A 71904-nucleotide genomic window follows, 5' to 3' on the forward strand; every position below is an offset into this window, starting at 1 on the left:
GATATCAGAAATGCAGACAAGAGAGATACAAAGAGAAGAATCAGCCGAACAAGAAGATCAACCATACATATCTTACATACAGTACTTACTTCCTTGCCATCAGGATTTCTCATGACAACACCATCAACAACTGGAGACTTCCTTGCCTCAGCATGTGCATATTCGGGTCCGACTGTATACACCTGTATTATTTAACAAGAAGATAAAACAATTATTTATGAAAGACATTTAAATGTTGGAGTATACAACCAAGTTAGAAGAAAATAATGGCCTCGAACAGTGAATATGCACAGATAGAACTGTGTAAGTAGTCTCTATTAAAATTTGAACACAGCTCAAGAAAAACCCATTCCATGCTGTCAATATGATGACATGCAACTTGAAATGTTAAGGATATGTTAGATAAATGAGAAAGAATATAAGGATGTAAAATAGTAAGGAGACTATTTTTCTTTTTCTTTCTCGTGGTAGCACTTAACCTGATTATCATATAAAATTAAGAATATTGAAAAATCTCAAACTCAAACCATCCAACCTTGACATCTGTTCCTCCAGTTGGCATGAATTCCTCGTATATATAAGAGCCTTCACGTCTCACTCGTCTAACCTCCGGATGGAACTCACTAGACCGGTTACCAACCTAAAATCAGTCAATGACAACATAACTTGAATGATCATGGATAATGAACATAGAAATTCCACGAATTCGTAAACAGAGTAGTCTCAAACTGGATACACTGCTAGCCACGTTTACATATCAGTGGGATGATAGCATAATTGCCCATAATTTGTTTGGCAGTCATGTTATAACTAACGACATATTAGTAGTAAGACTGAACTATCCACACCTCCTCAAAACCACACTTTCGTTTTTTATGGTCAAGGTAAAATTTGACCTTACAAAAAGTTTGGCTTGTGTGCAAGAAGAAATAAACTAGAAGCCTAGTGCAAATCAACTATCCATCAGCTATAAGACTTCCCTAAACTTTCTCGTAGATGAATTACCTTGCTTTCAAATATTTTCATATCACACATCTGAAAATACAGATGGACACAAACTCTCTTTCAGAGAAAATCATACAATATGCAGTTAAAACCTCACCTTCCTAAACAATTCCTTCATTCCTCCACCTGCCGAACTGGGATAATATATCATTATACTATGATCATCACCTTCATAAAAGCAAAAGACGAGAGTAAGTAACGTTATTCTCAATAAAACCAAAAGCAATAACAGGTGCACAATAAAAGCTTATAAAAGAAGTAATAACGGATACTCCTAACATTTTAGCTGTGAGTCTTGATTAGGTTTAAGGATTTAGCAAAAACAAGGTTCAAATAGAGGCACAGAAAGTTTATGGCCAAAACGTAATTGAACAAAAATCAGATTAGATAAAACAACTTATTAATAAATGTTGGAAACAAGTTGACCTTCAACAGGCTTCTCCACAAATGGCTTCCAGAAACGATGACCATGAACCTCAACAAAATCTTCTTCCTCAATAAAATAGTCCAGCTCTTGATACGGTACTTCTCTATTCACAAGGGCATATCTGGGAACAGGGACTCCATGCATTTCAAGATGCTTGAATCCACCAAACTAATTCATTAGTTACTGACATTTTATTCTTATAAACATAATTATAAGAAATAATAAGAGTGAAACATTAAGTTCATGCATCAAGACTCGTCCACTTTTGACTTAGTAATTCTCTAAAAAATGCTGTCAGTGAACATTAAGGAGTATGGAGGGAAGCAGGGGGCAGGGGGCAGGGGGCAGGGGGCAGGGAAATAATTGAAAACCTTAATAAGATGAAATTCATAACCATACCTCATATACCTTCCTCCGGTCATGGAGAAGGTGTTGCGGCTCCAACTCATTTACTAGAAAAGGCCTGGATAAACGACCAGATAGAGAAATAAACAGCCGTCCTTTATCAAATATAACCGAACGGATGAATCAAATAGAATCTTTACATGAGCAACAGCAGAGCTTACTTCCTCAAAGCAGCATATGCCTCAGCCTTTTCCAAAGGATAGCCAGAGGAATGAAAGGCAATCAAGCAGTCACAAATTGGCCAGCTGACATACAGTAACAGTGCAAACAAATTAGTCACCTAAATTTTATGAACTGCAACAGTCACCAAGTTACTGAAACTAGAAACTATCAGCGTAAACGAACACGAACATTTCATGCCGTTTCAATCACTGCTCAAATAAAACCACGGCGCTTACATAAAATGTGCGAAACAGATACTGTTACGATAATCATTACGAAAATATACCTTTCGATTGGATCTTCAAGAATGACTCTGTCCCCAAAATGTGTGATCTACGCGAACATTCACAAACACGAAATGTATAAGATTATACCGTAAAATCGAAACTGCGTATATATTTGCACTATAAAACGATCAACAACACTAACAGTTCCTAAAACTTTTTCGATACGTAACAATCATCAGTAAAAATGGAAAATTAGATCGAACTCGCAAACAAGAACAATTTCAACACGAAAATCCAAAGAGAAAACAAAACCAGTACCTCAAATTCGCCAAATGCTTGCAGCCTTTCGAGAATCTCCCCCATCGGCGCCGAAAACACCTGCAGAAAACGAACAAGTTCATTGTATACATACATCGCTCGATACAAATACATGATTGCTTTCGAACCGTACGCAAAAGTGAGCACAAAGGAAACTAGAAAAGATGAACCTCGGAGCCGCATTTCACCTTCTTTTCCATCACACAAACTCCAATCTTTATCTTCTCTCCGATTTCTCTCTCCTGTTCCTCCTCCATCTCTCTCTCTCTCTCTCTCTCTCTCTAACTCTCACTTCCACAGCTCAAATCCGAAGCAGAAGCAACAGAGCTCGTTCAGCAACTCACCGCCGCTCGATCAGAGAAAGCAGATATACACACACACACACACGTATACGTGTATGTATAGGTGTACGTATAGGTGTATGATAGGCGCATGCCAGCGAGTGTTGGAGATTACCACAGACGCAATACGGCGGAGTTTTAGCTCGGAGGGAAACTCGGGGCGCCGACTCGGGCGAGCGAGTCACGGGAAATAGCAGACAGAAAAGGTGACGTGCGTTAACCGCTAGAGGAGCGGATGCCTGAGATTTTTCCGGATAAATAAAGAAAATTGAAGAAAAAGAGGAAATATTATATAAGGGATGTGTTTGGAGATAAACATTCTTGGATTCTGGAATATGCAGCTCAAAGCATGGATTGCGACGTGGAAAGGTCTACACGGACTTTGGATTTCCTTCCATGTGCAAAGTGTAGCTGTCCATGACCAACTCCACTCCCAAACCCATGTGGGAGAAAAAAAAGGTTATCTCGGTACTACGAAAACGATATTTCAAATTAATCATATAGTTTTATGTGAAATTAAGGCAACGGGTTTTTTAAGACAATCATGCACTCGAATTTGGAAAGATAAAATAAGCTATAGTGCGTAATTGTTTTATTTTTTTTAATAGTGCTGTATAACAGTTTTTAAATATCCCAGTTTTAATATTTCATGTGCAACAATGACGATATTTCAAATCGAACATGTTTTATTATGTAAAAACGAAAAATATAACAATAACGATGCATGATTGATGTGAATTATCGCTTTAGTTTTGTTGCTTTGGATGTTTGTCCTTTTGTTAAACTTTATTAAGCTTTTTGCACCCTTAATTAGTACTATGATTTATTAATTTGACAAGTGGCACGTTGGATTTGTTGAGAATCTACTACATTTGATTTGATTGGGTCTCTTAACTTCCAGATTGACCAACATCTATTGGGTTCTGCCATATTCCACATGGAGTGTGCTGTGTGCTACACACACCCTATTTGATTTAGTTAAAAAAAAATTAGCTCGTAATTTCGTCATGACAGTATATTTTTTTGTATTATTGACTAGATTTTGGTATTGGATCCAATAATGTGTGAAATATGAGTCTAACTCTAACTATTGGACCACACCGTGGTGGTTAAGTTGTTCTTTTAAGTATATCAAGAAAATTAAGGGGCTGCTTGCTATTTAACTAAAAGTAATTTATAATTTTCAAATATAATAAATGTAACTAAACCACTAAATGTAACTAAACCACTAAGTATCATTAACTTTAAAATAAATAATTAGATACCCACTTAGTACCACAGTCTGACGGTATTTCTCTTCATTTGGAAGTGAGAGGTGTTAGGTTTAAATCTCGTGGATGACAAATTTGATACCAAATTAAGCTGCCTATTGTGTGGTTTTGCTTAACTTCATTTTTCCTTAATGTAAAAATATCGATGGACTTAAAAAATAAAAATAATATAATACCAAAAAAAAACTCTTTAATTTAAAATTGGAGTGACTAGTACTCAATATTTCCAAGTTCCCATTGTATTCCATTATATGAAAAGTACTTGGACCATAGTATCCTATCCCAGTTTGAATTGCAGGACTTGTGGCCGACCATTTTGGGCATATTTATAAAAATATTTTTGCGACTTCAAGGTAAGATGTCGACAATTCAAAACCAGGCACATAATCGAGGTGTTAAGATACTATCAAATAACATAACAGTGTCTATCTTTCTACATAACGTTTGTTCTTTATTAAATTTTAATATGTTGATCTAATATGATGTCGGATCGTTTTTCTATGGATCGCTACGTTGACCATAATGTCCATGCTATAAAAAATCGTAAGCACGGAATATTAGATTCCAATTAACACAGAATCAACGTGGTCATGATGTTCATGACGGCTCCAAACTCCAAGCTCAAATCTTGTACCTTCAATAATATTTAGTTGATCTTTCACTTATCATCCCAATAATAGATTAACAATAATCTACTCCAAATCTCCAATTAACTTGAACATGGTGGGTAAAGTTAAAGTTTTATCAATATCGATATAATGTTAATATTATATAAGCGAAAAACTTCAATAAAGTTACCGCATGTGGATCGACTTAACTAGCAAAGTGTTTCTCAATAATCCTTTTAATCCCAAACGAAAAGTCGACTGATTTGAGACCTTTTTTGTCTATTCACACGACTAATCAACCATTCAACCTAATTGACCTTTCAGACAAATGAAAGCCACTTTTTAAGAAAAATAAAAAGGTTTCGACCAAAAAAAAGGGAAAGGTGAGAAAGAAAAAGCACTTTTTAAAGTGGAAGCACCCATATTTTGTTTGCTCATTCACCGCAGACATGCTTGTCCATGATTCAGATCAGACTAACACTGTTAGGTCAAAAAAAAATATACAAGGGGAATTTTTCACGTCTTAATTAGGTCTTCCGGCGTCACCGACAGCATCTTCGTCTGGACCATTTGTATAGTAGCTGACCGATTAAATTAGGTCAGTTTACTAGTGAAGAACAAAGTTAGTGAGATTAAAAATTTTAAATTAAATTTGCAAATTATGTGATGTGTCACTAATAGAAAATAAACACATTAATCAACACTAAGTAATAATTCAATCATCAACAACTACGTCGTATATTTTACAAATTCGGTTGAAATTCTTGTGTGTTGTTGTGTTGAGCCCTTGCATGATGGCGTGGGTTCAAACTCTGTCGATGACTGACCTAACATCTAATATAACAAAATCTATCGTTTGAAAAAAAAAAAAAAAATCAACACTAAGTAATTCAATCATCAACAACCACATCATATATTTTACAAAATTTGATCGAAATTCTTGTGTGTTGTTTCCTACATATTCAGATATGAGCAGTTGGGTACCAAGAAATTGCTTACCAAGTTTGTCAAAAATCTCTGTGGCAAAGGTACTTAAGTGCTACGGGGTGGTATGTAGGTTTGGGCCTGATGACTTTTGTGTTGCTACGGGGCTTGCGGCATGTGCTAATTGTTGGTATATGGTCCAGCCTATGATGAATGTTCTAGATTATTCTAGTAAGTAAGTGACGTGGCTGGAACATGCTAGACAATTCTAGCAAGTTATTAAGTTAGTGTAAGAAGCTAGAAAGTACTAGCTTCCTTGGTTGCAAATGGAAAGATCAAGAAGCCACAATGGCTAGTCTAGAATTATCTGAGCTAGAGGTTTGTAGAATATACTAAAAACTAAAAACTAGTTCTAGTTTGTAGAAGGAACTATAAACTAGTTGAATGCCGAGCCCTCACCTATAAATATGGTTGTGATGTTGTAGTGATATAACCAATTAAGAAAGAAGTGAGTAGAAAAGGATAAAGTCCAAAGCTAGAGTTCCACTCCAAGAGTGAGAGTGAGAATGTTCCACTACACATTGTGTGAGTGAACTTTGAGTGATAGAAAGCGTGTGTTATACTTTCTTGTATCCATCATACCTTGTCTTTGACTTGGTAAGACTACTCTTGTTGTACTCATCTTTTTCATATAGTGAAGATTGATCCTTATTTTGTGGATGTAGGCATAAATTGCCGAACTATGTAAATTTTTGGTGTCAATTTTCTACTTTATGTATTCTCTATCTTGTAGCACCGACATTCCTAACACTAATCTGGGGACTCTTTGGCGAGGGAAGTGGATTCATGGGTATGTTAAAAACGGGAAAGAGTTGAAGTCGGACGTGTTTGCTGGGACTGCGCTCGTCGATATGTTGATTTGGCTGTGGAAGCCCTTAAGGGAATGTCGAAAAGGAATGCAGTCTCGTGGGCAGCCATGATTGGAGGGTTTGCAGCACACGGATATGCAAATAAAGCCTTTCGTTGCTTGGAGACAATGCAGGTGGAGGATGGCCTCAGGCCTGGTGGTCCTTGGAGTGCTAATGGCTTGTACTCGTGCAGGTCTCCTCGAGAAGGGCAAATCTCTGCTTGAAAACATGAAAACTCATTACGGGATTGTGCCGAAACATGAGCATTATAGCTGTGTTATAGACTTGCTCTGCAAGGCAGGTCAGCTAGAAGAATCACTTCAGCTTATCAGAAGAATGCGCATAAAGCCATTTACATCTGTCTGGGGTGCTTTATTTAGTGGGTGCCGAGTCCATAAGAATGTTGATCTTGCAGAGCTTTCTGTTGAACTTCTACGTCTAGAAAATGAGGACGGCGGAGAAGAAGCCGGTGCTTATGTTCAGTAAATCAAACATTTATTTGGGTGCATGGAGAGGTAAAGATGCATTTAGGATAAAGAAGAAAGATGATGGGTGAATGATGAACCAAGAAGACGCCAGATGCAGTATGATAGAGGTGGATGTAAAAGTTAATGAGTTTGTTTCAGGAGACGTATCACATTCACACCGAGCGCAGACATGTGCAAACCTGGAGCTGATATCTGCTGACTTAACTCAGGATTGAAGGGTCTGCATGCCTAATGCGGACAGTTCTGATCCTTCCGGATAGCGAATCCTCAAGGATTACGACTTCTCATTGCCCGTCGGCACTTGCCCTAAATTGTTGTTGCTCAAGTGTTCTCTTCAAAGTTATGTCTGACTAAAGGTGAATGGTTTGACTTGATGAGATTGTTTGGGAAATATCCTTATCACTCCGAATGAGGCAGAAAAGGGTACGTAAAATTCTTTCCTATGAACAATTACATCCTGCATATCTTATTCCATGTTATTAACCCTTTAACCCACAAGCATTTCGATGAAAAGTGTTCCAAAAATTATTCAAAATTTGAAGATAAAATCGTTGCAGGATTCGATCTTGGATAAACATGTTACCGTTGATCACCACCTGCAACAAAGGCTAGTTCCTTAGTTCTATCTATCTAATCATGGAAACATTAGGAGAGTCCATAACACGATTTCCTGATGTATCAACTCCATGAATTATATCTTGTATTTTAAATGAGATTAGAGATGAATTGGCTGCATATGTATTCTACTTACTGATCTCAGTTACAAACTTCAACCTCACATTAGGGAACATACAGTTGAAATACAATTGGCCCTGCTAAATTAGACTTGTTTTTTGTTCTCATACATCAAGAAATCGAAAATTGAATAAAGTAACTCCATCAGGCCCTGAAATAATTGAAGAACCAATTTACCGAAAAAATCTGCGAACGACATTTCCTTGCTTCTTTGCATGATGTGCTACTTCCTTTCCTATCTATACCCTAAAAATTTGAGCAGTTATGGAGCTAAATGTACAGAATATGAACAAGACGGTATCTGATGTTAACAGGTTTTGCAAATTCAGTCAAGTTCACTTCCTGCTTGTGAAGGGCAGAAGACAATCATAGTAAACCACGAATATAAAACGAAAAACTAGGAATAAACATACATTTTCGTTAAAAATGTGCACGTACTATAAGAAACACACATTTATCACATTCACCGATCACGTCTCTCACGGAGGTGAAACCCACTTATAGGTTGGTTCTCTGTAAATTGCACATCCGTGAGAGAGGTGTTTAACAATGTGATCAACAAATTTGGTTACAAAATACTTTTGTTTCAGTAAGCTTTTTGGAATCAGACATATCTAAATTTTTTAGAATGATCAAGATGAAGACATGAAAACCCCTTGAAACAATTCTAACCTTCGGACAATGACAGAACTACAACGATATGCATATCATGGTTGTTTGGCGGAAGATGCAAGCGAAGGGGATATAGTTGTCCGTTCAGAGGATTGCGTGAACACACATCAATTTCCTCCAGCCCGGTTTCTTCCTTCAACTTTTGCTTCAACCCCTCTACATCACTACCCTTGAATGGGAAGGAAAACTCTTCCGATGAATCCTCAACGTCTCCTTTCTCATTAGCCACATGATAGTAGATCATTCTCCCTGCATCTTTCTTTGGCGAATCATGATCAAATGACTCGCTTGACTGCGTTCAAGGACAAACAATAAGAAGCCAAAATATAATTAAACTTGATAGTCATAGAAGTCATATTTGTTAATTAAAACAAACCTCCTGTTTGGAAGCCTTCGGCATTCTAAGGTCAATCTCAGATGGAGATGTCGGTTCTGAAGGTGCTGAAGACTCCGAAGGTAATGCATCTGGTGGTGGAGGAGGGGGTTTCGCCACTGGGTGACGTTCTGGCGATGCAACCCGAATATCTGTAACATCTACATCCCACAGAACCCAATCCCGGGATGCAGTTCTATGCGGGACATCATGGGTGACAGAGTTTCTCCAAGGCGGTACGCCCCCATTTGCGCGCAAGAACTGGCCATAGGGCGTCTTGAGCCGGACCTGGTGTCCTTCTTTTATAGGCTCCCATTCCAGGGACGAATCTAATCTCTTTGGCAGGGTTTGCAGAACTTTCTTGCCTCGCAATCCAAGACGGAATGGCAAGCTAGAGGCTGTTAAGTACTTGCCATAACAGCTTTTGAATCGTAAAGTGTTTGCATTTTCGACAAGCTCCACTGTCCATTTGGCATTCTTCACCGTGCCATCTCGATCTTGGCATACAGTCTCTTGGTCCTCGTCTGCTAACAGATATTTGTCGTGGTGGCTCCGGAAGCGTACTGCTCTGGCTTTTTTGAAAAACTCCATATGTGTACCTCTATGAAACAATAAGACCGATCAAGTACTGTGACTAAGCACATAAAAACTTCAGAGAGATCGATTGAACAAAATGTACAACGTTAATTGTCAGAATTACGAGTTTTCGCTTGTATTTTTCGTGTGAAATTTTGAAAGTGATTTGTACCCTTGAGCTAAAATTGGAAATGATATGAAGCAAGTTCGCGCCTTGCGTTATGTGTTTGTGAAGGGGAAGGAATTAGAGGCAACGGTTGACAGAGGCTGAGGAAATTGAGGAAACTATATATATATCTGTAAATGTGAATTTACTTGGGAATTGGCTAATTTCCTAGACTTGTAATTGTGTCCTCGTTTCGTAGATTTATGCCTAGTTTTTAGGCAAATTAATTTGGGGCACAAGACTTATCCAGATTGAGCAGATCAAGGGTTGACTACGTCTACAAGGTACTTTGCATTTGCATATCATATTAGGAAAACTATATTTTTGCGATTAAGTTTTATTAGGAATGAAATTCATAATAAAATCAATCAGCATATTGTTTTCCTCTCTTCATGTTAAAAATCAATTCTACTTTTTCCTACTCTTTTTGGAACGTGATTTCTCTTGATTAAAAAAAACAAAAAGTATTGGGGTAGATTCTTGTTTAGAGTTTATCTTCTTGAGTCTTGCAACGGTCCATTCTTAATGGATTTCTATAGGTTTTTCCCGGTTGGGTTTTTTCCTCGTACCATTGGGTACAAAAATCCTTGTGTTCATTTACTTCTGCTGCAAGATTTTATTAGTTTGATTTGAGATTGAAATCCTTGTCCAATCATATTCCGGTTATCTATTTACTCTACCTGAGGCACGATTTCAATATCCTTTTCTATTACAATGATAAATTTTTACTTTTTATCTTGAAAAAAAAATTCTACAAAAAAAGTGACAAACATGTATGATTTTCTCTTGAACTACTAGCTAGAAGCTATATGTAGGGCTCCCATTAGGTTGTGCAATTGTATTGATGTTCTCTTTTTTTTTTTTTTTATACTATTATTAAGAGGAGGGTTCGAACCAAGACCATTTACAAGGATATTAAACCAAATGCGTATTGATATTCTCTTGGAACATATAGACAAAGTCTGCAACTTAGTGGGAGAACAAGAAAAACTGGGAGGTGGATTGTCTGCCCTCCCATTTCCATACTCTCTCCATGTCTTCTTGTTTGTGTGGTCACGGTTAAGCCACGTCAATATTTTATATTCCTATTACTTTTTATTTTATTATTTTTATAAGAAAATAATATAAAATATTAACGTGGCTTAACCGTGACTACACATCACAGGAGGGTATGAGAAGAGTATGAAAATGGGAGGGCAGACAATCCACCTCCTCCGAAAAACTGATAGTGAATACTGATATTGCACAAAATGAGGTGGCTAAAAGGTTTATAATGAGGTGGCTAAAAAGCATATTAATATTTAAGAGGTTATTTACTGCTGACGCGCTTTATTTTGTACTAGTGCAACTAATGTTAGTGACTTTTTTCATAGGGTAATATTAGAGATACTAAATTTGTAGACAAAATTTACAAACTAAATGATGTGTTACCAATAGGAAGTGAGCATGTTTATCAACGCTTAAGTAATAATTCAATCATCAACTTTCATGTCATTTATTTTACAAATTTTGTCTCCAAATTTAGTCTACTTAGCATTACTCTTGTTCAAACTTCTTGTAGAGGTGCTTCTAGGTTTGATTTATTATTTTTATAAACTAAACATTTACTTGAAAGCGCTTAATCATCAATATTAGTGAGATTCTTTATCTAAAATACAATTGTACTAATGAAAAAAAAGAAAGTGCTATATCTTCCCACACACTCATTTTTACTTCTCACACACCTTTGAAATTTGTGGCCATTTATCTTTTCCAACTTATTTGATCCGACGACCGAAAATTGAGAGAGTTGTGTATCGATAGAACACATAAAAAATCTGCAGTCAATTTCCGTAATATCTAATCAATTTTTGGAAAATTACTTTGAGCTAAACACAAAAACTTAGCTTCATCTTGCCCTCGCGATGAAAAATTTACAGAAAAGGTAGCACCCAATTCAAAATCCAATTAATTGGTGTAGTGCATGAGTATAAATATATAATCAGGAAATTTAGTCTAATTTGTAGAAAGAAGATCATGTGATCAATCATCATCAATGTTACAAGTAAAACCCTGATTTTCTTGCATACATATCATATGTACTAATTAATAACCCCAAAATTCCAACGTTAATTATATATGTTAGTATTTTTTTTATCCGAATCCTTGGTACGATCATTGGTTGACGAAAGATCAATGACTTCTGGAGAGTCTGGCTGTGTTTGTGAAGATTCCGACCGCGAAACAGACCGTGGTTCTGGTTCTGTTGGATCTTGTGTTGCAGTAGTACTATAACGACTAGAACTATCATTGACATTATCAACATTCATGTGTTCTTTTTGTTGTTGTTCGCGAATCTCCACAACATCCACATCCCACAGAACCCAATTTCTCGTCGTACCTGTACGCGGATTGTCGTGCGTGATCGTGTCTTTCCACGGCGGCACGCTACACCCGCTTGCACTCAAGAATTGCCCGTTGGCCGCATTCAGCTTCCACGCGTACCCGTCTCTAACCGGCTCCCATTCCACTATTGAATCCAACGTCTTTGGCATGGTTTGCAGGACTTTGTTACATTTGATTCCGAGAGGAAAAGGCGTACTTAACGCCGTTAAGTATTTCCCAAAACAGCTCTTCAATCGCAATGCGTTTGGATTTTCGCTAATTAGCTCCACCGTCCACCGCACGTTCTGCACTGTTCCGTCGCAGCTTTGCCATACCGACACTTGATCGTCGTCGGCCAATAGGTATTTGTTGTGGTGGCTTCGAAATCGTACCACCTTGGCTTTTTTGAGAAAATCCATACAGTAATTGCATGCACTGATCTGAATTCACTAAGCACAGCGTATTAATTATATGGATAATTAGGGTTATGCATGCATGATCGAGCAAAAGTACGTCGGGTAATTTTAAACCTCGAATCAAATGGGCAGAAAATTGATGATATGAAGAAGCAAATTTACGCCTTGCCCTCGTTACCGGTGTTCAATGGAAGAATCAGAAAATAAGGCGGAACAGGAAACTATACGAGAGAGGCATACAATTAAACGGATGGTTGTGATTGAATCATGAAATTAATGAAAATTTTATATAACGCAGGTACGTATAAAGGTGAAAACACACGACCTTGTGGTAGATTGTGCAGATTTAAAATTTAGTTAAGTTGGCTGGAGAAGTCCAGGTGTACATCTTGGGTTTTATTTTTTTGTGCTAGTAAATCACATGATGATGGTAAAAAAAAACTAAAATGATTGTGTGAGTCTTTCCGAAAAGCAAAAAAATTGGACTATCTTAACAAAGCCACCAACTAATCCTGTTTTAAAAATAAATTTGACTAGAGAAGTTCGAATCTTCTACGTATGTATGCATAATTTGGATGAATTTAGAGGTGAATATTACTCATATTAAAAAAACGTGTGGTGAGTATTAATCATTCAATATAGTAGAAGATAAATGTGGGGTAATTCTCTTGGCTTGTATTGGTTCCGTACCCAACATATCCACTTCCTAAACAATTTTTTAGTATGTATTTTATCGTTGCAGTTGTCTACGGGAACCAGACTGCGTGGATGTTACGGAGTTGATACAACTTGGTCGCCAAGTCTTTACTTTGCACTCCTAAAACGTACTCAACTTCACATGACGATCAAACTCTATTTAAATTTTACTTAAGCTATAATTTAACTTAATTAATTAGGTTGATTATGCAGACGAAAGTGATTCTAAATACTTATTTGAATGGGCAAAGAAGAGAAAAGATAAGACATTTTGAGTATTTAATTAACTTATAGGTCACATATATATTTTTCACCAAAGAGACTACAATTTTAAATCTTTTTGCAAGCAATAGGACTCACATATATGTACATAAATATTTAATAGTATTCGTTTTGATTATCATGATCATATTTGATTTCGATTATCATGATCATACGTATATACAATTTGATTGATAATGCACTTATCTCATGTTTTTCAAATGTGAGACAAAAGTAATGAAGGGAGACTAGAACTTCAGACTTTTAAGTACTATGAAACTGATACGATCTACTTGTTTATCACTCTTTACCAAAAGAAAATTAAAAGAAATAATCAAGATAATTAACTCTTTGCCAAAGGCAAGGTAAAATATGGTACAAACTGTGGATGGTGTCCACAAAAAATTTACCGAACCCTACTTGAGTTTAAGGGTTATACATTCTTCTATCATATGCATGGAATGCCTTTTTTCGGGTAATTTGGATAGTGTTTCTCCTTATTTTTTTTATTTTATTTTTGCACATACTTAAATAAGAAAACTAATGAAAATGGTTTGAAAACTTTGAATTTTAATGATAAGGACAAAATAAAGGGTAAAGTGAATAGTACCAGGATTGACTTTTTAGTGTAAAAATGTGGTTTTCGTTAAAATGAACAGTACCATGAACTTTTCGTTAAAATTCCCTACTTAAATATCATCCAAGACATCTATCACAACAAAGTGAAGAGGGGCACGATTTTCACACACACACACACACACATATATATACATACATACAGTGGAAAATTACCAAACCTCCCAAGCTAACCGTGCAACTGTGTATAAATATGACTCCCGAGATACGTAAAAATCAGTTCAACAATATCTACTTTTGAATAGAGAAACGTTCAAATTTTACTTGGTCTTCTAATCCACCTCATTCTCATCAATCGCAGATCGATCAAATTGATGATCAAAACCAAGCCATAGATCGCATATTCTTATTCATTTCGATCAGTTTTCCGGCCTCATAATTCCGATCAATTTTATCTTTCCATGTTTCACTTTCTCTCCCTCTCTCCAATCAAGTTATTCAACCTAATTGATGATCATAAAAACCGTTGATGAATTTTCGTTCTACCCTGCAATGACGATAAAAGGAGGCACAAGCCAAGCCTGTGCTGCGTGCAAATACCATAGACGAAAGTGCGCTAAGGACTGCGCTCTTGCTCCACACTTCCCGGCAGATCAACCGATGATGTTTCAAAACGCCCACCGATTGTATGGCGTTTCGAACATAATGAAGATTCTAAAGAAAGTTCATCCAGAGCAAGAGGAGGAGGCTATGACATCGATCATATACGAGTCCAATATGCGTGCCAAATTTTCAGTCACCGGGTGTATGGGCATCATAAACCAATTGAATTTCCAATTACAGCAAGCCCTAGAAGAGCTTCGATACGTGAGGACACATCTTGCAATTTGCAAGGACCAATGTCAATATCGACTACCTTCTTCCTCACCGCACTACACTTCTCCTTCACCGCAGTTGCAGCTAGGTATACCTACAAACACCGACGCGGCGACTCTGACACTTTATCAACAACATCAATATCCGTATCAATATGGTTCTGGCGCTTCTGGTGCTTCTGGTGCCAGCGGTGGAATGTCCTGGGTGGGTAATGAGTATCTTGCAAATGGACTTAATGGGGTTTATATTGACGACAATGATAATATGGTTAAAACTCTTAGGGTTCAACATCCTTACTATAACGATAACAATGTCGAACAACTTATGGCTGTTCAGTCCAGTTTGGTTTCTTCACAAGCCTTTCCTGTTCACCAAGAAATGGACGTTCCTCATGACTATGATGACATTCCATTTGATACAATTGCTGATGATCGACAATCTTATATCGAATCTAAAGAAGGCTGTGAGTCTAGGTATGTACAATATTTAATTAATTGTCTTCTACAATTTGAGATTTAATTTACTAATTGTGCTCATTTGGAAGTGATTTTAAATTGGTGAAATTGAATCAGTGTAAGTATTTTTCAAAAGAAGCAGCACTTAAAAAGTCTTTTTCAGGATCCACTTCAAATGCTTTTGATAAATTTGGTTTTGAGTTCCAAATCACTATGTGTTTTTATGTGCTTCTTGGAAGTACTTAAAGTCTTTTTCAGGATCCACTTGAATTTTTACTAGGGATTGATTTTGAAAACATTTTCAACAAAAACACTTTTAGTAATTTTCAAAACACTTCCAAATGAGCCAATTGTCTAATTGCTGACTTGTTTAGCCTACTTAGCTACGTCAGTGTTCTTCCCTTTCTGCACCGTAGTTTAGATGATTTCATAGAAAAATATTGCTTACATAAAATAATAATGATAATTATACTGTCTAACAAATTAAATTTACTTATATGCAGTGCTGAATCATCGTTCAAGGCTACCACGCAATCGATCAAACATGTTTCACAGAATGATCTCAAGAGTGCGGCAGCATGCTTCAGTCTAACAAGTGTGAAGTAGCTATAGCTAGAAGACAACTGAAGTAATTCAAGTAATTTCAGAACGATTCAGTTCCTTAATTTTTTTTTCATTTGTTTGCAAATTTGGTATTCAAAGCTCAACAATTTTGTTTATTTGTTTCCACGTATGCATTCATTGAATAAGAGATGTAGGCTAGCTCTTTACTCAACCATTTTTGGAGAAGATTGATACGCACTTAAAATGTTCATTGCCCCTCTATATTTCTCCTACCAAGTTCTCTCAAACACTCTGCAATTTTATCAGTGTAATGTTATTTTTTTGTTAAAATCAAAGTTGTGGCAGCAAATTTCTTCAATCTTAACGAAATCGTACCTGCAACACAAAACAAAATAACACATTTGATCAAGGCCAAAGTCACACACGGCCACGAGATGAGGGGTTGGGCAATGGAACTCCGATGCCTAAGTTAGTTTCTCTGGAGAGAGAGTTTAGGACCTAAGTGCGTAGCAAGAGGTATTTATAGAGTTAGGGCTGGCTATGGATATAGGATTTTGCTACACATGGCAACATTTGATTGCCATTCATCTATAGGATGGATGGAGGAAGAATAATCCAAAGATATTAATTATGAGATAATATCTTGGGAATATTATCTTGGAAATATTCTTGACTGTATATGATTGGAGATCCTGTTTGTTTGAGTTGATCTTCAATTAGAAGAGTATTCAAGATAGAATTTAGTAATTAATCATATCTTTAATACCTTTGACTTTTCTCCTTGTTATGGGTAGGAGAGCTTGATAGTGTTGTAGTCAATTGCTTATGTCTTCAGGGAGGTTGAAATGGATAACCTATTAAATGTAAGCTTATTATTTGATTTGCTCTCTGAAACTGGCATTTAATTTCATTTTACCCATGAAATTTGTTTTGTCTCATTTTGCCCACCAAAATTGCCATTTTCATCTCAATTAATCTCAGTTCACCCAATTTTTGTCAATTCAGTTAAATATGCCTTAAATTAATATGGACATTAGTTGAGATTGAACTTAGACACTGGACCCGCAAGCTGAATTTCCTTTATCCTCTTTTACTTAACCCTAATTGTTTTCCAACTTTTTTCGCCACAATTCACATGCGGCTGGTAAATATGTGGTGATCAACCAAAATTCACATGTAAGTGTCACATCACCAAGCATTGGGCTTATCTCTGCCTACATAAAAAATGAAATGTTCATACTACCCTTTAATTTAGTGATTATTTGACGGAATGAACAAAAATGGCGTGGAGACGGTAATGGCAGTTTCAGGAGGCAAAGTGAGACAAAACAAGTTTTAAGGGTAAAATGAGACTAAATGACAATTTTAGGGGGCAAATCAATTAATAGGCTTTAAATGGAAGGGAGAATGATTTTTCCTTTTGAGATGATGAATTAGACATGAAGAAAACTTCTCTTTTCTAATCCTCCCGTTTTCGGGACAATTGGAATGCATAATTTTTCTTCTAGAGTAATTTATGGCTAAAAATTCAATACTGTATCTACTTAGTTATTGAACCAGATACAAATCCAACACTCTATTCACTTTAATAGTGCACCACATGCAAAATGATAGCTCCGGTTGCTAAACCCAATTATTTGTATAACCAAACCCAATCTTTGTACTGTATTTGAAACGTAATAAATATCCTTAAGGAAGTCATCCGAGCAAAAAGAAAGAGCCAATGATTTCAACCATATATAAATTTCACTATTATCCTATTGTTGTTGAGCACGTTCAAATAGTCAACTTGCCGCGTTCTTTGCTTATATGTTTAAGATTGTCGAGTAAAGTCAACTGATAAGAAATTGCCGCATTGCTATTATTTATTCCTACAAAATTATAAGATATATTTTTGCTTTTTTTTTTTAATTGATTTTTTCTGAAGCTTCAATCCATGGATTTTCAAACCAGAAAAACGTCAACGGTTTCTGGTTTGGTGCTAAAGACGACAATGTCACCCAACAAAACGATAAGAAACTACCGAGAAAAAGGAGAAAAGAAAACCAACTAGATTGTATTTGGTGCTTTTATGTTGAATTTTGGTATAAGATTTGTATATTCCACCATGAAAAAGATTTACAAGTTACAAGAAGATATATAGGAGACTGAGAGAGATTGAGGGACTGCAAGAACCAATGAGCAACACGCACACTCACCTCAACCTTCTCTTTAAAAATGGCAGCAGCTCTAAATCAAGGAAAAAGGTGGTAATTAATCACAGCTCGCTAACTAGACAAGGTGATAGAGTGGTGACTACCACGTAATCTAACCTAACCTAGCGTCCAATTTTTTATGTGTTCATCATTGGGTAATCTCAACTCTCTGTTGGAAAGATAGAAATTCGGGTTTTGTTCGTCGTTGCTGTCAGTGATTACTTGTCTGTTCTGAAAGATGAGTGGTTTTTTCGCTGTTTTCGTGTTCATCTTCTGTAACATAATTCTGCTTACTGATTATTCTTCTTCCCTTCCCTTGTGTACAAATATGAGTAAGTGTTTCTCTCCTATTATCTGGTTGCCCTTTTCATTTCTACATGCTTTGTTTCGCTGTTCGGAAAAAAAGGCCGACTTCTGCATTTTTTAGTTTTCGTTTCCCTGCGAGTTAATTTCTTTGCCTGTCTAATTTGGAATAGGATCACCCTTCACGCCGAAGACTCCGCTTAATTTCTGTCGATACAATGGCAGCGTTTGCTGTGATTCCGCTGAGGATTTGCGGTTGCAGAATCTATTTAAGGCAATGAATGTCTCTGATCTTGGTTGTGCCTCTCTTGTGAAATCAATACTTTGCTCGGTAAGAGATTCTTTGCTTGTTTACTTCTTGTTGCTAGCTACTGTGTTTAGTGATATGGAACCGTTGGTACCGGTTCATGTGTATTTGAATACGACATGCTTTGCAGAAATGCGATCAGTTTTCTGCTGAGCTATATCGAATTGAATCAGCGCCTCGACATGTTCCTCTCCTCTGCAACTCAACACAGCACCAACCTGGCGGAGTTGACTTTTGTTCCAAGGTCTGGGATGAATGCCAAAATGTAGCGTTGTTAAACTCCCCATTTTCGTTGCAAGTTGGAGGTGGAACACCGTCCAATTCTACTTCCAAGCTGAGTGATACATGGCAGTCAAAAACTGCTTTTTGCAACGCGTTTGGTGGATCTTCAAATGATGAATCGTTCTGTTTTGATGGTGGACCTGTGTCGCTCAACAGCACTGAAATTCCAAGTCCCCCGAGTGGTATGTGCCTTGAAAAAATTGGAAATGGATCGTATCTCAACATGGTAGCCCATCCCGATGGGTCAAATCGTGTTTTCTTATCCGACCAAGCAGGTAAAGTATGGCTGGCAACTGTTCCGGAGGAAGGTTCAGGAGAAACATTGGTGATCGACGAAGCAAATCCCTTTCTTGATATAACTGATCAAGTATATTCCGACACTGAGTTTGGAATGATGGGATTAGCATTTCATCCTAACTATGTCCAAAACGGGCGTTTCTTTGCTTCATTCAACTGTGACAAGGTTAAATGGCCACAATGTTCAGGAAGATGCTCGTGTAACTCTGATGTGGGATGCGATCCTTCGAAGCTGGAACCGGATAATGGTGGGCAGCCATGTCAGTACCACAGTATCATAGCAGAGTTCACTGCCAATGCTACCACGCCACAACCTTCGTCGGTAAATTTCTGCATGATTCAAGCATTATTTCGCGTACTTTACACACGAACATTGCTAATTGATACTGTTCTTGCCCTGGATTTCAGTTCACTGGTGTAAAACCACTTGAAGTCAGAAGAATATTCACCATGGGCCTTCCATTTACTACCCATCATGCAGGTCAAATTCTGTTTGGACCTAAAGACGGATATTTGTACTTCATGATGGGAGACGGTGGAAGCGTAGGTGATCCTTACAATTTCGCACAGAACAAAAAATCCTTGCTTGGAAAGATTATGAGGCTCGACATTGATAACATACCAAGTGAGTAATGGCAAAAATAAAAATTTTAAAGGCTTTCCGACAGGTTTTCCTCAGTTATGTAACACTTGTTTGCAGGTGCAAAAGAAATTGCTGACCTTGGCCTATGGGGAAATTATTCTGTCCCTGGAGATAATCCTTTTACCGAAGATGAGGAACTACAGCCAGAAATTTGGGCTTTAGGATTTCGAAATCCTTGGCGATGTAGTTTTGATCTTGAAAGACCTTCCTACTTCCTCTGCGCAGATGTTGGTCAGGTAGTAACTGAGATTGGTTTTCGTACATTTGCCGATATACACATGCCTTCTGCACATTTATTGCAAGCTTCTGGTATCATCAATGCTCAAGTTATTGTTTGTATAGGATAAATACGAAGAGGTTGATCTAGTCACCAAGGGCGGAAACTATGGATGGCGTGTTTACGAGGGGCCTTTTCGATACAATCCCCCTAAATCTCCAGGAGGAAATACATCTGCCTGCTCCATTAACCCAATTTTTCCTGTAATGGGATACACACACTCTGAAGTCAACAAGGCTGAAGGATCCGCATCGATCACAGGAGGCTACTTTTACCGATCCACAACAGATCCGTGCATGTATGGAAGGTAAGCTCAATACGAACATCTGCAAATACCACAACTCTTTGGTTATCATGTCCCGTTGAATGGTGTAGCACCACTTTGAGGGTCTATTACATCATCTGATGAGTGTTCCTACTCTAGAAACATCCTTTATGACCCTTCAAATTATGTTTGCAGGTATGTTTATGCAGATTTGTATGCCAGTGGTGTATGGACAGGACTAGAAACTCCTGAAGGTAGCGGAAACTTCACTACCGCTAAAATTGCGGTCGGTTGTGCTCTGGACTCTCCTATCCAGTGCGTTGCCGAGGCAGGAAGCTCTGTCGCTGCATTAGGGTTCATATTCTCATTTGGTCAGGATAACAGGAAAGACATCTTTATGCTGGCCAGCAGCGGCTTATATCGAGTTGCTAAGCCTAGCCGCTGCAACTACACTTGCTCCAAAGAGAATGTTGCATCCTCTTCCCCTCCAAAATCTGTTCCCTCTCCTCCTCCTTCCGCTTCAAGCACAAGGCGGTTGAACAATCCATTAACACTGGAGCTATTGATCATCTTCTGTACACTGTTGCTTCCGTTTCAGTTTTCACTTGTAAATTTATAAGCTAAAGAAAAGAAGTTGTTAACTTCTGCATACTATTCCAATTTGAGGACATCTATAAACTTCCATGAAATTATTGTACAACAAGCTTGAGTTTACAGCATAGGCGAGGGTTAATTTAATTAGTTTCATACAAGAAATCAACAGAACTTGATGAATGCCTTCGGATGAGAGCAAGTTGCAAACATCATGGACCAAATGCTATACAATTGATCTTACAAGAACTATGTCTAAGTTACAAGATTACAAACGTATTTGGAATTTAATCGTGTTGGAACTAATCAATTTCTACATTCGCTAGAGCTAATGTGCTCCATCCTATCGACTGAAGTTCAAATCTCTACTCCTGTATGTTGTGCTAGGATAGCACCAAAATCTTTTGGAACCAACTCAAGCTAGCCCACAGGAAATTTATCAAATGGAAATGCAAGAACAAAATATAAAAGACACCAAAATTTTAACGAGGTTCCTCCACAGTCAGTGTAACTGGAGTACGTCCTCGGAGCAGTAGGAGCTCACCCAATAATCCACTATCAACCAAATGGGAGTTTACAAAGTGTTGGCAATCTCACAACCCAAAAGCCTAATACACCCAATAGCTCTCACACACCAAAGAAACAAATAGAGAAAGAAATATAATGAATAATTTCTTCTCTATACATATAGCTCAAAGCTATTACAACAACAACTACTTTGGTGGATGATTACTAACCGAAGAGAGGAGCTCTTTTCAAATGGGGGATGCGGCACCCCTTGTTCTCTGCCCTCTTTCTCTCTGCAAAACTCTCTGCTAAAACTCTCTGCAAAACTATCTGCAACTCTCCCCTCTCTCTTGTTTTCACACAACCGCATGGAAAAGCAACCAAACCCTTCATTATGAAAGAGCCAACACTCACGGGTGGTAGACAAAAGAAAAAGCAAAGGTCTTTTCCCTCTTTTCCTCCCCAAAAGAAGGAAAGATGTTTCCCCTTTTTATTTGTTAATTCTAAAGTATGGCCACTTGGCCACTTATTCAACACTGTAAGGTGGGAGCTTTTCCGGGAAGCCATCTTTTCCTGTTGATGCAGAGAACGGATATTGAGCAGAATGTTGTCACTTACAATACAATGATCAAGATTTATGGAAAGTCACTTGAACATGAAAAGGCTATAAATCTTGTACAAGAAATGCAGGAGAGGGGTTCAGCCAAATGCAATTACATACTCAACGATTAAGGCTGGGAAACTTGATCGGGCAGCAATGCTGTTTCAAAAGCTAAGGAGCTCTGGGGTTGAGATTGATCAGGTGATTGTGGCTTACGATAAATTAGGTTTGGTTGCTCATGCTAAGCGTTTACTTCATGAGCTGAAGCGCCCAGACAACATCCCTAGGGAGACTGCAACTATAATTCTTGCTAGAGCTGGTCGCATAGAAGAGGCTACATGGGTTTTCCGTCAAGCTTTTGAGGCCGGGGAGGTGAAGGATATATCAGTCTTTGGTTGCACGATTGACCTTTTTTCAAGAAACCGGAAATACTTGAATTTCATTGAGGTGTTTGAGAAGACGAGAGTGGCAGGATAGTTTCCTGCTTCCAATGTGATTGATCTAGTTCTCAATGCTTATGGAAAGTTACGAGAGTTTGAGAAGGCAGAGATGCAAGAAGAAGGGTGTGTTTTTGCCGACGAAGTTCACTTTCCTGATGCATAGTCTCTATGGTGCAAGAAATGATTTTAAGATGGTAGATGCACTGTTTGAGAGGCTGATCTCTGATCCCAACATCAACGAGTTACATCTCGTTGTTGCCAGCATCTATGACAGATCAAATAGACTTAATGATGCATCCCGGATCACGAACAAGATGACTGAAAGACGAATTAGGATGTCATGACCCTCTTTAGAAGTCCACAGTTTGTGTTTAAATTTTTCCCTTTAACCGTGAATAAGTTGTTCTACTGGTTCTGTAGATATTGTACTGCGTGAGGCGTGGCCATATGTGTTGGCTCCAACACGATGGAACTACCAGTATCCAGATTTTGGACTTGAATTTATGTTCTTTCCGTACCTACATGCAGAATTGTAAGTCCGTTTTTGCCAATTTCCATGTGAAGTACCCATTAAACCAGTTCTTTAGTTCTCACAGATTGCAGATTTTCAACAGTGCTAAAAAAGCGTCCTGTTTACAGAGGAAGCAGTTCAAGAGCTAATCCAGGGTCCACTTGAATTTTTACTCGGGACTGATTTTAAAAATATTTTCACTAAAAACGTTTTCAATCATTTTAAAAGCACTTTCAAACGAGCCATACTCTGCGTTTAAAGAGAAAGGATTGCATATTCAGTCTCGTCCCAATGTATATGTACTCGTATTTCCAGGTTGGTAAAGTGACGATGGTTTGAAAAAATACCGATGACCTCAATTCTTTCTTTCTACTGACTTTTCCCGCTTTGTTTTCCCTTTTTTTTTTTATCCAGATTTAACATAGTTAAAAGCTTCTGAACTTTTCTTTTATTGCAAGCAATGTAACTTGGAAGAGATACCTTATTGTATATTTAGGGTTTTCCAGCAGCATACATGTTTAAACGTGCAGTGTACCAAACCTATTGACCCCTTTATCCTTTTTCATACAATTTTGAAAACATCCTGTGGATTGATTCGTGTCTTTCTTTATTGTGGAAACCCAAGAATCTTATCTACGTTAGAATTTCATGTCTCGTTGCATTGCTGAATAAGACCGAGGCTCTTTCCGACACTCGAGTTGTGGAGATTCTAACATACAACAGGGATATCGCAGGACGAGAAATCTGAAGAGATGTTGAGCTTTCCCCTCTTGTGAGCGAGAGATTTTTCAGTATGATCGGTACACGAGGTGGTACACCACGTGTCACTATACAAATGGTGAGATTTGTATGTTAAAAAGTTAATAACTTAAAAAATAAAATTTCCCACCACTTACATAAAAATACGTGGTCTATCACCCGTGTTTCTGTCAAAATGAAAAATTTCTCCTTGTCAACATGCCACTGTCTTGGAAGAGGTAAATGAACGAACCAACAAGTCTTGGTATTAAAGAGGTTATTCCTATCCATTCATGGTGGACGATAACCTACTTTCAACAAATGCTGCAACCAGTTTATCACAACTCTTTGAAGTTATTTGGGATTTTTTCGAATGTGGGAGACATCTTATTTTTGTAGGTGTGGTTGCCTAGTTGGTAGTTGAGGCTTTAGTGGGTCCTGATTGGAGAAGAGCTTACATGTAAATAAGAAGCTATATTGGAATCATAATAGTGTATCAAAAAAATCAAGTTAAGTATGAGTGAGTTCAATTTTTGAGAGTAGTATTTGAGTCTCTTGAGTTTGATTCATACGAATTATGGCTCTCACAATTATAAAACTCACACCACTGCAGCAACAGTGCTGCAAAAATCTAACTTAATTGACTGTTTATCATTCTAATCACGCAATATCATGTAAATAAGTTAATACATTTAAACAATCCATCCCAACCTACCTAGATAGAACAATACGACATGTAATAGGCTTTCAATATTGTCACTTTAATGTCTTGGTTTCTCTCGCCAATTTGGCCGTGAAATGTGAATACAAATTAGGTACCAAGTCAAGCCGCGCCTTTGCAAATTTCAATATTATACGTGAAGGGTCCTTTTCACTTTTCTTTCTGGTTATTAAAAAAAGGAACAAGAAAGTTCGCATCAACATAAAAATAAATACATAAATTTGACTATTTTTCACATGAACTTTGTCAATTATTTTGGGTTAAAGGAAAAGAATTTCCCAAAAATTCATTACTTTTACTTTCTAGAAAAAATTTACTTGTTATACTATTTTTAGAGTTTTCTTTGCAGCCTGGATCACCTTGTTCGAAATATTGTTAGAGTTAGGTCACCAACCATTTTAATCACATAAATTCTAGGTGATTTAAAGCATCTGCGAATGAGATTGTCAAAAATCCATGTGGCACTTTTACATCTTTTAAAATTTTGTTTTTTACTTGATATGTCAAATTAAATTATCCTTTTATTGTATTAAATTGTTATAATAAATATTTAAAACAAAAAACAGTAATAAAATGAGAAATGTTGAGAATATAGTAAAAGTGAGACTTTATGAACTTTCTGTCACCTCATAACTTACAGTTTATCGTTAATTTCTGTGCTAATATTATAAAACATTGTGTACATGATGTGTCAAAGGGTTCATGGAGAGTCAACTTTAAGAGAACCTCCTTAACGTTTCTCTAATAAAATTAATAAATGAATCTAATAATTAATTAAAATTTTGAACCTGCTGTTAATTTTGGCAACAAGAGTGAGAGCTGCTAATTCTTATTATGCGATATCAAATTTAGTTTTTCAATTGAAAAACATTGTTGCTGCCTTTTTTAACTGTTAATACTAATTTGAACATTTTAACCTCTCCTATAAAATTCTCTTTTGAGTCGCCATTCAAGTTTGAACTCACCAAAATATACTCTTGAATGTAAAAAACCATTGTTGTATTAATTTTATTTTTCTATACATTACATTCTGTAATGATGAAGAACAATCAAGATAAGATGTGATCTTATGCTTATTATATAAATAAACAATACTTTTTAAATCATACACCTGATACACCAATACATTATTTAAATTGGAGGTAATGTTGATTATACTTTGATTAGTTGCTAATCTATTGACGTCAGCATTGTGATTAACTCATAGTTGGCGTACAAAAGGGATTTCAAAGTGAGGCGATGATTGAAACTTTATTATTTAATGTTAATAAATAAACAAGACAGTCATTCGTAGATTTTAAAGGTTTTTAAGTTAAACTGGTCTAAAAAATTAACATAACTCCTTATTTTTGAATTTGAGATTTGAAATAGATAAAAGTGGTCTTTCAGTTTATTCACCATTAATCATTTTGGTCATTCATAAAATTATTTTAAATAAAGACCAGAATGATAAAAATACCCTCAATTTAATACACAATGAGCCAAAATGATATGACAAAAATTAAAGGTTTTTGTGTCATTTTATCCTTATTTAATGAAGATTTTTCATACAAAAACTAAAATGATTGATAGTAGACAAATCCAGAAACTAATTCTATCAGTTCCAAATCTTATCAACTATTTTAACTAAAAAGCCATTTTAAATTTAGTTCACCTCTTTGAGCTTGTGTAAACACAACAGCTTGAGCTCACCCTTCATTCTAAATAACGAATTAGTTAGATTCACCAGTGAACTCGAATTTTCAAGTTCAATTCACCATCTCTTAAGTCGCTCATATAAACAAATCTTGAACGCGCCATTTTTATAACAAATGAACTTGTCAAATTCATCCCCATCATTTGAAATTTCTAGTTCAATTTACTTTTTAGTACATTGCTCACATTAAAAATAAGAATGTGATATCCATACATTCTATTTTACTTCTCACACATATTTTTAATTTCGACATGTTGGATCAGATGAATTGAAGAAGATTAACAGACAGAAATTATTAAATGATGTGTAGATGGTACACCCCTAAAAATAATAAATAAATCAGTTGATAAGATCACGACAAGATCAAAGAACAACCTCTGAACAAAATTTAATGTTTGAACTTAAAGTTATTTGTGTTGGTTGACTGACCCCTCTGAACTTATTGCACAAGGCCTTGTATAGGGTCGACATTGATCCCTAAACTAACCTACAGGATCCTCTACAGATCTTTTGCTGAAGATTCTAGAGATTCGTGAATCGTATTTGTTCATTGCAAATCGTACGGTCAGTATCAAGTACTGTTTATGTTTATTTTTAAATAAAAAATATTTAAAATGATTTATGACCGTACGATGTATGATGAACGGACACGATTTACGAATTCTTGTGATCCTCACAAAGAGGATCCGGCAAGGATCCGAACTCCTAAACTAATGCATTTTTCATTTTGACAAATCTTAATTCAAATTGTAGACATAATTAACCAATTGATTAGAATAATATGATTATTCTTTTGTATATAAGTTTGAATTTTCTTTATCCTGTAACTTAGTATAGATTATTTTGAAAAAATAAAATCCTACTTATAGGTAAAAATAAAATAGAAATACATGAAAAATCCAAAATTCCAATCCACCATTTTGTTCCAAGTTTGTTTTTTCACTTTTTACCTTATGAATCCCATGTTTTTTTTGTTCAAGTTGGAAAACGGCACAACGTTTTTTGACTGTTTTCCAACTTAAATAATCAAATCCTAAATCCCGTTAGAGCTCAGATTTCTTTCCTAATTTAAATCCTTTTCAAATCTAAAAAAACGCATATATAGATGGATCCTGAAATTTGTAATTTTGTAACTTCTAGTCCACCTTAGTAGTCCCTCCCTACCACAATTTTAGAATTTAGCACCTATTGTCCCGGCAGTCGGACAAATTAATCCGTCCCGGTCTCCCTTTTTTTGAAAGAGAAAATTTTCAGTATACTGCAAAAAGGATTCAATATTTAAATGTAATAATATAATTTTATAAGTTGAAAACCTAGAAGAAAAAAATTTCAATAAATTGAAATATAATACTTCGAAAGCGAATTATTTTCCGGCGTACTGAAAACTTTTTCCATCCGGAGACCTTTCTTCTGTCCTATAAGGTACAAACTCATTAATCCAAATCCAATCTTTCACTGTCCTTTCACTATATATAATCCCCCATTAACCCAGCTCAGTAGAAAAAATAGAGAGCAAGATTAAAGGAACTAATCACTGATTAATCAAATCTTCCTACCCACCAGAAAAATATCATTCTCTCTCTCATTTTCTTTTCTTTTCCCTTACTTTCCTTCCAACCAAACAACAAACACCTGCTAACAAGCTCCCACCTTTCCCCCTCCATCTCGAAAACCCAGCAGCATTAACCCGTTTCAGAATCTGGGTCGGTTGCATTTTCGGATTTTTTGGGGATTCAGGACCTGAATTTTTTGAAAAATGAAGAAGCTCAAGAGCTACTACTCGCATCTGAGGCACCACCAAACAGTGGAGCTCAAATGGATCTTCCCCTTGGCGATTGGCTCCATTGTCTCTCTCTTCCTCCTCTTCCTCACCACCCTGACGTCATCCGACGGCACGCCGCTGCTCCCTTTCTACCGGTCCTTCTCCATCTCCAGCTCCGTCTTCATCGAATCCAAGCTCCACCCGCTTCCCGTCTCCTCCCTCCCGCCGCCGCCGCGCTTTGCGTACTTCATCTCCGGCTCTAACGGCGACGGAAACATGCTGAAGCGGACCCTCCAGGCGCTTTACCACCCGCACAACCACTACGTGGTCCACCTGGACCTTGAGTCGCCGCCCGATGAGCGGATGGATCTGCAGAATTACGTTTCTACCCACCCCGTTTTTGTCAAGTTTGGGAATGTGAAGATGATCAGCAAGGCCAATCTCGTCACTTACAGAGGACCGACTATGGTGGCCAACACCCTCCACGCCGCCGCCGTTTTGCTGAGGGAAGGCGGCGATTGGGATTGGTTCATCAACCTCAGCGCTTCCGATTACCCACTTGTTACTCAGGATGGTGAGTCTAATTTTGGGATTTTTGGGACTGTTTTCGTTTAAATTTTCGTATTTTTGGACTGTTTTTTGTGCTAAATTTGAATAATTAATTACTGGGTTTTGATTAATCTGGTTGTTTAGATCTGCTGCATACGTTTTCATACTTGCCGCGGGATCTTAACTTCATCGACCATACAAGCAACATTGGGTGGAAAGAGTATGCATAATGTCCCCCCTTGTTGTTTTGTTGTTTATATTTATAAAGTTTCTGTTTTTATTTTCATTTCTTTTTCCGAGTGACTAAAGTTGTGTGATTGATTTGGTAATGCTGCCTGTTTATAGGTATCAAAGAGCGAAACCGATAATTGTAGATCCGGGGTTGTATATGACCAAGAAAACCGATGTCTTTTGGGTTACACAGCGAAGGAGTGTGCCAACAGCTTTCAAACTTTTTACAGGTACAAATTTTAGATAACAGATCATATAGAGTTGAGCACATCAGACCAAAATCACTATGTAATTGCCACATAAATAACCAGAATTTCCTTTTATTTTTTGTAATGAACTAACATAGGGACCTAGAAACCCAACATATCTAAAGTATGTACATTTATGCTTATAGCGTTAGGTATAGATATCGTTTTCCTTCTCTGCTTGGATTTTCAGTGAATGAACTAGTGTAGTAGCCTATAGATTTGAAATTGGTATGGCAATAAACAGCTATGCTGGAAGACTGATTTTGTCAATTTATTACGGCTATTTTTTTTAGTGATATTCAATGAAATATGATGTCCGAGAAAAAATATGTCTGCATACCAAAGGATGTCTCAGAGCTATAAAAAATTGCTTTGAAACATTTCTTTTTGCAATGGAATCAATAATTTGCAACCTAAGTTCAGCTTTTGCGATTGTGCAAACTACACTGCTAACAACATGGGATTTTGTGGAAACATTCAAACTCAAGTGAGTGGATGAGACTAGATATATCAGCCCTCTTGGGTTGTTTTCATTGAAAAGCAATTCCTAAACAATTGACGACGGTTGCAGAGATTTTCACACACCCTTTGTAGCCTCTTACACACCCCTGTTTAATCCTGGCTGTTGATTCTGTTTGATTTATTTAATCCGATGGTCATAAATAAAGAGGGGTTGTGAGAAGCTAAAAGGGGTGTGTGAAAATCCCTTCGCTTTAGGAATGACCTTTATCAACTTATGCAAATGCATTGCTAAGTGTGTTAAATTGCTGTCTTTTGCGGCTCTAAACACCTATTTCTGTTTCTGGGTAGTCGAACCAAAAACAACTTATATAGTTGGATGTGCATTTGGACCCTAGTTATTATGGCCAATCTTCTCTATTACGCAAAGTAGTTTTAGTGTGTTTTTCTCCTCACCATGTGCGATCAGTAACCATGATCAATTTATTGGCAGATAGACAGCTACATAATCTGATTTTATGTTGCTTGATTGTTAAATTTTGTCCTTTACCTATAATATGCTTGTTATATCACTTACTACTTTAATATCCTTATACAACACTCGGATTTCATATACTCTGCACAGTTAAAACATATATTCTAAAGGTCCTCTAGGGAGCTAATGTCTTTACAAACCACTCTGTTATAGTTCCTTTTAGCCTGACCTTGGCCTTTATAGGTTTTGGACTTTCCAAAATGTGGTGTTTTGTTAATTTTCCCAATTTCCCGTCAATTGTCCACCTGTTGATCCTCTCCAACTGGTACCTGCCCTTAGGCAGTCTCTTGAAAAATATCCACTTATTCTACATTGAGGAGCATGTCCTGTTGCCGTCAGTTTTCTTTTAACCAAATGTTTGCTTTCTTTTCATAGGTTCTGCTTGGATGGCACTTTCAAAGCCCTTTGTTGATTACTGCATATGGGGATGGGACAACCTACCTCGAACTGTTCTCATGTACTATGCAAACTTTTTATCATCCCCGGAGGGATACTTTCACACGGTCATATGTAACGCTCAAGAGTTCCGCAACACAACTGTGAATAGTGACCTACATTTTATAACGTGGGATAACCCTCCCAAGCAACATCCTCACCACCTTAACCTTGCAGATATGCAAAGGATGGTCGACAGCAATGCTCCCTTTGCAAGAAAGTTTCGCCAAGATGATCCAGTGCTTGACAAAATTGATTCTGAGCTGTTGTTTAAGGGTCCTGGTATGCTTGTTCCTGGTGGTTGGTGCATAGGAAAAAGGGACAACGGGTCTGATCCATGCTCTGATATTGGCAATACCACAGTCCTCATGCCTACCCCGGGAGCAAAAAGGCTCGAAGTTTTGATCAGCTCTCTATTATCCAACGAGAAATTCCGATCAAACCAGTGCAAATGACAAGAACTCAAACTGCTTGTTGAAGCTTGTTGAAGTGCTTCCCCACGTCAGTTCAATTAGTTTACAATTGACGACAGAATACAGCATTATCAGGGAAATGGTGTGTACATACTTCCCATGAGCTAGATTGCTTCGTGCTATGCTGACATGGTATGTACCATTGGTTTCTAGTTAGCCCACCATTTCCCATTTACCTTTTTTTTGGTTTTGAAATTTTTGGATACTGCATTTGTCATGGTCCGGGCATTTCGTATGCTGCAGTAAAATGCGTCTTGAAATGATGATGGGAGTGTAAGAACTGCTGGAAAGATGTATATTTTGAAAGAGGAAATCTAAAGAAAACTTGTCTGATTCTGTGCAACTTTTGGATCTAAATATAGCTGTTTGTTTCACATATCTGATATTTTGCCCGAATTTGGGAAATAGAGGCCCTAAATTTCAAGTTTTTTTTTTTTTTAATCTTTTAATTTTATTTTTTTTATACGGAAATTCTAAATTTCTATATTTATGAATCTGAATAAGAGAATTTGTGCATATCAATTTATACATTCTAATTTTTGTTCAAACTTCAAATTTATTTCTCTCATCCAAACGTTGTGGTGGTTTTTCCCCCTTGAGTCCTTGACTGCCATCATTTGGATGATTGGATATATTTCATTTGGTTTTTCCTTGAAGCCCATGACCGTATCGGCTTTGGAGCTTCCTGGGCCAGAAGACGGGCATTCATGACCCTCCCCTAGCGTGGAGGTGGAGAGATTCTAACATATATTCCCATTTATTTTGTAAGTCATTCAATTCAATTCGAAACCGTTTGCATATTTAATTATCACGATGAAATTTCAAAGTTTCATAAAAAATAAAGTGTTTGTCAATTTCTTTAAACTTAATTAGATATCTCAAATATTTCCGTTTGGCTAATATTTTGTAAGGATGATCTATAAGGTGCAACTTAAAAAATAGATGGTTCGAGTCGTTAAAGTTCGATATGATGTGGGCCTAACAACTAATCTCCAATTTTATAAAAACTGGGGATCCCTTCCCTCAAGGGACTTCATATACATACATACATACATACATGTATACATACATACATATATATATATAGACACACACACACACACATACACATTCAATTACACTGAAGAATCTCACACAGGAGATATAAGCTCGATTACACCCAAGAATCTTTCTTTTTATTTTTACCTAAACTCTCATAATTTTGTAAGCATAACTCTTCAAGTCGTGTGGTGTGATCCCTCAAAGTGTAATTAACGCATTCACCATCACGATTAACGCATTATTAATGCTTAAATGGACGTCTGTTTAGTTAAATGAGTACCCATTGGTCATCCCTACCATCCACCAAAAAATTTCAAACTCAACTGTTGCCTTTAGAAATATTTTTTTGTTACACAAGAGTTTTGATTTCTGAATCTAGCCAACTCCTACCCATCACTCTACACCCAACCTCACCGTCGGCTAACCTCGGTGCCTCTGAAAATCATTAACTCTAAAGAGGAAACAAAATCAATTAAACCAAAATACACTTGCATTTCTACTTTCTTGTTAAGATTTGGTTCACTCTCAAATGATGGAAAGTAAGTAAGAACACTCGTGCATGTGGTTAATTGTTGAAAGGGACTTGACATCAACATTAGGGTTTTCTGCAACTAGCAAAACATAAAGTTAAGGACTCATGTAAAACGATTGCAACCAAACATCTTTTATGTTTATATGGTCTATCAATGCAAGGTAATTTACATACATGCGTTGAATCAAATAGTGGCCCCACATTCCACAATTATTTTCCATACAATTCACATCAATTGCATATGTTTTATTGTTCTTGTGCGGGACAAATTTTGATGTGTAATCGGTAATATTTTTCTTTATAACTATATTATTTGTTGTGTAGTCAAGAATATGTCAGTTTGTATCTACATCGCTCGTTGTGTGATAAGTGATATATACATTATGATTAATGGTGGACTCTCATACCATTCATAGTTAATGATTTGAATTACAAGGCCAAGAAAACCTTGCAAGTTAATTTCACTTGGAGAACAGAACCATCAATGGTGGACTCTCATACCATTTTAGTTTAATGATTGGGTTTTCCCATCCCTGAGAAACTCCTAAAAGCATATATCATGAAATCATTGATACCCCAAATGAGAACATTATTTGATGAATCATTTGCTATGCAAGAAATAGTTCCTTCTGGATAGCCCCATAGATATATATGGGGCGGATCCGTGACAGCACTGGAAAGAAAAGATAATAGAAAAACACCAGTTGCAGGCTTGCGATGATTTTCAAGTCCTAACAAGCTAATACTGCAATCACATGTTAAATGACTAAACTCGCGGCGAACCTTGGGAACAGAAGATCTTCAATTAGCTCTTCATCTCAACAAAGTAACATACCCTTCGCAGAGGCTTCAGTCGAGGAGAGATGAAGCTCGCTGCCCCGAATTGGCTATAGCTATAATGAGCTTGTAAACGTAGCTACCAATATACATGGCATTCGGCGCCATCTCACCTACGAAAAAGTCCCTACGCTTTGATATTCCGATCTCGCTTTTAGTACTGTTTTTCAATCCGCTGGCTAGATCTTTTCTCCGAAATCCTCATGATGCAGCTTCATATATAGGCAAGAAAGAGCTGGTATAGTACTATTTCTTCATTTTCCTTCTTTCAATAAAGTGGTACTAGTCTTGTAAGGGCGATCCCAAGTCAACAAAACTTTATGCTTTGTGAGGGCCGAGGGGGAATGTCTATCGTATCCAACCTTATCCTTGTTTTGCAAAGATGCAGTTTCCACGACTAGAACTCGTGATCTTTTGGTCACAAAGGAGCAATATTTCCGTTGCATCAAAACTTGCCTCATGGTACTAGTGTTGTAAACACTATAATTCATAAGTTATATTAGCTAGCTAGCTATACGATCATAAGGTACAAATATATAGACTCCAAATTCTCACAGAAAATATTAAAGCCTCATGGTCATGTATAAGGGACAGAATATATAACACATATTTAGTACAGCTTTGTATATAAATGTATATTATAAACTTATGAAATGAATATAAACTATGTCATCATATGATCTCAATTCTCACCAGTACTATGTATTTATTTTCAAAGTTAAGACCTAGTTGATGAATTATTCATGAAATCGATCTGCAAAACTACTATTATTAGTTGGTCAGTAATATATAAAATTTACTGTCATAATCTCCTGATGATGTAATCATATGATATCATCATCAATTGCATCATCTAATCATACGAATTTATTATATTTTCAGCTCCAAATAGAATCAACTTTTTTAACGCAAGTTTTATTATGGTTTATAATGTATGGTATCTACAGTAGATGCCCAGCTAAGCTAAAACAATCATATCTTATAAAGTCAAGCTTAAGTAACTGATAGGATATTATTCAGATAATTAATCTACAACCATGAGATAAAAATCATGTTGGAAAAAAAAAAAACCCAAAATGTCGTAGAGAAAGATCAAAGTCGTAGAAGTTGTGTAGAGCTTTTTGGTCACAGAAGAGATGACAACAATTATTGACAGTTGTAGCACAATTAGTGCCATCTCTCCTACGAACATAAATCCCCCAACCTTTCTTAATACCTCTCTCCCTTCCTCTCATTTAATTTGGAGAATGTTGCATTTTTCTTTAATAGAATAAAGAAAATAGGACATATGCATAAAGAAATAAAAGGGTTTCATGTCGCTGGAGGATGGAACATACTGCTGGCTAGTGCACAGCTCATGCCATCTCTCCTGCGACATGAATTCCTCAACCTCTTTTATATCTTATTTGTTTCTCTATTGAATGTGTTAATGGCTTCAAGACCTTAGATAACCCCATATTTATAGGCATGAGCCCAGGCCAATGTTTGTCCTCGGAGAATGTTAGGTTTTTTCACAATACAAGGAAATTACCTATACATTACCATGACGTTTGCTTTTAATTTGCAAGGAATTGCCTGTGATCGCATAAAGTAATACATAAAGTGAGATATGCTAATGAATAAAATCAATCAAATATGTTTTTCAAAGTTTGGAACATTGGCCTAACAACCACACATTAGAAAGCCACTAGTAATTACGGGGTCATTTTTCCATTGGCCAGTCAAAAAAAAGGAAAGAGATGTTAGACTCTTGTTTTCTTTTTCTAATATTTGTCGTATATTAGAACTATCACAAAATTTAACTTGCAGAGTATTACTACAACAAAGTGGTTCTTAGCGATGAAATTATCAATTTTGATCCGCAAAGCATTTCGTATGCTGCAGTAAAATGTATTTTGAAATGATGATGGGAGTGTAAGAACAGCTGGAGAGATGTATATTTTAAAAGATGAAATCTAAAGAAAACTTGTCTGATTCTGTGCAACTTTTGGATCTAAATATAGCTGCTTGTTTCATACATCTGATATATTGCCGATTTTCGAACTTGTTTTGCACATCTTATTATGTTTAGGGTTTTTTTTTCCTTGACTGCCATCATTTGGATTATTGGATATATTTCAATTGGTTATGCCAATGCCATGAAGCCCATGACCCAATCGGCTTTGGAGCAATAATCCATGACCTTCCCCGCGCGTGGAGATGGAGATTCTAACATATATTCCTCTCTCTCTCTCTCTCTCTCTCTCTCTCTCTCTCTCTCTCTCTCTCTCTCTCTCTCTCTCTCTCTCTCTCTCTCTCTCTCTCTCTCTCTCTCTCTCTCTCTCTCTCTCTCTCTCTCTCTCTCTATTTTTGCGTGAAGAGCTAATTCAGTCATTGAATTATCAGCTTAATGAAAATTAGGTTTTTAAATTATTTTTCGGTAATAAGTCTCTAAATTCATTAAAAATTGTTAATTTCATCATTACTATTATATTCAAAACTATTTTATCCAATTTTTTGTCAACTTAACTACTTAAGTCACTTGACACACTTTAGAATGTAATACTGACATTTTGTTGCATATAAACCTTTCATATAGGTTGCAAATCTAGCGTTTAATTTACCCTCATAAGTTAATTCTTTACACTATTTCGTTATGGAAAATTATCAATCTACCATCCAATGTGTATCACATGCAAGTAACGTGACTTAAATTAATGGAGACTTGAATATAGTAGCTTCGACTCTAATATTAAGAATGCAATTGGCATATTTTTATAATTCAAGAATTGATTTTTCTGAAAAAAATAGTTTAAGGACCTAATTTTCACTTAAGTGATAATTTTGAAACTAAATTAGTAGTTCACCTTATATATATTTTTTAAAAGAGTATTCCCTCTTTATATTTCGGATTCATTTCACATGTCGAATATAGATCAAATTACTCCCAAAAATCTCACATGAGAGATATAAGCTCGATTAGACCCAAGAATTTACGCCCACCCCAGGGGGAAAATCTTTCTTTTTATTTTTACCTAAACCTTTATAATTTTTAAGTCCTTTTGTAAGTGTAACGCTTCAAGTCGTGTTGTGTGATCCCTCCAGTGATGTATTATTTTCCATTATCACAAGCACAAGCACAAAAATCATCATTCACCACCACAATTAGCACATATTTCACACTTAAATGGACATCTATTCTGAATTCTGGATCTAGCCTACTCCTACCTATCATCACTCTACACCCACCCTTACCGTCGGCTAACCTTAGTACCTCTGAAAGATTATTTACTCTAAAAAGGAAACAAAATTAAATGGACAAAAAAACACATGTGTTTCTCTTTTTTATTTTTTATTTTATTTTATTTTGGTAAATAAAATATATTGATGAAAAAAATAGAATACAAGCAGCAAAGAGTAGCTGAAAAACAAACACACAACAAAGAGTTGCAGCTAAAAGAAAAACATACAACAAAGCTAACAACGCTGCATCAAAACAGAAAAAAAAACACTAACTATTCATAGTTATATTCCATTCCTGTAAAGTAGAGTCATTAGCAGCAGAATGGGTGATTTTCAAAGAATTCAATCGAAGTCTAAAATGGTGGACTTAATTGAGTTGAGAACCACCGCAGCGGGTTGACATGAGTTCTTGAATCTACGTTTGTTCCGCTTCCTCCAAACATAATACACTGTAACAGCAAGACTTAACTTCAAAACTATCAAAGATAGAGATTTTCCCTTGCAACGGCTAGTAGCCCACATGACAAAAAGAGGCCAAGGGAGCCTTAGCCAAATGACACCGCACTTGAATAGCACCGAAGACCAAATACCATCGGTAAAAGGACACTCAAAGAAGAGGTGGCAATGGGACTTCGTAGCACTAGAGCAGAGTACACAAGTGATAGGAACCGACGGAGCAAAAGTTAAAATTCTATCCATAGTAGAAAGCTTGCATTTAATAGCCAACTAGAGAATGAAGCTCATCTTGGTAATATTTTGATTATACCAAACAAGCTTAGACCAACCAACTGTAGGCTTGGATTGCCGGAAAAACGTATAGTTGGTTGGTCTTTGCGTAGTGTTCTTAATTGCTTTCTATTTTTTCTGGCCTTTTATGAAAGTAAAATTCACTCACAAGGTTTACCGCTATGCGTAGTGTTCTTAATTGCTTTCCATCAATGAGAGTGAAAATATTCCCACTTTCATAAAAGGCCAGAAAAAACCTTGTGAGTGAATTTCACTTCAAGAACAGAATAATCAATGGTGGAAGCAAATGATGTAGTTAATTCATGATCTCTTTGCTCCATTTTTTTTGTTCTTGCCAATCCGCTTAGTCCAGAAAATTAATAATTAGATCATAATGAAATTGCTTTATAATTCCTTGATGTGCTAATATCAATTGCTATTGCTTAACTCTTTATCATGATGTTTCTCTTCCAGGTTTGATATTTTTTATCTTATAAAATTTTCCTATTTAGATTCCAGAGCCCATGTATGTCAGTAAAAATATTTGTCTCGTGATCAAAGCTCATTATGAAAAAAAAGTTATTCTTTGTATGTAGAACTAACTTTGAAAGTGGTGAGAGAGCGAGAATGACTCAGATGTATGAGAATTGTATACCTTGTACCTTTATTTATACTAATCATGATGGATTTTCTTACATTACAAGTAACACAAAATCTATGAGGATTCGATCCAAATCCCATTGTGATTCTCCTTTAATTAAGTTTACCAAAATAAACGCACTAATTACAATATTCTCTTGTGTACAACTTAAGAAGTAGTTGCATCAAGTCTTCATGATTTGGAGAGGGCAGTTGTTGCCGTTAGTTCTCGGCATGTACAAATATATGCTAACATGAGTCTCATATTAGGGGTGCACATCAAAAGAAAAATCTGACAAAAACCAAAGCTACGGTAGGTAATCTAATAGACTAAGTAAAAACAAAAAAAAAAAGCTAATGTAGTATGTCAGTGTCTCACATCTTTAGAATGATCATTAATGGACACAAGGGTATGATCAACCCAAAATATATCCCTCGTCAAAACCTCATCATGACCAACCCAGATTTACCTCTTTACCATCTATTAATTTAAAGAAAAGTCTACCATGCAACTGTAATGAAGATCAGTTAAATGCTTATAAATAAAAAAACAGTAAACATGAACTTAATTGATTGGAAATGTATGAATTGACAGTTGAAGCAACTACCACCTAGAATGCTGGATAGAGGGAGAAGCTCCCAACCCTAGGAAAAGAAACTCCTAAAAGCATATATCATGAAATCATTGATGCCCCAAATCGGATCATTATTTAATTGAATCATATGCTATGCAAGAAATTGTGCCTTCAGGGATCATTAGTTGATTGAATCTTATATAGAGCACAGCACTGGAAAGAAAAGATCATTGTTTAACAACATGTACATACACATACACATATATATTTGTTCAATAATATTCTGGCCTAGAAAAATTGAAGTCAAATCAATTAAACTAAGAGAAAAAAGGCTAATTTGCTGCTATCTCCAAACAATAGATTGCTTGAATAGTTAGCAAAAGATAAAAACACCAGTTGCAGGCTTACGATGATTACTAAGTTCTAATTAATACTGCAATCACATGTTAAATGACTAAACTTGCGGTGAACCTTGTGAACAGAAGATCTCCAATTAGCTCTTCATCCTTCAGCCTTCATCTGGACAAATATACCCTTCTCAGAGGAAATCATGTGCTTGAGTCCTTCACTACCTAGCTAATGATCAAAACCCCCGCCAACCAGGCCATGCGTTTCTCCATTGCCTGTGTAGAAGTGGACATCGCAGGTGGCCGGATCTAGCTAGAAGGAGAGGAAAAACCAATGTGCATTTGGATCTTGGAAAAACATTTGCTAGGTACTTTTGCCTTTTCTTTTATTTTTCGGCACAATTTACAGACACATACTTTCTGTCTTTTCGATCCCTAGCATGTATATAAGCATTTACCATGGTCCATTGATCCAAATAAGGTTTGATCCAAGAAGATTGGTTTAGTTCTTAAACAAAATCTTAGAGTAAAATAATATACGCATGACGCCAAAACTCGAAACAGACAACAAAATATAGAAAAAAGGGTAAAATAATACTACTTCACCTGATCTTTCTCCAAGCATGCAAAAAAATTAAAGATGGGTTTCTTTTCTGTGTAATCAAAACGCGAGAGGCTTCAGTCTAGGAGAGATGAAGCTCGCTGCCCCGAATTGGCTAGCTATATATAGCTTGCAACCGCATCTACTACCAATATACGTGGCATTCGGAGCCATCTCACCTACGACCGAGTCCCCACGCATTCCGATCTCGCTTTTAGAACTGTTTTTCGATCCGCTGGCTAGATCTCTTCTCCAAAATCCTCATGATGCAGCTTTATATTTAGGCATGAAAGAGCCAGCATAGTATTTCTTCATTTTCCTTTTTTCTTCTAACAAAACGGTACTAGTACAGTAATACTATAATTAATCAATTATATTAGCTAGCTAGCTATATGGGATCATAAGGTACAAAAATATAAACTCCAAATTTCTCTCTCACAAAAAATATTAAGCCTCATGGTCATGGATAATTAAGGGACACAAGCTATTACACATATATTTAGTACAGCTGCAGCTTTATCAAAATTACTGTCCTAATCTCTTGATGTAATCTGAATGATTGATGAAACTTGATTAGTCCAAGTACTGCAATATATATGAGATCATCATGCAAATCCATCATCTAATCATACGAATTCATTTTATTTACAGCTCCAGATAGAATGATCTTTTTTTATTCCACGTTTTAGTGTGGTTAGGTCATCAGATTATCATAATCACGATATGCCTATTTTAATTAACAGTGTAAGGTATCTACAGTAGATGCCTAGCTAAAACAATCATATCTTGACAAAGTCAAGCTTAATTAGTAACTGATAGTATATTATATATGCAGATAATTAATCTACAACCATAAAATAAAAATCATGTTGGAATAAAAAAAACCTAAAATGTCGTAGAGAAAGATCAAGGTCGTAGAAGTTGTGTAGAGCTTTTTGGTCACGGGAGAGATGGCAACAATTGCTTGTAGTTGTAGCACAATTAGTGCCATCTCTCCTGCGAACATAAATCTCCCAACCAATCTTAATTCATCATTTCTCTAGAGATACCTCTCTCCCTCTTTCCCTTCCTCTCAATGAATTTGGAGAATGCTGCATTTTTCTTTAATTAAATAAAGAAATTACTATATCTGGATAAAGAAATAAAGGGTTCCATGTCGTAGGAGGATGGAACATGCTACTAGTTAGAGTGCAGTTCGTGCCATCTCTCATGCGACATGAATCCCTCAAACCTCTTTTATATCTTCTTTGTTATTCAATGTGTTAATAATGGTTTCAAGACCTTAGATAACCCCATATTTATAGCCATGCATGTTTCTCTATGTACGGGTAGAATGTTAGGTTTTTTTCACAATATAAGGAAATTAAATATACATTACCACGAAGTTTGCTTTTAATTTGCAAGGAATTTTCCTGTGATTACATAAAGTGAGATAAATTGGCATATTCTAATGAACTTAATTAATCATTCTTCAAAATTAAATATGTTATTTAAAGTTTGGAACACTGGCCTAACGACACACACGTTACAGGGTTCATTTTTCCATTGGCCAGTCAAAAGAAAAGGAAAGAGATGTTAGACTCATGTTTTCTTTTCTAATATTCGTCGTATATTAGAACTAATCCCAGAATTTAACTCGTAGTGTATAACTACAATAAAATGCATGGTTCTTACCGATGAAATTTTCAACGAAGAAATTATCAACTTCTCGTAAAAAGTGAGGCAATTTTGATCCAAAGGCATTTCGTATGCTTCAGTAGAAGTGTCTTGAAATGTTGATGGCCTGATGGGGGAGTACGAACTGCTGGAAAGATGGATATTTTGAAAGAGGAAATCTAAAGAAAGCTTGTTTGATTCTGTGCAACTTTTGGATCTAAATATAGCTGTTTGTTTCACACATCTATATAATAAAATTGCCGATTTTCGAACTTGTTTTGCACGTCATATTATATTTAGGGTTTCTTTTTCCTTGACTGCCATCGTTTGGATTATTGGATATATTTCATTGGGTTATGCTAATGCCTTGAAGCCCATGACCCTATCGGCTTTGGAGCCATCCATACCTTCCCCACCCCAGGGGAAAAATCTTTCTTTTTATTTTTACGTAAACTTTTATAATTTTGTAAGTACTTATTTTATAAATGTAACTCTTCAAGTCGTGTGGTGTGACCCCTCCAGTGATGCATTATATATTCCATTATCACAAGCACAAAAACCACCATTCACCACCACAATTAGCACATATTTCACAATTAAATGAATGTCCATTTAGCTAAACAGTTACCCCTTGGTCATCCCTACTGACGTCCACCAAAAGATTTCAAACTAGTTTGTTGCCTCTAAGAAATTTTAATTTTGGTTATCTTGCAGGTTCTGAATTCTAGATCTAGCATACTATTACCCATCACTCTACATCTAGCTACCCTCACCGTCGGCTAACCTTATTGCCTCTGAAAAATTATTAACTCCAAAAAGAAAACAAAATTAATTAGACCAAAAAACACTTGTATTTCTCTTTTCATGTTAAGATTGGTTCTCTCTTATTGATGGAAAGGAATTAAGAACACTACAAGTACGTACGTATTTTATACACACACACACACTGAACGAAGTCATGAAAACATATGGAATTACTAAATGAAGGAGGTGAGGAACATTTGTAGTCTCTCTTTCTAAATTTATACATTTTCAATCAGTTTTTTGTCCAATGGGAAAGCATGAACAACTAGTAAGATTCCTAGCAAGATCGTCATGCATGCACTGCGAATTCATGGCAGTTTCCTTAAAGTAATAGCGTAGGAAAAACGGCCGACTAGCTAGCCAGCGCTGCTCCCTGCTTATAAATATATCGCAAGGGTCCTTCTCTTGTGAAGCCATGAGGAGACACTGAAGAGAGATCAAACACTATTACAGAAGAAGAGTTATATTAAAGACGTTAGAGGAGATACCTGTCGCAGGAGAGATGACAAAAGTTGCTATATATTATTTATAACAATTAGATAATTAATTGGGATATATCAAAACGCAACTTATATCACTCTCCTGTTACAGATGCCCCCTCCAACCTCTTTCTGAAGCTGCATGCATGTGTATTGATCTGTCTGATAAACAAGAGGAGGGGGAAGGCCAATTAGTGAAGAAGTGGTAAACCAACTCTCTATCATTTTTTGTTAATTGTTTTAAACATACATGAAACCCTTTATTTCTTTATGCATATGTACTAATTTCTTTATTCAATTAAAGAAAAATGCAGCAATTTTCAAATTCATTGAGAGGGAGAGGGGCATCTCTAGAGAACTGATGAATTAAGAAAGGTTGGGAGATTTATGCTCACAAGAGAGATGGCACTAATTGTGCTGCAACTGCATGCAATTGTTGCCATCTCTCCTATGACCAAAAAGCTCTACACAAGCACTACAACTTTGATCTTTCTCTGTGACATTTTGGGTTTTTTCGTTTTTCCAACATGATTTTTATCTTATGGTTGTAGATTATCTTAATAATATACTATCAATTACTTATGCTTGTCTTTGCCAAGGTATGATTATTTAAGTTAGGCATCTACTGTGGATGCCGTACATTGTTAATTAAAATAGGCCCATCGTGATTATGATAGATCTCTAGCCACACTAAAACGTGGATTAAAAAAAAGATCATTCTATTTGGAGCTGTACATATAATAAGTTCGTATTAGATGATGGAATTGGTTGTGATCTCATATATATTCCAGTACTTGGAGTAATTAAGTTTCAAAAATCATTCAGATTACATCAAAAGATGAGGCCAGTAAATATGACATATTACTGATCAACTAATAACAGTAGTTTCGCAGATCGATTTCATCTCACAACTGTTTTGCAATGACAAATTTCATGAATAATTCATCAACTCATATCTATAAGCCTAATATGTATTTATAAATAAAGTTGTACTAAATATGTGTGATATATTTTCCATGACCATGAGGCTTTAATAATTTTTATGAGAGAGAAATTTGAAGTTTGTACCTTATGAATTACAGTACTAGTACCACTTTACAAAAAGAAAAAAGGAAAATGAAGAAATACTATACTGGCTCTTTCATGCCTATATATAAAGCTGCATCATGAGGATTTTGGAGCCAGCAGATTGAAAAACAGTACTAAAAGCGAGATCAAAATATCAAAGCTGCATCATGAGGATTTTGGAGCCAGCAGATTGAAAAACAGTACTAAAAACGAGATCAAAATATCAAAGCGTAAGGACTTCTGTCGAAGGTGAGATGGTGCCGAATGCCATGTATATTGGTAGCTGCGATTACAAGCTTTATATAGCTAGCCAATTCGGGCCAGTGAGCTTCATCTCTCCTCGACTGAAGCCTCTCACGCTTTGATTCCACGGAAAAGAAACCCATCTTTAATTTCTTCGCAAGATTGGAGAAAGATCAGGTGAAGTAGTATTACTTTACCCTTTTTTCCGTATTTTGACGTCTGTTTTGAGTTTTGGATTCATGCGTATATTACTGTACTGTAAGATTTTGTTTAAGAACTAAACCAATTTTGTTGGATCAAAGGATCATGGTAAGTGCTTATATACATGCTAGGGATCGAAAAGACAGAAACTATATGTGCCGAAAAAAAACAAGAAAAAGTAATTAAAAAAAAATAGTACCTACAAATGTTTTTCCTCTCCTTTTTGCTAGATCCGGCCACCTGCGACGTCCACTTCTACAGGCAACGGAGAAACGCATGGCCCGGTCGGTGGGGGTGTTGATCATTTGCTTGCTAGTGAAGGACTCAAGCACATGATTTCTTCTGAGAAGGGTATATTACTTGTCCAGATGAAGGCTGCAAAGGATGAAGAGCTAATTGAAGATCTTCTGTTCACAAGTTTCACCACAAGTTTTGTAATTTAACATGTGATTGCGGTACTAATTAGGACGTAAAAATCATCTAAGCCTGCAGCTGGTGTTTTTCTATTATCTTTTGCTAAATATTCAAGCCAGCTATTGTTTGGAGATGGCCGCAAAGCCTATTTTCCCTTAGTTTAATTATGGTTTGACTTTAATTATTATGGCCCAGAATAGTGTTGAACTTATGGGAAGGGATTCTCTTAGAAGTAGTAAGCACTAACTCTGGAACCAAGAAATATGTTACTATACAAGAACCAAAAGCATCTAATCTTTTTACACGCGCTCTTATGTGTGCGAAACGCCATTACGGTCGCTACGCGCTCCTAGGTTATATATGTTAAATCGACATATTCTATTCAGAAAGCCTTTTTTATTATCCTCGAAGGATATGCGCTATGTATCATTTTCTACCATTGATTAGAACTCTACCTTAATAACTTAAATTTCCTTTCTTTTCCCGTATTTTGGTCACAAATAGTTCACAACAATCACACAATTTCCTCAAAATCTTAGCACAACCGGATTTCAACTCAAGGTTTACCTTAGGATTAGACTTAGAAATACAATATTAATAGAATTTATTTTAATATTGTGTTGGACAACGTTGAATGAGAAGTTACTTCGCAGTATTTTTTACTCTTATGCAATAATACATTAGTAAATAAGGGTGTAATAGTAGTACATTTTAAATAAAATAAAAATCATATATACACTTGTATTACATTTAATCCAAACCAAGAATAAAAGAAAATGTACTCTATGTTTGATAGAATAAAAAAACATGCATCTATAAGCATGTACTATTGTATGATTTTGTCTTGAGGGTCTAATTTATGAATCTTTGAAAGACACTTCATAACAATAATATGATCTCCACCAGCCACCAATACCATTATTAGAACTTAGAAGCAACTTATCATGCATCTGCATAATATACACAACCGGGATTTGATTCATAAGAAAAAGGAAACTCCATGCTACTTATTCTCTTTTCGTATTTTGGTAGATAAAATTCCATGCTACTTATTCTTTTATATATATATTTTTTATGTTGATTTTGGTGGTTCATAAGAAAATGAAACTCCATGCTACTTACCCTTACAATATTCTTTTCAAATTTGCATCTCACTATTGAAACTTTTTATAAAGAGAGATGATTAAGTGGGATAATGTGGAAAGAAAATGATGAAAATTATCATGACGAAGAAAGATGCAATAATAAGATATAACTTTAAAATTGTTATTGATGTTTGATAAAAGAACTGAAAAGCTTAAATAAATAAATAAAAAGGATATATATGCATGCGTGTGTACGGTACAGGAATAAAGAAATATTGATGGTCTTTTACCTTGGTAGTGACTAATTTTGCAGTCATATTCATGTGTGTGCAATGCAGTAAAAGTAAGCACCCACCTTTTTTCTTTCCTGCAAGAAGAAATGGATAAATTATAAATAACTATTAACAATAGTCCAGATAAAAGGGAAGATTTAAAATGCATAAATTCAAACTATATAACTTAATTAAGATGAGAGGAGAATTGAAAGCATCTCAATGAAAATTACAGAACAATCTAACTAAAAGTACGATAGCCTTGAGTAACAGAGGCAATTTAGCACCCAAATAAAATTGGTAGATTAACGAATATGAGTTCAAACGCGGAGGAAAGCAACAAAACCAATCAAACAATGAATTACCAATAGAATAAAACGACAAATATGAATATCTTACAAAAATGCAAGCAACAAATTACCAATACTCAAACAAAACCTCACTTCAGTGAAATTCAAATTTGGAGAAGGTTAGAGAAAAAGGACTTGATGGGTTGGATACATGGAATTGGTACAGACGGGGCATTCCCTATAATTTATAGATATCATTCAAAAAAATAAGAAACAAAGATGGTTAGGGAGATATTAAGGCGATTACAGGAAACATACATGGTTAGTTGAAGAGGCAATCTGCAAACACTAATTACCAGTAAATATTTATAGATGGAAAGCCTTTAGATCTGTATGTGTTCTTCGAAACATTGTCTAATGTGCCGCATGGTCTCTAGGTCTGCATCTCTATAGCGAGTCGTTCCACAAAGTTCTTGGTGTAGTCCAAAAAACAACACAATCAAAATCAACGAAGAATGAAACCCAAAAGTAGAATTAGGTAAAATAAAACGCTAGATAAACCCTGAAAAATCTAAAAATCATTGCAGAGTCAGAGTGATGAGTATTTATGTTCAACAGTAGAAAAGGAATTTCACCACTTGCCTGATTCTGATTACTTGATGAGGTTGCAAAGTGGGGACTTGGACCTTGCTGCTAGATAACAGGCAGGCTGTTCAATGAAAACTCATGAATAAGCTCATCTCTGTCAACCTTTTCGTCCGCTCCATGCAATAGGTTTGTATATATATTTCAAAATCAAAACTCAAGATAGAGGGGAAAAGTAGACAAAAAAATGGATTAACAAAAATAATTAATTCCCAATAATATGAAATCAAATGCCAAGAACACAAAAGAGAAGGAGTAAACAAAGTAAAAAACTGAATATCCGATAGACTGGGATGAGTCAATTTTTGTATCATGGAGAAAGATATAACCCAAATGTAACTGCTCATAGCAGTTTCAAAAAATGACGCCACGTTCATCCTCTCCCCTTGTGAATGGTTTAGCCATTTTAGTTTGGATTATCTCCTTTTTCTATTTGTCTTAATTTGTTTTTGTTGCCATTATCTTTTATCTATCTATCCTCTCCATAACTGCTAACCTTTTAGAGGATAATATCCATGTTTTTAAAAAATTTAATTATCATGTTTTGTTTCAATACGGTTCCTGTTAAGTTCTTTTTTACGTTTTGGTCCCATTTTTCTTTACTTTTTTCTTTTTCTTTTCCTTTTTATTTTGTTTTCCAATACAGTTTTTTGTTGAAATATGGTTTTTTTACCAGTTTGTCCTTGTTTTTTTTTTTTTGAATTTTTTGGGTTTTGATTGTGAAGGAAACAAATGGGCATTTTGGAAAGCTTCACCAAACTGGGGCTCTCACTTTATACATATAGAAGATGACAGATGTTTTTGCCTTATAAGTAACACTAGGTCTAGCTATGAGGATTCGATCTCCAAATCCCATTGGGATTCTTGTTTAAGGTTACACAATGATATCACATTCCTAAATAAACACATTAATTACAATATTCTCTAGTGTACAACTTAAAAAGTAGTCGCATCGGGTCTTCATGATTAGGAGATGGAGGTTGTTGTCGTAAGTTCTCGATATGTACAAATCGTTTCTAACATGAGTCCCATGGTAGGAGGGCACATATCAAAAGAAAAATCTCACAAAAACCTTTGCTACGGTAGGTAATCTAGTGGACTAAGGATAAAAAAGTGAGTTAACGCAAGATGTTAGTGCTTCACATCTTTATGATGTTCATTAATTAATGCACAATAAGGTATGATCAACCCAAAGTAAATGTCTCGTCAAAACCTCATCATGACCAGCCAGATTTACCTCTTTGCCATCTTTTAATTTAAAGAAAAAACTCTACCGTGCAACTGTAATGAGAAAGAGAATATTTCAGCTGCAATGAAGATCAGCTAAATGCTTATAAATTAAAAAACAGTAAATATAAACTAATAGACTTAACTGATTGGAAATGTATGAATTGACAGTTGAAACCACCACCACCATGTTTTAGGCATCGTTTGGTACATCGAACTGTATTAACTATTTTAATCGGACTGACTAATATGTGCATTAGATAGTACTAACTAATAAGTGTCAGATTAATTTGGATATCGGATAGTATGTTAGATTACAATAATTTTAACTTAATAATTGATGTTAAAATGAAAAAAAAAAATTTGAACTAAAAAAAAAAAAAAATATTGCGCAGGCAAGGCATGGCTTTCTTTTTTGCTTATGGTTTTTATTCTGTTGTAGAAAATTAGAAAAAAAGAATAGATGAAAGGTGAGAATATGGAAGAAAAAAGAGAAGGATTGCTCTGCACTGGGTAATCTCTTTGAAGTCTCCCCAAACATTCTGGATAATCTTGGCTCGCGAAGATTTGAATGAAAAATATAGAGAGATAGGAGACTAGGGTCTGCGACGATTGGCTTTGGAATGACTTCCAGAATCACTCCGATTGCTGCCATGGTTGGTTGGGTAGAAGGAAATACCTTGGTTGGAGGAAGAAGAATGAGGAACAAAGAGAGAGATGAAGTCAACTAATTATCCTTCATTTTGGCGTGTATTAGTTAGCAGGTGTAGACCGGATAAAATAAGTGAGTCTAGATAATTAGTCAGTCGGCTATTTAATACAAAAATGCACCAAATAATTGGCTTTGTACTATTAGTCTTATCCGATAATTTGTACAACGTGCCAAATGAAGCCTTAAAGTGCTCTACAGTGGGAGAAGCTCCCAACCCTAGAAAAAGAAACTCCTAAAAGCATATATCATGAAATCATTTATACCCCACATTGAATCATTATTTAATTGAAACATATGCTATGCAAGAAATTGTGCCTTCAGGGATCATTAGTTGATTGAATATATGGAGCACAACACTGGAAAGAAAAGATAATAGTTTAACAATACACGCGCGCGCGCACATATATATATAAGTTAAATAATATTCTGGGTCAGTACAATTAAAGTCAAATCAATTAAACTTAAGAGAAAATAGGTTAATTTGTTGCTATCTCCAAACACAGCTGGCTTGAATATTTAGCAAAAGATAGAAACACCAGTTGCAAGCTTACGATGATTACTAAGTTCTAATTAATACTGCAATCACATGTAAAATGACTAAACTGCGGGGAACCCTGTGAACAGAAGATCTCCAATTAGCTCTTCATCCTTCAGCCTTCATCTTGACAAATGCACCCTTCTCAGAAGAAATCATGTGTTCGAGTCCTTCACTAGCTAGCTAATGATCAACACCACTGCCGACCAGGCCATGCGTTTCTCCGTTGCCTATGTAGAAGTAGACGTCGCAGGTGGCCGGATCTACTTAGGAGAGGGAAAACAAATGTGCATTACTTTTGGATCTTGGAAAAACATTTGCTAAGTACTTTTTTTTTTTTTTTTTTTGCCTTTTTCTTGTATTTTTCGGCACATACTTTCTGTCTTTCGATCCCTAGCACATGTGTATAAGCATTTACCATGATCCATTGATCCAAGAAAATAGGTTTAGTTCCGAAACAAAATCTTATAGTACAATAATATACGTATGAAGCCACAACTCAAAACAGACAACAAAATACAGCTAAAAAAAGGGTAAAATAATACTACACCTGATCATTCTCCAAGCTTGCAAAGAAATTAAAGATGGGTTTCTTTTCTGTGGAAACAAAGCTTGAGAGGCTTCAATTGAGGACAGATGAAGCTCGGTGCCATGAATTGGCTAGGTATATATATACAGCTTGCAACCGAAGCAACCCAATATACAAGGCATTCGGCGGCATCTCACCTACGACCGAAGTCCCTACGCTTTGATATTCCGATCTCGCTTTTAGTAATGTTTTTCGATCCGCTGGCTAGATCTCTTCTCCGAAATGCTTATGATGCAACATTATATAGAGGCATGAAAGAGCCAGTAAAGTATTTCTTCAATTTTCCTTGTTTCTTTTAATAAAGTGGGTACTAATTCTGTAATTACTATAATTCACAAATTATATTAGCTAGCTAGCTATGGGATCATAAGGTAAAAACATATAAACTTCAAATTTCGCTCTCACAAAAAATATTAAATCCTCATGGTCATGGATAAGGGACACAGAATATACAACACATATATTTAGTACAGCTTTATTTATAAATATTTATCAAAGTTAATGTCCTAAACTCTTGATGTAGTCTGAATGATTGATGAAACTTAATTAGTCCGAGTACTGCAATATATATGAGATCATCATGCAATTCCATCATCTAATTATACGAATTTATTTTATTTATAGTTCCAAATAGAACCATCTTTTTTAATCCACGTTTTAGTGTAGTTAGATCATCATATTATCATAATCACGATATGCCTATTTTAATTAACAATATAAGGTATCTGCAGTAGATGCCTAGCTAAAACAATCATATCTTGATAAAGTCAAGCTTAAGTAATTGATAGTATATTATTCAGATAATTAATCTACAACCATAAGATAAAAATCATGTCGTGGAAAAAAAAAACCACAAATGTTGTAGAGAAAGATCAAAGTCGTGGAAGTTGTGTAGAGCTTTTGGTCACAAGAGAGATGACAACAATTGCTGACAGATGTAGCGCAATTAGTGCCATCTCTCCTGCGAACATAAATCTCCCAACCTATCTTAATTCATCACTTCTTTAAAGATACCTCTCTCCCTCTCTCCCTCTCTCCCATCCTCTCAATGGATTTGGAGAATGCTGCATTTTTCTTCAATAAAATAAAGAAATTACTACATTTGTACAAAGAAATAAAGGGTTCCATGTCGTAGGAGGATGGGACATTCTACTAGCTAGAGCGCAGCTTGTGCCATCTCTCATGCGACATGAATCCCTCAACCTCTTTTATATCTTCTTTGTTTCTCCATTCAATGTGTTAATTATGGCTTCAAGACCTTAGATAACCCCCATATTTATAGCCATGAAGCTAGGCCAATGTTCTCTATGTACTCGGAGAATGTTAGGTTTTTTTTCTTCACAATATAAGGAAATTACCTATACATTACCACGAAGTTTGCTTTTAATTTGTAAGAAGTTTACCTGTGATTACGTAAAGTAATACATAAAGTGTGAGAAATTGGCATATATGCTAATGGATTAATCATTCTTCAAAATTAAAGATGATGTTTGAAGTTTGGAACATTGGCCTAACCACACACATTAGAATCTTACTAGAAATTTACAGGGTTCATTTTTCCATTGGGGGAAGGAAAAAAAAAGTACAAGCACAATTTCCTCGACACCTTCGTTACCTCATGATAGATCTCATGGTCAGTCAGAAGAAAAGGAAAGAGATGTTAGGCTCTTATTTTCTTTTTTAATATTAGTCGTATATTAATTAGACCTAATCACATAATTTAACTTGTAGAGTACTAGTATAATTACAACAAATGATTCGCGATGAAATTTTCAATGAAGAAATTATCAATTTCTTGTGAAAAGTGAGACAATTTTGACTCGTAAGTTGGTCTAAGAAATAGCGAGGAAATAAAAGTCATCGTGACAATTTCCTTGTTAAACATTTATTTAAAAAGTATAAAAAAAATATTAATGAAAAAGATTTCAAAAGTAAGAAAAAAAAAACCCAATCAAAGGCATGTACAAAGCGCAAGCCAACCCGTGTTCAGTTTCAAAAATAGTACTGCTCGTGATTATTTTCAGAAATATTCAATTTATGAAATAGTGTAGTACCCATGTTCAATTTAAGAAAAGTGATAGTATCAGTGTTCAGTTTAAGAAATAGTGATAGTTCCCGTGTTAAATTTTTAGAAATAGTGATAGTACCAATGTTCAATTTAAGCAATGTAGTACCAGTGTTTAGTTTCAAATAGATAGCGTTTAGTTTAAAAAATATTGAGGAAGAGGAGAGAGTGTGCTAGATGGACGAGAAATTTTTTATTGTAACCAGAACACAGATGGTACACCACGTGTTTTTATACAAGTAGTTGAAAATTTTATTTTTCAAGTTATTAACTTTTTAGCACATATACCACCATTTATATAGTAACACATGGTGTACCATCATGTGTTCCAATCACACTGAAAAATCTCTCATGATGGACGCACGAGACCTCGTGCGTCAGTTTTTTTTTTTTACTTTTTAATTTAATTTAATTTTTTTTTGTTAAACTTTGTGGTTTTTATTAAAATTTAAGTTCTTCTCATTAAAGTTAAGTAATTTTTATTAAATAAAGTTATTAGATAGTTTTTTTGTTAATAAAAAGTTTGAAAAAACTATTTTCATTAAATGTCCCATATATTAATGGCGCTAATTTATAAACCAATCACTTGCTTAATTACCTATTTCTGTCAAAGACTAATCACATCCTTTTTGGCTCTATTGGAGTTTCCATATATTAATCTTGGGATCTAGTCATCAGCCGGCCATTCATGTATATGATACTCAAACCTTGGAAAGGGTCTCGTGTGGACAAGCCGGACTAGGGCATGTGAGAGGGAGGTAGGACCAAAGAGTGAGTCAAGGTTAGCAACTTAGAATAACAAATCATGAGGGTTAAGAAGGTTGGAATTTCGTCATAAAATTAATTAACAATATGAAGAGTAGTTTAACCTCTTATAAATCCTTACAAGGTTTCTTTTTTCACCGATGTGAAACCTTTTTACCTTCACATTTTCACAGAGAATAGGGTAGTCGTTTTTCGTGTGTCTTAGACTCATATAGAGCCGCACAAACAATAGTTCGGTTGTCGGACCGGAGGATTTCTTCAAACTTTGAAGGGAAAATGATATATACCTCAACCCCTATTTCATGGTGCTTCATTTATTATGGGCAGTGCTAATGTTTGTGCTCAGTGTTCCACATATACGATCCGTAAGCAATCATGCACTCAGCTGGTATAGCATGTCAACATTCCTAAAAAAAAAACTCCCCTTCTTTTAACGGGAGAATATTAACAGAGTAGGATTCTCTCATCTCTTATTCTCATCCCCCTTCCCTCCCCTCCTCTCATACATTGTTTTTTGTCTTATTATCTCTATAAAAAATCAATATAAAATATTGACGTGACTTAACCATGACCGTTCAAATAGGAAGGGAGGGAAGGGGAAAGAGATTAGAAAGGGAGAGAATCATTCTCCTATATTAACAAGTACGTACGTATTACACACACACACACACACACACACACACATATATATACATACACAATGTTGGAAAATTTGAGTAGAAATTTCATTGTCCCACATTGGCCATTCCCAAAAGGTTTCCTCACTTTATAAGGCTTTGTCCCTTAAAGAAAGTGATTGGAGTGATAGGCATTGGAGAATAAAATTGGGCTCACCCTTGGGGTTGGATTTTGAGATGTACTAATTAATTGATATATATATATATATATATATATATATAATTAATTATCAAAAGATAGGCCTTGGGATGCTTGATGAATTCTAAGACCCATTTTTTGATAATTCAACTAGGCACGACTTAGCTTATACAGTAAGTAGGCTTAGTAGATATACAAGTAGTCTGGCACAACCGCATCGGGATGCTTTAGTAAGAGTGTTAAGGTATTTGAAAAATACACTTAACTACGGATTACACTACACAAAGTATCCACCTGTTGTAGAAGGCTTCAGTGATGCCAATTGGATTTTTGACACTACATAATCCAAGTCGACAAGTGGATATGTTTTTACCTTGGGAGGTGCAGCAATATCTTGGAAATCCTCTAAACAGAAATGTATAGCTCGTTCCACCATAGAGTCCGAGTTTATAGCTTTAGAATTGGCTGACGAAGAAGTTGAGTGGCTCAAACATTTTCTGGAAGATATTCTAGTGTGGCCAAAGCCTGTAACTGCTATATGTATACATTGTGACAGTATGGCTGCACAATCAAGGGCCAAAAGTCATGTATACAATGGAAAGTCGCGGCACATCAGGCGTCGGCATAATACTCTTAAGAAGTTGCTCTCCAATGGAATAATATCCATTGATTATGTAAAGTCACAGGAAAATATAGCTGATCCTTTGACAAAAGGCCTACCAAGAGAGCAAATATTATTTACATCGAGAGGAATGGGTCTCAAACCAATTCAACGAATCGAACTGGGCGAAAACCTAACCTAGCTGATTGGAGATCCCATGGTCTAGGTTCAATAGGCAAACTGGTTGAGTTTGATTCAAAAGTTGAACACACAACTTACCTATTCTTATGATAAAATGTGTGTTGTTTGTTGAGTTTGAGGGGTTATGTTTTATACATTTAATGACATTAATATCTTGTTATCAAGAGGAATATGGCAGACTATTCTTAATTAATGTCACCTATATAGGAGTAAATGGGGCCGCATTTATGAGAGTTGAAATGGCTAAATTCTCTAAAGCTCCTACGAAATCCGGGAACTGTTCAGGGCCAAAATGAACACAACCGTATGAATTGACGTGTGGTAGACATGATATGTGTGTAGCATATTGTCTCGGTTTACTACTGCGGTGAACAGTTCAAGATCTTCCACATCCACTGCGTCACCAAGTAAACCCGATATGTTTTCACTAGGATAAGTTCAAGTCCAAAAGACACTTCACCCGATGCATGTCATGTCTATTCTCTCCCAGTTTTAGGCAGCCTAGTCATACATTTGCATTCAAATGTGGGGTAATTGTTGGAGTTTGAATGAAATTTCAACTCAAATGTGGGGTATTGTTGGAAATTTTGAGTAGAAATTTCATTATCCCACATTGGTCATTCCCAAAAGGTTTCCTCACTTTATAAGGCTTTGTCCCTTATAGAAAGTGATTGGATAAAATTGGGCTCACCCTTGGGGTTAGACTTTGGGGTGTACTAATTAATTGATAATTAATTAATAATTTATATATATATATAATTATCAAAAGATGGGCCTTGGGCCTCTTGGGCTCTCAAAATTAAAATTTTTAATTAATTTTGAATTTAATTAAATTATTTTTTATTTGAATAGACTCATCTTTTCAGATGAAGTCTGAAATCAAAAAACGCATAGAGCATAACACCCTTCTGAAGAGATGTCTCCCAACAGTCACATCTCATTCTCATACATGTTGCGGACATGCATAATCCCACTATATATACACCCATCTACATGGCATTTAGAATACAAAATATATCAAATTCTTCTTCTACATTCCTAAACCTTCTTATTGAGAGAACCACGCAGAAATTCGCCAAAAGTTAAGTTTTCTGGTGCTGGAAAGGTGAAAACAAATGGATTAAATGATGATTTATGTACAAATTTGTAAAACCAACTAAAAATCGCAAGTGTTAACCCACTTTTTTTTGGTCAAAAATGCAAATTTTTATTTTTGCGAAATATTTTTCGCGAGCATTAAGGAAAACTTTATAACATGTTTGGAAGTAGTTTTATGATTTATTGAGCAACAAATGTATACTTAGTAGAATATTTAAGCTAAAAACTGAAAAAATAAGTGAAAAACACAATAGTGAGGACCAAAACATTGTCAAATGGGGTTTCACCCTCAAGAATCTCAATGGAAAGTCTCACCTTAATTTTCAAAACTTCACATTGAGGCAAAGCTGAAAATAAATAGATTGAACGGTGATTTATGTACGAATTTGCAAAACCGACTAACAGTCGTGAGCGTTAACCCATGTTTTTTTTTTTTTTTTGTCAAAAATGCAATTTTTTATTTTTGCGATATATTTTCCACGACATTGAGGAAAACTTTATAAGGTGTTTGGAAGCGGGTTTATGATTTATGAAGCAACAAATGTATACTTAGTAAAATATTTAAGACGAAAACTTAAAAAATCAGTGAAAAATACAATAGTGATAACCAAAACATTGTCAAATGGGTTCCACCCTCAAGTATCTCAACGGAAAATCTTACCTTAATTTCCAAAATTTCACGATGAGGTGAAGGTGGGAACAAATAGTAGGAACGATGATTTATGTACGAATTTGTAAAACCGACTAAAATTCGTGAGTATTAACCCAATTTTTTTGGTCAAAAATGAAATTTTTTATTTTTGTAAATATTTTCTGCGAGCATTAAGGAAAACTTTTTAAGGTGCTTGGAAGCAGTTTTATGATTTATTGAGCAACAAATGTATACTTAGTAGAATATTTAGGCCGAAAATTGAAAAAAAAAAGTGAAAATTACAATAGCAAAGACCAAAACATTGTCAAGTGGAGTTCCACCCTCAAGAATCTCTACAGAAAGTTTCCCCTTAATTTTCAAAACTTCACATAGAGGTGAAGGTGAAATCTATGTGAAGTTGAAAATAACTAGATTGAATGGTGATTTATGTACGAATTTGCAAAACGGACTAAAAAACGTGCCCACGTTTTTTGGTCAAAATGAAAATTTTTATTTTTGAGAAATATTTTCCGTGAGCATTAAGGAAAACATTAGATGGTGTGTGGAAGCAGTTTTATGATTTATTGAGCAACAAATGTGTACTTAGTACAATATTTAAGCCGAAAACTGAAAAAATAAGTGAAAAATACAATAGTGAATACCAAAACATTGTCAAATGGGGTTCCACCGTCAAGAATCACAACGGAAAGTCTTACCTTAATTTTCAGAATTTCACGATGAGGCGAAGGTAAGAACAAATAGTTTGAATGATGATTTATGTACGAATTTGTAAAACCGACTAAAAATCGTGAGCCCACGTTTTTTTGGTCAAAAATGAAATTTTTTATTTTTGTAAATATTTTCTGCGAGCATTAAGGAGAACTTTTTAATGTGTTTGGAAGTGATTTTATGATTCATTGAGCAACAAATGTATTCTTAATAGAATATTTAAGCCGAAAACTGAAAAAATAAATGAAAAATACAATAGTGAGGACCAAAACATTGTCAAATGGGGTTCCACCCTCAAGAATCTCAATGAAAGGTCTCATCTTAATTTTCAAAACTTCACATTGAGGCTAATGTGAAAATAAATAGATTGAACGGTGATCTATGTAAGAATTTGCAAAACCGACCAAAAGTCATGTAACACCCACGCTTTTTTGTTCAAAAATGAAAAAAATTTACTTCTGCGACATATTTTTCGCGAGCATTAAGGAAAACTTTATAAGGTGTTTGGAAGCAGTTTTATGATTTATTGAGCAACAAATGTATACTTAGTGGAATATTTAAGCCAAAAATTGAAAGAAAAAAAAAAGTGAAAAATACAATAGTGAAGACCAAAACATTGTCAAATGGGGTTCCACCCTCAAGAATCTCAATGGAAAGTCTTATCTTAATTTTCAAAACTTCACATTGAGGCGAAGGTGAAAATAAATTAATTGAACGGTGATTTATGTATGAATTTGCAAAGCCGACTAAAAGCCGTGAGTGTTAACCCACGTTTGTTTGGTCAAAAATGCAATTTTTTATTTTTGTGAAATATTTTCCACGAGTTTTAAGGAAAAACTTTATAAGGTGTTTGGAAGCGGTTTTATGATTTATTGAGCAACAAATGTATACTTAGTGGAATATTTAAGCCAAAAACTGAAAGAAGTAAGTGAAAAATACTATAGTGAGGACCAAAACATTGACAAATGGGGTTCCACCCTCTAGAATCTCAATGGAAAGTCTCACCTTAATTTTCAAAACTTCACATTCAGGTGAAGGTCAAAATAAATTCATGGAACGGTGATTTATGTACGAATTTGCAAAAATGCAAAAAAAAAATTCTTGAAATATTTTCAGTAAGCATTAAGGAAAGTTTATAAGGCATTTGGTAGCGGATTTGTGATTTATTGAGCAACAAATATATATTTAGTAGGTTATTTAATTTGAAAACTGAAAAAATAAGTGGAATATATAGCAGTGAGGCCTAAAACATTGTTAAAATTGGGTTCCACCCTCAAGAATATTACTGGAAAGTATTACTTTTATTTTTTAACTTCATGTTCAAGCGAATCTAAAAATAAATTGTTTGAATGACGATTTATGTACAAATTTGTAAAAACTGATAAAAATCGTGAGTGTAAACCCACGTTTTTTGCCAAAAATGCAAATTTTTTATTTTTGTGAAATATTTTCTGTGAGCATTAAGGAAAATTTTATAAGGCATTTGGAAGCGGATTTGCTATTTATTGAGCACCAAATGTATATTTAGTAGGTTATTTAACTCGAAACTAAAAAAATAAGTGAAAATATATAGTAGTGAGACGCAAAACATTGTTAAAATGAGGTTCCACCCTCAAGAATATAATGGAAAGTATTACTATAATTTTCAAACTTCGCGGTGGGGCGAAGGTGAAAATAAATAGTTTGAATGAAGATTAATGTACAAATTTGTAAAAACTGACTTAAAACCGTGAGTGTAAAGCCACGTTTTTTTGCCAAAAATGTAAATTTTTTATTTTTGCGAAATATTTTTCGTGAGCATTAAGGAACCGCATCGCAATAATCTTCGTAGCCCGCGAGGCGGGTTCGACCCAACGATATGATTTGCGAGTGGAGCTTTGCTTTTTAAATATTATATATTTATTTGGTTTCCATTTATATATTTGATAAAAAAATTTCCATATTACACTTAGATTAAAATAACATTTATAAGAATTAGCGTATTAACATAATTTATGGAATTATGCTACGTTCTATACGATGCACATGTATGCGTATTATTATTGCTGCCTTAATTGGATTTACGGTCATGAATAGTATTGCATTGACTAGAATTATTGAATTATAGATTTACCATTATATGATTATAATTACGTTATCTGCTCATCGTGTGCTACACTGGTGTTTGTACTCGTCTGGGCTAGGGCCAGGCTTCATGTGTATGTTCGCATCGCATCGTACCCTCACTTTGGATCCATTGTAGGTGCCGGTCATGTCTTAGACTGCTACGGGCAATTAGGACTCGTATGTGACGCGCATAGCCAGTCTTCACGTGATTGTAGTGCTAAAGCTTAAATCATTATCACACCCAGTCCTATTCATCTCAGAATACCTCTGCATGAACTCGTTTGTCAGCATATGTCAATAAGCACCGGATATTATATGTTCGTTCATTCAAGTTATGGTGATTACCGATGGTCATGCGTTTTATATGCTGAATATCGTGAATTGTTGCATTACGGTGATATTACTGTTTATGATAAACGTTTTCATATTTATGAGAAAGGTTTTCATAGTATATGTAGTATATATATTTGGAAACTATACTTATTTTACGGCAAGAAGTTATTACATTTTCGAAAAGGTTTTACAAGCTTTATTTTTAGGCCCACTTACTCTTATTTTTCGCCCCTCCAGGTTTTAGTGGCGGAGTTTCGTGTCAAAGAGGATTCTTGATAAATCTTGGTTTAGGAGTTTACCTTCGATGGTAGAATTCTCATTCTACTTTACTATACTTTACTTATGCTCTGACATCATGTGTGAAATGGGTTCATTCCCGCTCACATGCGCACTCTTGCATTTAGGCACTTTTAGGTTTAAATTTATTTATATTTTCCACATCACAACACTATATGGCTTCATCACCTTTCTGGTATCGGCCAACACAGCTAGATTCAGAGTCCAGGTAGACATTCCGGATTGGGGTGTGTCACCCAAAACATTGTTAAAATTGGGTTCCACCCTCAAGAATATCACTGGAATGTCTAACCTTAATTTTCAAAACTTCACGTTGAGGCAAAGGTGAAAATGAATAGATTGGATGACGATTGATGTATAAATTTGCAAAACAGACTAAAAACGTGAGTGTGAACCCACGTTTTCTGTCAAAAATGCAAATTTTTTATTTTCGCGAAACATTTTCCATGAGCATAATGGAAAACTTTGTAAGGTATGTGGAAGTGGATTTACGATGTATTGAGCAACAGATGTATATCTAGTAGAATATTTAAGCTGAAAACTAAAAAAAAAAGTGAAAAATATAGTAGTGAGACCCAAAAATAGGGTTCTACCCTCAAGAATCTTAACGGAAAGTCTTACCTTAATTTTCAAAACTTCATGGTGAGGCAAAGGTGAAAATAAATAGATTGAACGATGATTTAAATACGACTGGGCGAGGATCGGTAGCGTGGTATCAATCTTTCCCAATTCCATTTTTTTTATTTATTTTTTGCTTTTTTGTTTATTCCTTTGAGTTTTTTTTTCCGTACATTACTTTATCTAAGTAACCACTATTAAATTCAAATATCTTTAAATTTAGGTTTTAAATCGTTGATTACAAGTGTTTAAATATGTACGATAATAGATTTTGCATGAAAAAATATATTTTGAAGAATATGAGTTTGATAGTTTGTTGTTATGGTAAGAGAACTAAAACAAACATAAGCTAAAAAAATGAAAAAGAAAAAATTGAAAAGAGGGGTTCGGTATGAAACTAGCGATTCTTTAGCGGAACCGTTGCTAACATGATAGCGACGTTTCTTAGAAACAATCGGTGGAAATGTACTGATCGTATCCTTTTCTATTTCATTTATTTATTTGAAAGCAAGTTTACAATTTATTAAGCAACAAATGTATATTTAGTAGATTATTTAAGTCGAAAACTAAAAAAATAAGTGAAACATATAGTAAGGAGGCCCAAAACATTGTTAAAATGACGTTCAACCCTCAAGAATATAACAAAAAGTATTACTAGAATCTTCAAACTTCATGGTGAGGTGGAGGTGAAAAATTAACAATGATCTATATACAAAGTTGTAGAAACTGACAAAAAACCGTTTTTTTGTCAAAATTGCAATATTTTTATTTTCGCGAAATATTTTCAATGACCATTAAGGAAAATTTTATAAGGCATTTGGAAGTGGATTTACGATTTATTGAGCAACAAATGTATATTTAGTAGAGTATTTATGTCAAAAACTAAAAAAATAAGTGAAAATTATAGTAGTGAGGCCGAAAACATTGTTAAAATACGGTTCCACCCTCAAGAATATTAATGGAAAGTAGTAATTTAATTTTCAAATTTCACGGTGAGGTGAAGGTGAAAATAAATAGTTCGAATGGCGATTTATATACGAATTTGTAAAAACTGACTAAAAATCGTCAATGTTAACCCATGTTTTTTTGTCAAAAATGCAAATTTTTTATTTTCGCAAAATATTTTTTGCAAGCATTAAGCAAAATTTATAAGGCATTTGGAAGCGGATTTACAATTTATTGAGCAACAAATGTATATTTAGTAGACTATTTAAATCGAAAACAAAAAAAAAAAGGAAAAATATAGTAATGAAGCCCAAAACATTGTTAAAATTGCGTTCCAACCCCAAGAATATAACATAAATATTACTATAATTTTCAAACTTTATGGTGAGGTGAAGGTAAAAATAAATAGTTTGTATGACGATTTATGCATGAATTTGTAAAAACTAACTAAAACCAATCAATGTTTACCCAAGTTTTTTGTTAAAAATGCAATTTTTTTTTAAATTTTTGCTAAATATTTTATGTGAGCATGAAGGAAAATTTTATAAGGCATTTGGAAGCGGATTTACGATTTATTGAGCAACAAATGTATATTTAGTAGAGTATTTAAGTAAAAAACTTAAAAAATAAGTGAAAAATATAGTTGTGAGGCCCAAAACATTGTTAAAATAAGGTTCCACTCTCAAGAATGTTAACAGAAAGAATTACTTTAATTTTCAAACTTAATAGTGAGGTGAAGGTGAAAATAAATAGTTTTGAACAACGATTTATGTACGAATTTGTAAAAACTGACAAAAAACAGTGAGTGTAACACCCGTGTTTTTTGTCAAAAAGGCAAATTTTTTATTTTCACGAAACATTTTCCATGAGCATTAAGGAAAATTTATAAGGCATTTGGAAGTGGATTTACGATTTATTGAGCAATAAATGTATATTTAGTAGATTATTTGTGTCGAAAACTAAAAAAATAAGTGAAAAATATAGTTGTGAGGCCCACAACATTGTTAAAATTGGGTTCCACCCTCAAGAATACAACAAAAAGAATTACTATAATTTTTAAACGTCACGGTGAGGTGAATGTAAAACTAAATAGTTTGAATGACGATTTATGTATGAATTTGTAAAAAATGACCAAAAACAATGAATGTTAACACACCTTTTTTGTCAAAAATGCAAATTTTTTATTTTCTCGAAAAAAATTTCCAGGAGCATTAAGGAAAATTTTATAAGGCATTTGAAAGCGTATTTACAATTTATTGAGCAATAAATGGATATTTAGTAGATTATTTAAGTTGAAAATTAAAAAAATAAGTATAAAATATAGTAGCGAGTCCTAAAACATTGTTAAAATGGGGTTCCACCCTCAAGAATATAACAAGAAGTACTACTATAATTTTCAAACTTCACAATTAGGTGAAGGTCTAACTTGATCGTTGAATCCAGGTGAAGCAGACGTCCTTAGAACTACAAGCACTGAGTAGGGATGAAATTTCTGTTTCAAGGACATTGAAGTACGGAAGCCTCGATCTTCAAGTTGTCTGTTTTATATTTTTGTTTTGTTCATACTCTGTTAAATTTTCTATTCGCATATATTATTTATTAGCGTATATAATTATATCACAGATTGTTGACATATATCCAACACACAATACACACACGTTGAACGAAGTCATGAAAACACTAAATCAAGGAGAGGAGGAATATTTGTAGTCTCTCTTTCTAATTTTATACATTTTCGATCAGTTTTTTGTCCAATGGGAAAGCACTTCACCTTGTAAACAAATTGTGAAAATACAAAATAAAACTACCTCATGTATAGGAGGGAGTAGTTACTAACATATCTATTTTTATTTTTATTTTATTCTTCTAAGGCTTTTTAATCAAAATGGTTCTGAGATTTGTATAACACATCACTTTGGTCCATGAGATTTCAAATCAATATAAGTGGTCCTTGAAATTGTCCACCATTCATCATTTTGGTCCTTCTGTTAAAAACTCCGTTAAATGTCCCGGAGCTCTTGGCCGGAAGTTTAGGCAATTTTCAAAGGTTTGTAACTCAATCATTTATTAACCAAATTTGACCCATAATATATCAAAATGAAGATAGGAAAGTGTAGAATAATATTACACCTATTTGCAAGCCCAATGGTTGTCGGAGATGACCGGAAAATAGCCTCAAAGTTGACTGGTCCGAGGGAAAATTGGAAAACTAGCCGGAAACTGGGTAAACTTTAAACGTTCATAACTTATTCAATACTCAACGAAATCAAGTGATTCAAAAACAAAAATCATATTCTGGATGAGAAGAAGAGAATGGTACCTTGAGACAAAGACAACCATTTTTGAGCCGTTTTCCGGCCAAATCACGGCAAGTTAGCCATTGAAAAAGGTACCATTATCTTCGTCTCGTCAAGAAGTATGATTTTTGTTTTTGAATCACTTGTATTCGTTGAGTATTGAAAAAGTTATGAACGTTTAAAATTTACCTAGTTTCCGCCGAGTTTTTCAGTTTTCCCTTGGAACAGTCAAATTTGAGGCTATTTTCCAACCATCTTTGGCAATCATTAAGCTTCCAAATAGGTATAATCTTATTCTACACTTTCCTATCTTCATTTTGTTATATTATGGGTCGAATTTGGTTAAGAAACGATTGAGTTACGAAGTTTTGAAAGTTGCCCAAACTTCCGGCCAAGAGCTCCAGGAACTTAACGGAAATTTTAACGGAAAGACCAAAATGATGGATGGTGGACAATCTCAGGGACTACTTCTATTGTTTTGAAATCTCAGGGACCAAAGTGATGTGTTATGCAAATCTCAAAACCATTTTGGCTAAAAAGCCTTCTTCTAAACATATGTAAATTTAGTTTTTTAAATAATAAAACAAAATGTAAAAGTGCAGATTGTCATGCATAGCCGTGTGATAAGAGGTTAGTGCAGTATGTAGAAAATTTTTTAGGTAAATTACACTTTATCACCTCAAGTTTGGGGTCGATTTTAATTCATTACAACATCTTTAAAATATTTCAATTTCATACCTCAAGTACTATTTTATTTCAATATAATACATCTGTTACATTTCTATACATTGATTTGTTAAGAGCTGATATGGCTGCCACATTTATGCCACGTGGCAAAAAAAAATTTTAATCATAAAAAAATAAAAAAAACCAAGAAACCCATCCCTTCCCTACAATCCCCCCCCCCCCCCCCCCCCCCCCCCCCCCCCCCCCCCCCCCCCCCCCCCCCCCCCCCCCCCCCACATCTGCTCCACTCTCTTCACCTCCCCCAACCCCAAAACCCAGCCCATTTGAGTTACTGTACATCGTCTCTTCCCTTCTCTCTTTGGCTTTTCAATTCCAGAAAATTCATTCCAGAAATCAGAAGGCAATGGAATCAAAAATAAAAACCCACAAAAGTGCAAGAAACCTAGAAGAAAGAATAGTCCTTGCGAAACTTCGAGATCGGAAAACCCATCTCCTCCACTCTATTTTTCTTCCGCTTCTTCTTCCCTCTCGACCAACTTGGCAATGCCGTGAAGAGGCCTGTCTCGAATCCGACTTTCCATGGCAATGTCGACAGCGAGGAAGAAGGTTTTGTCGATGGGGATCCAGGTCGAAGATCCAAGACCAAAATGTGGCAGCGGCAAGGCGGTGGGTTTGCTTCAATTTAGAAGATTTTTGGTGCCCTTTTTCGTTGGAAACCATGGCTGATATGGTGAGCCACATCCAAAACTACGAGGTCCGATTCTTCCCCGAGTCCTTTTCTCCCTATTTTGTTCCAGAACCCCTCCACCTTTTTTTCCCTCTTTTTGTTCCAGAACACCCCCTACCCTTTTTCCTCTGCAATTCTCCCCCGCAGCCCAACCACAAAACCTACTGTCAAAGTCTCCAACCATCTCCACCTTCCTCCCATTGAGGCAAGACCATCTCCCCCCGACGGTTGATGTTGGCGATGGAGACGGTGACTCCTGGTCCTCGGGGATAGAGACGTCGGTGGGCGAGGATGGAAGAGTAAAGGGTTGGCGGGTTGGAGAAGGAGAGAGATAGGGGAGATGGGGTTGGGTTCTGCGTTTTTAGTTTTTTTTTATTTATTATTATTAAAAAATTATTTTTTTTGCCACGTGGCACAAAAGTGGCAGCCACGTCAACTCTTAACGGATCAATGAATAGAAAATGTAACAGATGTATTATATTGAAATAAAATAGCATTTGAGATATGAAATTGAAATGTTTTAAACATGCTGTAAGGAATTGAAATCTTGGGTGAAAGTATAATTTACCCAAAATTTTAGATTGATTGATTTTGCAATTCACCTTAAACTTCAAAGGGTGGTGTGATTAGCCCAACAACAAAATGTTGGGTCGTTACATGTTGAACTGGATACAGAAAAGTAACAGGGCGAAGAGTGCATCATGGACATATACATAACTCATTTCCACTTCGAAGTTGAACTCCTGCTGCCTGCACATTAACACATATGATCAGAAATCAACAGCTCAGTTCCATGAGAGAATAACTTTCAAAGTGGGTGAGAGAGAGGGGTGGCAAAGAAAGAGACGAGCTCGGGTATGAGAACTGTATGTTCAACCCATACCTTGTAGGTTTATTAATACTAATCATGATGGATTTTATTGCCTTACAAGTAACACAAAGCTTATAATGATTTGATCCTTAACTCCTATTGGGATTTATTTAAGTTTACATGTACACAATCACATTTCTAAATAAACACACTAATTACAACACTCCTCTTAAGTGTGTACAACTTAAGAAGTAATCGTATCAGGACTTTATGATTAAAAGATAGCAATTATTGTCGTCAATTCTCGACAAGTACAAATAGTTGCTAACATGAGTCTCAAAGTATTGGTGCATATCAAAAGAAAATCATAAAACCCTTTACTGCGGTATTATAGTAGTCAAAGGAAAAAGAAAAAGTGAATTAATTGCATTTCACATATTCAAGATGATCATTAACGCATACAAAAGTATGATTAGCCCAAAGTAAATGCCTCATTGAAACATCATCATGACCAGCTGAGATTTACCTCTTTACCATCTATTAATTTAAAACAAAAAGCAATACAAAAAATGTACCGCGCAATTAAATAATAAAGAGAGAGAACTTTCGGTTGCAATGAAAGATCAGCTAAATGCTTATAAGTTAAAAACAAATGTAGACGCAAACTGAACTGACAAGGAATGTATGAATTGACAGTTGACACCACAACTACCACCACCCAGCGTGCTAGATAAAGGGAGAAGCTCCCAACCCTAGAAAAAGAAGCTCCTAAAAGTATAATATCATGAAGTCACTGGTACCCAAATCGAAGAGAACGGATCCTTTCTAGAGCTAAGCAGTCGAAACTTCCTCATTAAATAATTTGAGTTGCATAAATTGAATCCAACTGTTTCTATTAATTCATTTTTCTGGCTCACCACATACAACCAACAACCTTGATTTGACTTGCACATCAATCAGCAGTCTAAATTGTTTGATAAGAAGGCTCCGGTTGCTTAACTCGGGAGAGAATCCGTTCACCAAATCAAATCGGATCACCATTTAATTGAATCATATGCTATACAAGAAACCGTGCGTTCTGGATAACTCTCTCTCATACACACACATGTAGGAGCACAACACTGTAAAAAAAAAAAATATATATATATATATATATATATATATTGTTTAATGACTTATATGTACACAGAACCTTTAAGAGAAGAGATTATTATTATTTTTTTTTTTTTTAAATGAGGATTAGTTGTGTGACTCATTTCACATCGAACTTCAATGATATGAACGGTCTATTTTGTAAGTCTGAATTCATAGATCATCCTTACAAAAATTCAAGCCAATTCGAAATCATTTGCCTATTAAATTATCACGATGAAATTTCAATGTTTCTTAGAGAACAAAGTATTCGTTAATTTCTTTGAACTCAGTTAGATGAGTCAAATATTTTCGATATGGCAAATATTTTGCAAAGATGATCAATAAGGTGCAACTTAAAAAATAGATGTTCGGATCATTAAAGTTTGATGCAGTGTGATTGCATAACTAATCCCCATTTTTGTTATTAAAAAAAAAAAAAAAAGGAATATCTTTCCTTAAAGGCTTCCTATAAGGTCATTTCCAACCAAAATGGCTAAATATAGCCCCGTTTAGAATTATAGCCATGCAAAAATATTATTTTTAAAAATGAACAATGTAAGACCATATTCATATACCAACTCCAACCGAAAGGGCTATATTAGCCCCTTAATAATTTATTAGTTTGAAGTTATACTTTAAATTTATTGGTTATTTTAGTTAAAGTACATTTGGATGTTTTCAAATATAGCCGTTGAATTTGAATCAGTCATTACAATTGAGAAACTGGGCCCCAAAAAAGGTCTAAGAGAGAGGCTACATTTGGCCTATCTGGTGTCCCTTTGTCTAAATAATGGCCCAGCCATCAGATGGAGATGAATTTTTGAATAAATCATGTCATTTTTTGACTTTTGAATCTTTACCCCTCTCCATTAGAAATGACCTAAGGGTGTGTTTACCAAACCGGAATGCAAGTGTAGGAAACGGAATTGCACGAACTCCAAGTAATTCTAGTGTTTACCAAACCGTAAGGAATCAACATTCAGGTGGGACCCGCCCACAATCCGGAATACAATTCCTTAAACACTCGGAAATGGATTCTCAACTTGGGAGGTGGGAATTGAGTTCCTGGAAATAGATTCATCAGGGATCCAAGTTTTCTACCAACACTATCCTCATGCTTTTTTGGTAAACCCAAATACCCCTCACAATTTCACCTCCCCAGTTCCATGACCAGTCTATAGACCCATCTCTGTTCTCCCCAATCCCACCATTTCCTAACAGAGGAGCTTCGACTCCAGTGAAATCCCAACCCCTTTCTCCTTGCCCCATCGCTGCAGACTATCCAAAACCCATGCATGAACTCGCAAAGAGGGGAAAATGTGTGGCGTGGCCGCATGGTCATCTAAGAACAGGGGGTGGGGAGGGTTGCGATAGGGGCGAGGAGCTGGGTTTGGGGATGTAGGGGGAGAAGATGGCATCGCAACTTTTTGTTTTTTGGGTTTTTTTATGTTATTTTATATTTTTAATAAATTTGTTAATTATTTATTTTGCTAAATAGTTATGTTTTCATGTAGCTAATTGGATTTTGTGAGCATACGTAGTTATCAAAATTAACCATTAACTAGCATATAAAAATATTATTTATAACAAGGGTAATTTAGTAATCAAATAGGTTTCAATTTCGATTCATGTGAGTGAGTAAACAACTTTTATGTAATCAACATCATTTTTATTCCGATTTCAGATAGTTTAGTAAACAACTTCAACATGAATCCAATTTTGATTTCACCTCATTCCATCTCCTCCTCAATTCAATTCCTCTTATTCTGATTATGGATTAGTAAATCGGCCATAAGTTCAATACTATTCTGGGCCATAAAAATTAAAGTCAAACCATAATTAAACTAAGGGAAAATAGGCTTTGCAGCCATCTCCATGGCTTGAATATTTAACAAAAGATAATAGAAAAACACCAGTTGCAGGCTTATATGATTTTTAAGTCCTAATTAATACTGCAATCACATGTCAAATGACAAAACTTGCGGTGAACCTTGTGAACAGAAGATCTTCAATTAGCTCTGATCATCCTTCAGCCTTCATCTGGACAAGTAATATACCCTTCTCAGAAGAAATCATGTGCTTGAGTCCTTCACTAGCGAGCTAATGATCAACACCCCGCCGACCAGGCCATGCGTTTCTCCGTTGCCTATGTAGAAGTGGACGTCGCAGGTGGCCGGATCTGCAAAAAGGAGAGGAAAAACATTTGCTAGGTACCATTTTTTTTATATTACTTTTTCTTTTATTTTTCGGCACATTTTACACACACATACTTTCTGGCTTTTGGATCCCTAGCATGTATATAAGCACCTACCATGATCCTTTGATCCAAGAAGATAGGTTTAGTTCTTAACAAAATCTTACAATACGGTAATATACGCATAAAGCCAAAACTCAAAAAAGACAACAAAATACCGAAAAAAAGGTAAAGTAATACTACTTCACCTGATCTTTCTCCAATCTTGCGAAGAAATTAAAGATGGGTTTCTTTTCCATGGAATCAAAGCGTGAGAGGCTTCATTCGAGGAGAGTTGAAGCTCGCTAGCTTGAATTGGCTATAGCTATATAAAGCTTGTAATCGCGGCTACCAATATACATGGCATTCGGCACCATCTCACCTTCGACAGAAGTCCCTACGCTTTGATATTTTGATCTCGCTTTTAGTACTGTTTTTCAATCTGCTGGCTCCGAAATCCTCATGATGCAGCTTTATATATAGGCATGAAAAAGCCAGTGTAGTATTTCTTCATTTTCCTTTTTTCTTTTTGTAAAGTGGTACTAATACTGTAATTCATAAGGTACAAATATATAAACTCCAAATTTCTCTCTCACAAAAATTATTAAAGCCTCATGGTCATGGAAAATATATAACACATATTTAGTACAGCTTTATTTATAAATACATATTATATATAAACTTAATGAAACGAATATAAACTATGTGATCATATGATCTCAACAGTACTATATATTTATTTTAAATTTAAGACCTAACCCTAGGCTCATACATATATCATATTTACTGCAAAACAGTTGTGAGTTGATGAATTATTCATGAAATTTGTCATTGCAAAACAGTTGTGAGATGAAATCGATCTGCAAAACTACTGTTATTAGTTGATCAGTAATATATCATAATTACTGCCCTAATCTTTTGATGTTATCTGAATGATTTTTGAAACTTAATTACTCCAAGTACTGCAATATATATATGAGATCACCACCAATTCCATCATCTAATACGAATTTATTATATGTACAGCTCCAAATAGAATGATCTTTTTTTAATCCACGTTTTAGTGTGGTTATAGATCAATCACATCAGATTATCATAATCACGATGGGCCTATTTTAATTAACAATGTATGGCATCCACAGTAGATGCCTAACTAAAACAATCATACCTTGACAAAGCCAAGCATAAGTAATTGATAGTATATTATTCAGATAATCTACAACCATAAGATAAAAATCATGTCAGAAAAAAGAAAAAACCCAAAATGTCATAGAGAAAGATCAAAGTTGTAGCACTTGTGTAGAGCTTTTTGGTCGCATGAGAGATGGCAACAATTGCATGTAGTTGTAGCACAATTAGTGCCATCTCTCTTGTGAGCATAAATGTTCCAACCTTTCTTAATTCATCAGTTCTCTAGAGATACCTTTCTGCCTCTCTCCCTCTCAATGAATCCGAAAAATGCTGCATTTTTCTTTAATTGAATAAAGAAATTAGTACATATGCATAAAGAAATAAAGGGTTTCATGTATGTTTAAAACAAGTAACAAATAATGATAGAGAGTTGGTTTACCACTTCTTCACTAATTGGCCTTCCCTCTCCTCTTGTTTATTAGACAGATAGGTCAATACACATGCATGCAGCTTCAGAAAGAGGTTGTAGGGGGCACCTGTTAGAGGAGAGTGATATAAGTTGCGTTTCGATATATTCCAATTAATTATCTAATTGTTATAAATAATATATCGCAACTTTTGCCACCTCTCCTGCAACAGGTGTCTCCTCTAACGTCTTTAGTATATCTCTTCTTCTGTAATAGTGTTTGATCTCTCTTCAGTGCCTCCTCATGGCTTCACAAGAGAAAGGCCCTTGCGGTATATTTATAAGCAGGGCTGGCTGCTAGCTAGTCGACCGTTTTTCTACGCTATTACTTTAAGGAAACTGCCATGAATTCGCAGTGCATACATGACGATCTTGCTAGGAATCTTACTAGTTGTTCATGCTTTCCCATTGGACAAAAAACTGATTGAAAGGTATAAATTGAGAAAGAGAGACAACAAATGTTCCTCACCTCCTTCATTTAGTAGTTCCATATGTTTTCATGACTTCGTTCAGTATGTGTGTGTGTAAAATACATACGTACTGTTGAATATATCACTGCCAGCTCATCAAAACAGTTGTAAAGGATTGGGTGATGTAATAGTTAGTTGAAGGAGTTAGTTAGTCCTCTAGTCAATTATATATAGCTATTGTAAACAGATAAAGCAAGTTCATTGAGTTTAATACAAAACCTTCATTCATTCCTTTCTCACATTTCTCTTCTCTCTGTAAAACTTCATTTCTTGATTTTATAATTGTTCATCTCTGCTACTTCTCCAATGTAGTTAATATGGTATCAGAGCCACCAAGCTAGCACCATGGATTCTGGTGGTTCCATTATTCATTAGATTTCATCGTCTTCTAGTTTTATTTCTCTCCTGTTAAGTTCTTCAGTGCTTCTGTAATCATTCTGTAATTACTGGATTTTCATCGAGTTTTTCAGTCCCTCTATCTGGATTCTTTGAAGAATTGGAATAGCTTCTTGTTGCGATTATTTCTGTGACGTGTAAATCAATTGGTTTCATCCAAATTAAGGAATGCAATCTTCTCACTTTTGATAATCTTTTCTGGGTTTCAAATTTTTTGGTGGTTGTTAAGGATTACGATTCTATTACTGGTTCAAGGTTGTGTCTTGTGTTGCTGATTGATGAAGGATGAGATTTTGCATACCACATGTTTGACTAATTGCCCCAAACAAGATAGTTCTATGTTCTCTCTGGATTTTGCATCTTTGAGAGTTTGGCACAAAGTTGTTTTGTTTAATGTTGGACATGCACCCATTTCAAACTAGTTGTGGAATGAGAAAGAGTACAGTAAGGACACCAAGCCATTTTCATGATTAGGAGTTTTGGTATATGCTATATATTAACTACATTGGAGAAGTAGCAGAGATGAACAATTATAAAATCAAGAAATGAAGTTTTACAGAGAAAAGTGAAATGTGAGAAAGGAATGAATGAAGGTTTTGTATTAAACTCAATGAACTTGCTTTACTATCTGCTTACAATAGCTAGATATAGCTTACTAGAGGACTAACTAACTCTTTCAATTAACTATTACATCATCCAATCCTTTACAACTGTTTTGATGAGCTGG

The 71904-nt window shown here is 35.4% G+C and overlaps 7 protein-coding genes and 1 pseudogene across 10 annotated transcripts in view; 5 read left to right on the top strand and 3 right to left on the bottom strand.

Annotated features, from left to right (window-relative positions):
* The window catches only part of LOC137749551 (inositol hexakisphosphate and diphosphoinositol-pentakisphosphate kinase VIP1-like), a 10486-nt gene extending 7327 nt beyond the window's left edge, over window positions 1-3159 (bottom strand). Inside the window, exons 1-9 of one of the 3 annotated variants that reach the window (XM_068489662.1) lie at window positions 2733-3159; window positions 2545-2604; window positions 2286-2332; window positions 1999-2082; window positions 1832-1895; window positions 1432-1585; window positions 1103-1173; window positions 536-640; window positions 90-182 (exon numbers count right to left, since the gene is read on the bottom strand). In XM_068489662.1, the coding sequence (XP_068345763.1) occupies window positions 90-182; window positions 536-640; window positions 1103-1173; window positions 1432-1585; window positions 1832-1895; window positions 1999-2082; window positions 2286-2332; window positions 2545-2604; window positions 2733-2801 (747 nt within the window). In that variant the 5' untranslated portion in view covers window positions 2802-3159. Of the gene's footprint in view, window positions 1-89; window positions 183-535; window positions 641-1102; window positions 1174-1431; window positions 1586-1831; window positions 1896-1977; window positions 2083-2285; window positions 2333-2544; window positions 2605-2714 lie in introns of those variants that run through there. The other 2 variants (XM_068489661.1, XM_068489663.1) reach the window with 2 other exon arrangements.
* A 3302-nt stretch (window positions 3160-6461) lies between these two features.
* LOC137709266 (pentatricopeptide repeat-containing protein At3g28660-like) lies at window positions 6462-7299 on the top strand (annotated as a pseudogene).
* Window positions 7300-8333: 1034 nt separating this feature from the next.
* Window positions 8334-9473, bottom strand: LOC137749355 (uncharacterized). Of its 2 annotated transcripts, none has more exons than XM_068489452.1 (2): window positions 8883-9473; window positions 8334-8750 (listed from the first exon to the last, which is right to left on the bottom strand). In XM_068489452.1, the coding sequence occupies exons 1-2, from the start codon at window positions 9453-9455 to the stop codon at window positions 8487-8489; spliced, it is 837 nt and encodes a 278-aa protein (XP_068345553.1). In that variant the 5' UTR covers window positions 9456-9473; the 3' UTR covers window positions 8334-8486. The 2 variants fall into 2 exon arrangements, with proteins under 2 accessions (XP_068345553.1, XP_068345552.1); XM_068489451.1 differs by having other exon boundaries at window positions 8334-8783; window positions 8868-9473.
* A 2241-nt stretch (window positions 9474-11714) lies between these two features.
* LOC137709267 (uncharacterized) lies at window positions 11715-12389 on the bottom strand. Its single transcript, XM_068448358.1, has one exon. It carries the CDS (start codon window positions 12387-12389, stop codon window positions 11715-11717), a length of 675 nt encoding a protein of 224 aa, XP_068304459.1.
* Window positions 12390-14366: 1977 nt separating this feature from the next.
* LOC137749448 (LOB domain-containing protein 27-like) lies at window positions 14367-15856 on the top strand. Its single transcript, XM_068489539.1, has 2 exons — window positions 14367-15268; window positions 15754-15856. The coding sequence occupies exons 1-2, from the start codon at window positions 14430-14432 to the stop codon at window positions 15854-15856; spliced, it is 942 nt and encodes a 313-aa protein (XP_068345640.1). The 5' UTR covers window positions 14367-14429.
* Window positions 15857-18247: 2391 nt separating this feature from the next.
* Window positions 18248-21002, top strand: LOC137749316 (HIPL1 protein-like). Its single transcript, XM_068489407.1, has 7 exons — window positions 18248-18341; window positions 18486-18643; window positions 18750-19520; window positions 19607-19823; window positions 19899-20077; window positions 20184-20425; window positions 20579-21002. Exons 1-7 carry the CDS (start codon window positions 18248-18250, stop codon window positions 21000-21002), a joined length of 2085 nt encoding a protein of 694 aa, XP_068345508.1.
* A 989-nt stretch (window positions 21003-21991) lies between these two features.
* On the top strand, window positions 21992-22559 carry LOC137709268 (pentatricopeptide repeat-containing protein At5g39980, chloroplastic-like). The gene is made up of 2 exons (XM_068448359.1): window positions 21992-22125; window positions 22172-22559. The coding sequence occupies exons 1-2, from the start codon at window positions 21992-21994 to the stop codon at window positions 22557-22559; spliced, it is 522 nt and encodes a 173-aa protein (XP_068304460.1).
* A 5139-nt stretch (window positions 22560-27698) lies between these two features.
* LOC137708066 (beta-glucuronosyltransferase GlcAT14B-like) lies at window positions 27699-31251 on the top strand. The gene is made up of 4 exons (XM_068447049.1): window positions 27699-28524; window positions 28644-28719; window positions 28845-28960; window positions 30348-31251. Exons 1-4 carry the CDS (start codon window positions 27945-27947, stop codon window positions 30860-30862), a joined length of 1287 nt encoding a protein of 428 aa, XP_068303150.1. The 5' UTR covers window positions 27699-27944; the 3' UTR covers window positions 30863-31251.
* The last annotated feature ends 40653 nt before the right edge of the window (window positions 31252-71904 follow it).

This window comes from Pyrus communis, chromosome 11 (genome assembly GCF_963583255.1).
Source record: "Pyrus communis chromosome 11, drPyrComm1.1, whole genome shotgun sequence".
Lineage (NCBI taxonomy): Eukaryota > Viridiplantae > Streptophyta > Magnoliopsida > Rosales > Rosaceae > Pyrus > Pyrus communis.

Coding starts and splice junctions, on each gene's coding strand:
- LOC137749355 (XM_068489451.1), bottom strand. CDS start 9,455: ATGGAGTTTTTCAAAAAAGCCAGAGCAGTACGCTTCCGGAGCCACCAC. Junction 8,784..8,867: donor CGAAGGCTTCCAAACAGGAG/GTTTGTTTTAAT, acceptor CCTTGAACGCAG/TCAAGCGAGTCATTTGATCA.
- LOC137709267 (XM_068448358.1), bottom strand. CDS start 12,389: ATGGATTTTCTCAAAAAAGCCAAGGTGGTACGATTTCGAAGCCACCAC.
- LOC137749448 (XM_068489539.1), top strand. CDS start 14,430: ATGATCATAAAAACCGTTGATGAATTTTCGTTCTACCCTGCAATGACG. Junction 15,269..15,753: donor AAAGAAGGCTGTGAGTCTAG/GTATGTACAATA, acceptor ACTTATATGCAG/TGCTGAATCATCGTTCAAGG.
- LOC137749316 (XM_068489407.1), top strand. CDS start 18,248: ATGAGTGGTTTTTTCGCTGTTTTCGTGTTCATCTTCTGTAACATAATT. Junction 19,521..19,606: donor CCACGCCACAACCTTCGTCG/GTAAATTTCTGC, acceptor CCTGGATTTCAG/TTCACTGGTGTAAAACCACT. Junction 20,078..20,183: donor TCTGCGCAGATGTTGGTCAG/GTAGTAACTGAG, acceptor TTGTTTGTATAG/GATAAATACGAAGAGGTTGA.
- LOC137709268 (XM_068448359.1), top strand. CDS start 21,992: ATGGCCACTTGGCCACTTATTCAACACTGTAAGGTGGGAGCTTTTCCG. Junction 22,126..22,171: donor ATGATCAAGATTTATGGAAA/GTCACTTGAACA, acceptor CAAGAAATGCAG/GAGAGGGGTTCAGCCAAATG.
- LOC137708066 (XM_068447049.1), top strand. CDS start 27,945: ATGAAGAAGCTCAAGAGCTACTACTCGCATCTGAGGCACCACCAAACA. Junction 28,525..28,643: donor CCCACTTGTTACTCAGGATG/GTGAGTCTAATT, acceptor CTGGTTGTTTAG/ATCTGCTGCATACGTTTTCA. Junction 28,961..30,347: donor AGCTTTCAAACTTTTTACAG/GTACAAATTTTA, acceptor TTCTTTTCATAG/GTTCTGCTTGGATGGCACTT.